Source organism: Oncorhynchus keta, chromosome 2 (genome assembly GCF_023373465.1).
Source record: "Oncorhynchus keta strain PuntledgeMale-10-30-2019 chromosome 2, Oket_V2, whole genome shotgun sequence".
Lineage (NCBI taxonomy): Eukaryota > Metazoa > Chordata > Actinopteri > Salmoniformes > Salmonidae > Oncorhynchus > Oncorhynchus keta.
Genome location: NC_068422.1, coordinates 28,062,045 through 28,134,133, shown reverse-complemented (window position 1 = coordinate 28,134,133; position 72,089 = coordinate 28,062,045). Strand labels below are relative to the sequence as shown.

The following is a 72,089-nucleotide window of genomic DNA, read 5'->3' as shown; positions in this document are numbered from 1 at the left end:
TCAACGATTAAAGACCCATTGCAGTCAAAAACAGTATTTTCCTGTGTTTTATATGTATTTCCACACTATGCGGATGAAATATCCCTTTTAGTATAAGCTCTGTTTGAAAATACAGCTTGAAATTTCAACCTGTTTTGGTATAGATGGCGTTTTGGCCTGCCTGATGACATAACCAAATTAGTTAAAAGACCAATAAGAACGAGGGTCCCAAACCTCTGCCATTAACCTCTTAGAACTCTTGCTCTATACTGCCCCTGTTGGAGAAAGTGCGTGCCCATAGTAAACTGAAAATATTTTTCCCCAAAATTGCTAATATATGCATCTAAAAAATATTATCGAATAGAAAACACTCTAAAGCTTCTAAAACCGTTAAAATTTTGTCTCTGTGTAAAGCAGAACCCTCAGGGCATGCATTCTCCCAAATGCTCTCGTCATGGAAAAAGTTGGCCCAACTTTGACGTCATCTCACACGCACTTCCCAAACAGCTACCGCTCTGGGAACAGTCTGTACGTGTTCAGCGCGAAGCCTGCTTTCAATGGGGCTTCTCATTGTGAGAATCGCTCGCTCACGGGAGTTTGAGCGAGCCGAAACCTCTAGGCCAAGCGAAAAAAAAAGGTGACCGTTACGCGCGCTCTGGCCGGGTGATGCATTTTCTTCAGGATCGATTAAACGACGTGTGTGTTTCTGTTCGTCCTCAAGATTTCTGTGCACCTTTATAACATGTTAAAGCTTAATTATGAACATAGTTTGACAAGTTTACTCGACATATAATATGTAATTTCGACGTTTTGGTGCGCATCCACTTGAATTTTGCCTACATTTCGACCGAAATGTGGCTATTTTGAGAACCGAAAGACGCAGACTTGAAAACTAAACGCTGGTTTGGTAAGTATAATCCCTTCCAGGTCTTTTGATGGAAGAACAGCAAAGGTAAGGGAATATTTATGTGGTAAATTTGGGTTTCTGTCGACTCCAAGATAGAGGAGCGATAATGCTAATTTTGGAGCGCCGACTCCTAGTATAGCCTAGTGAACGCAACCTGTAACGTTAAAAATAAATGTAACACAGCGATTGCATTTAGAAGAAGTGTATCTTCCTATACATATGTAAAACATGCATATTTAGTCAAAGTTTATGATGTGTATTCCTTGTTAGCTGACGTTATCTGCCGGAGATATCGGCATTTCTCCTGACATTTTAGTAGCATTTTTTGAACGATGCATCATTGTAAACAGAGATTTATGGATATATATTGCAGATTATTGAAAAAAAATGAATGTACTGTGTAACATGTTATATTACTGTCATCTGATGAAGATTTCAAAAGGTTAGTGAAATGATTTTTCTTTTAATCCTGCGTTTGTTGATTGCATATTTTTTCCTACTTGGCTATGCAAATGAGCTATGTCTGTGGTGGTGGTTTGACATAAATATGTGCTATGTTTTCGCCGTAAAACATTTTAGAAATCTGACTTGCTGGGTAGATAAACAACTTGTTTATCTTTCATTTGAGCTATTTTAGTTGTTAATGTGTGGAGGTTAAATATTTTTAGGAATATTTTTTCGCATTGTGCGTTATGCTAATGAGCTTGAGCCGTAGTCACGAACCCGGATCCGGTATTGGTAGACTATGAGGTTAATAGCTATTTTTAGTTATTTTTGACCATTTTAATTGAAAACAGTAAGGTATTTAAATTGATACCCGGAAATGATTTAATATGGAGATAAAAACCACAACAGGACCTTCAAAAAATACAAATAAACTATGAACAATGACTACTTTAAACAATTTACACAGTAAATATTTTTTTTTACAAGAATAACAGTGCAGATGCATAGTTTGGTAACATGATTATGGTAAAATTGTCCTCAGCAGTTTTATTCTGTTACAGAACATAGTATCTGCACAGTTCTTCCTGTAAATGTGTTTTTGTAAATTTGGCAGTGGAAATTGTTAAAAGTAGTCATTGTGCATAGAGTTATATGGTTTGATCAAACTTTGAAATCAATGTTTTTTGGTTGGAATACATTACGAGAAAGTCAGGGTAATTCTGTTACCATGGAATTACCCTACTGCATTTAATTTCCCCTAATAAATCTAAAGTAAAATGACAAATTAGTTTGATGGAAAATCTGAAACCTAAATAAAGTGACCCATCTGTATCCTATACATTGTAGAATAGGTATATGTAGGCTACTCCATGATTTTACTACAGGCTATGTAGCACACATTGCAACTGTGCCGAACATGTTGTGGCCTGGATACATGAGGTTTCTGAAGTGTGTCTGGAATAAATAAAATATAAGGTTAAGAGCGAGCCAGTAACCGAAAGGTCGCTGGTTGGAATCCCAGAGTAGACTTGGTGAAAAACATGTCATTGTGCCCTTGAGCAAAGCACTTAACCCTAATTGCTTCTGTAAGTCGCTCTGGATAAGAGCATCTGCTAAATTACGAAACCGTTCTCATTCAAAGGGAGGGTTGGCAAGCATGTTCATTTTTCATCTACTGCCTAGCCACAGAGTAGCAGAGTCCACTCACTCCCATGCAGCAAATAGTGATGGAATTTGGTTTTAGAGCCTGTGGCATCTATGCCTCTGCTGGTGATTACTAGCTTTTTTAATGTTAAATATTGCTGTGGAATGAACAATGTGATGCTGAAACGGAACTTTGGTAACATTTTAGGTTGTTAGCAAAGTTCTCAAGTTCTTGCTTCGAATGCGGCATATCAACAACCCTAAAGTAAACATGCTCTGCTAATAAATATAAATGAGAACGATCTAGTCAATTATCCATAGAAGTATTGCACGGGTGACCACCCTGTAAGTGAATTATGAGACTTGGGGTAGCCGTAAAACTTGTTCAATATCTCAAAGGCTGTGTAGAGGAATGTAGCAAGCATGCATCCAACATTTGCGTGCAAAAGTGTTGCCTGCGTGCATGGTGACTTACCGGAGGAATGGTCCACGGGTCCACCGCCGTTGGTGAAGAGTGCAGAATACAGGTCAGGGTACGCCTTTTCCAAGGCCACACACAGCTCGAGGAAATGGTCGCTTTCCTTGTTCACAAGCATCTTCAAAAGCTGGTCCACTTTCTCCGCGCTGGAAGAGCAGTTTTGGTCCAGTTCGAAGCGGTCGAGCTGGCTCAGAGTACCGGAGAGTATCAGCAACTCTATCAGTCGATCTGCGTCTGTTATAGAGTCCAGCAAGTTTTGGTGGAATTGTTCTAACAACTCTTTGTGCTTTGGCTCCATTGCCGTTCGCTTCAGTTCCGTAGCTAGCTAACTAGCTAGCAGACTGGTTAGCTAACGTATCCTCGGCTTTATTTCTCCAAAATGACCCCCTGCCCGATAAGCGAACAAGGAACTAACTTCCTAATTGTCACTTGTATGAATTTTGCATTACAGCCATGACATGTAATGGCATGGGAGAGCAGTTGTTTATAACAAATAGGAAAAGGCACAAGAAGCCATATTTGTTGTCTACGGCCGTAAACTGCACTAAACAGATATACATTTTCCCAGCTTACTTACGTCTGGGAACTTCGTCCATTTTTGCTTTATTCCCACGAAAACATGCCTGACACATTTGCTTTTTCTATAAAGCACTAAACCGACTGAACTGCTAGGAAAACTATCGTAACTCTCTCGCCGTTCCCCACTTACACTGTATCCTCCGCCATGTCTGGGCTGTTCAGCAGCTGCTGCATGCTGTCAATCAAATTCCCATACAATGCCATGTAAGGTAAAAACGGGGCGGGCCTTACCCCAAGACACACCTGATTTTTCAATGGGCGTGCTCCGTAGTTCGTTCTGAAATTCCAGGCGGAAAAGATGACAATGGATCATTTATTTTGCATGTAAACTTTTCTGTGATACATTGTATCAGAGATACAGAACAGTGAAGCAGAGGCAGAAGTGACAACCAACTCAGCAAACATTGTTCAAGCCACTTAAACATTTTCTTTGGTATCCAACATAACCAAAGGAGAAGTTGCAGTCTACTGCAGAGATAGCCTGAAAAGTAATGTCATACTTTCCAGGTCCATACCCAAACAGTTCGAACTACTAATTCTGAAAATTACTCTCTCCAGAAATAAGTCTCTCACTGTTGCCGCCTGCTACCGACCCCCCTCAGCTCCCAGCTGTGCCCTGGACACCATTTGTGAATTGATTGCCCCCCATCTAGCTTCAGAGTTTGTTCTGTTAGGTGACCTAAACTGGGATATGCTTAACACCCCTGCAGTCCTACAATCTAAGCTAGATGCCCTCAATCTCACACAAATCATCAAGGAACCCACCAGGTACAACCCTAACTCTGTAAGCAAGGGCACCCTCATAGACGTCATCCTGACCAACTGGCCCTCCAAATACACCTCCGCTGTCTTCAACCAGGATCTCAGCGATCACTGCCTCATTGCCTGTATCCGCTACGGTGCCGCAGTCAAACGACCACCACCTCATCACTGTCAAACGCTCCCTAAAACACTTCTGTGAGCAGGCCTTTCTAATCGACCTGGCCCGGGTATCCTGGAAGGACATTGACCTCATCCCGTCAGTTGAGGATGCCTGGTCATTCTTTAAGAGTAACTTCCTCACCATTTTAGATAAGCATGCTCCGTTCAAAAAATGCAGAACTAAGAACAGATACAGCCCTTGGTTCGCTCCAGACCTGACTGCCCTCGACCAGCACAAAAACATCCTGTGGCGGACTGCAATAGCATCGAATAGTCCCCGCGATATGCAACTGTTCAGGGAAGTCAGGAACCAATACACGCAGTCAGTCAGGAAAGCTAAGGCCAGCTTCTTCAGGCAGAAGTTTGCATCCTGTAGCTCCAACTCCAAAAAGTTCTGGGACACTGTGAAGTCCATGGAGAACAAGAGCACCTCCTCCCAGCTGCCCACTGCACTGAGGCTAGGTAACACGGTCACCACCGATAAATCCATGATTATCGAAAACTTCAACAAGCATTTCTCAACGGCTGGCCATGCCTTCCGCCTGGCTACTCCTACCTCGGCCAACAGCTCCGCCCCCCGCAGCTCCTCGCCCAAGCCTCTCCAGGTTCTCCTTTACCCAAATCCAGATAGCAGATGTTCTGAAAGAGCTGCAAAACCTGGACCCGTATAAATCAGCTGGGCTTGACAATCTGGACCCTCTATTTCTGAAACTATCCGCCGCCATTGTCGCAACCCCTATTACCAGCCTGTTCAACCTCTCTTTCATATCGTCTGAGATCCCCAAGGATTGGAAAGCTGCCGCAGTCATCCCCCTCTTCAAAGGGGGAGACACCCTGGACCCAAACTGTTACAGACCTATATCCATTCTGCCCTGCCTATCTAAGGTCTTCGAAAGCCAAGTCAACAAACAGGTCACTGACCATCTCGAATCCCACCATACCTTCTCCGCTATGCAATCTGGTTTCCGAGCCGGTCACGGGTGCACCTCAGCCACACTCAAGGTACTAAACGATATCATAACCGCCATCGATAAAAGACAGTACTGTGCAGCCGTCTTCATCAACCTTGCCAAGGCTTTCGACTCTGTCAATCACCATATTCTTATCGGCAGACTCAGTAGCCTCGGTTTTTCGGATGACTGCCTTGCCTGGTTCACCAATTACTTTGCAGACAGAGTTCAGTGTGTCAAATCGGAGGGCATGCTGTCCGGTCCTCTGGCAGTCTCTATGGGGGTGCAACAGGGTTCAATTCTCGGGCCGACTCTTTTCTCTGTATATATCAATGATGTTGCTCTTGCTGCGGGCGATTCCCTGATCCACCTCTACGCAGACGACACCATTCTATATACTTTCGGCCTGTCATTGGACACTGTGCTATCTAACCTCCAAACGAGCTTCAATGCCATACAACACTCCTTCCGTGGCCTCCAACTGCTCTTAAACGCTAGTAAAACCAAATGCATGCTTTTCAACCGATCGCTGCCTGCACCCGCATGCCCGACTAGCATCACCACCCTGGATGGTTCCGACCTTGAATATGCGGACACCTATAAGTACCTAGGTGTCTGGCTAGACTGCAAACTCTCCTTCCAGACTCATATCAAACATCTCCAATCGAAAATCAAATCAAGAGTCGGCTTTCTATTCCGCAACAAAGCCTCCTTCACTCACGCTGCCAAGCTTACCCTAGTAAAACTGACTATCCTACCGATCCTCGACTTCGGCGATGTCATCTACAAAATTGTTTCCAACACTCTACTCAGCAAACTGGATGCAGTTTATCACAGTGCCATCCGTTTTGTCACTAAAGCACCTTATACTACCCACCACTGCGACTTGTATGCTCTAGTCGGCTGGCCCTCGCAACATATTCTTCGCCAGACCCACTGGCTCCAGGTCATCTACAAGGCCATGCTAGGTAAAGCTCCGCCTTATCTCAGTTCACTGGTCACAATGGCAACACCCATCCGTAGCACGCGCTCCAGCAGGTGTATCTCACTGATCATCCCTAAAGCCAACACCTCATTTGGCCGCCTTTCGTTCCAGTACTCTGCTGCCTGTGACTGGAACGAATTGCAAAAATCGCTGAAGTTGGAGACTTTTATCTCCCTCACCAACTTCAAACATCAGCTATCTGAGCAGCTAACCGACCGCTGCAGCTGTACATAGTCTATTGGTAAATAGCCCACCCATTTTCACCTACCTCATCCCCACAGTTTTTATTTATTTACTTTTCTGCTCTTTTGCACACCAATATCTCTACCTGTACATGATCATCTGATCATTTATCACTCCAGTGTTTATCTGCAATATTGTAATTATTCGCCTACCTCCTCATGCCTTTTGCACACATTGTATATAGACTCCCCTTTTTTCCACTGTGTTATTGACTTGTTAATTGTTTACTCCATGTGTTGTCTGTTCACACTGCTATGCTTTATCTTGGCCAGGTCGCAGTTGCAAATGAGAACTTGTTCTCAACTAGCCTACCTGCTTAAATAAAGGTGAAATAAAACAAAATAAAAAAATAACCATTTTGGTGAGATGAAGAGGAGATTATTGATGACATTAATATAAATTAATATATTTAGATGAACATTTTTGATTATATTTTATCATATTGTTTTCATTACAAATGTTTTTTAAATTTTTCCTTTATAAATAAAGGCAAGTCAGTTAAGAACAAATTCTTATTTTCAATGACAGCCTGGGAACAGTGGGTTAACTGCCTGTTCAGGGGCAGAACGACAGATTTATACCTTGTCAGCTCAGGGGTTTGAACTTGCAACCTTCCAGTTACTAGTCCAATGCTCTAACCACTAGGCTACCCTGCCACCCCTGCTGTTTTCTGTTTTATTACATTGCAAAATATACATATGATAGGAACAATTCTTACCAGTGTGCCAACTGTACCAACAAGATTCATACATTCCTACCACATTGCTGTGCAGCCAAAATTAATTGAAGAGAGGCAGCAACCAAGAAGATGAATACCATGTTGGTTGTGAATCAGATCAAATAGTCACTGAGTAACAGACCTGGTTTTAAAAACAATTTCAGATAATGAAACTACATTTCACGACACGTATTCAGATAACCTTTATTTAAAAAAAACAAGAGGTTGAACTTTGGAATATATTTGGAAATACATTTGAAAAGTATTTGAAAATACTCAAATACACTCCCATACATTTAACCCAGGTATTTGAAAATAGTATTTGAAGTAAGTATTTTAAAATACAATTTGGTCGACTATTTGGTTTTTACAAATAAGCATTCAAGTACTCAAATAAATGTACTAGTTTTGGGCTGTGTATTTCAAAATACTCAAAAACACTTTTTAAAATGTATTTAACAAATACTCAAATACACATTGAGTCTAACCAATGTCTGTGTTCAGTACGAAAAAACGTAATACAAATTTCAATTAAACAGAAATGCTGCTGTTCTGAACGACCAGTTGTAAAACTGGGAGGGTTTGGGCTGTGGGTTGGGAAAAGCTGTCAGCATGTCAGCCTTTAAATACATCACTCATTGCTTCAAGCCACATCCTACCACACCCATCAAATGTAGAAAATGTTCAAGAACGTTGAAGAACATTTTGTGGAATCATTACGCAATGTAGCATATTTTAATCTAACTGAATGCACCCCAGGTCTGCTGAGTAGTCATAACTAAGTGGGAAGGTGGTTATCACCAGTTGTGAAGTCGTGAATACCAGTTGGATGCATTCACGTGCTTTGAACTTGTGAGACACTGCAATTGGCTAATGGCCAACAAGCTGCGTCAACCATAAATTGAAAGTATAGCTATCATGCTTGTAAACAAATTATTGTGTTCAAAAACCATATTAATAGATTGCTTTTTATAAATAATGTTTTGCTGTTGCATTAACTGCAGAAAATGCTGTTATCTAGGTAATTCCCGTAGTAGGTGACCTCAGAGGCCAGCATGTGGGGGAAGACTATCAGCTCAGGGATGATAGATGAGTTTCCCACTAGTAACTACCAGTTGGAGGGTGTTCACGTAGATGTTTCTCAGTCTTAAGTGGTAAATACCACATTCCCACTTGGTTATGAACTGAAAGTAGTTTATGGAGCAACTGTCATTCACCTTCAGATTTGTTTTAGAAACCATTGCAAATCAACATCAATTGGAGTGCTCAGGGCAAACTCACAATGTTCAAAATTGTATGACTTGGTTTTTGAAGTTAAGTGTGATTTGGCCCAAAAAGTGTAACATGGTGAGATTTCTCACATCACTTTCTGGTTTAGCAGGGTTTTTAAAAACAAATCTGAATGGTGAATGACCATCTCCTGGCCCATAGACTACTTTTAGGGTAGTTGAAAAAAAGAGCCAAGTCTAAAGAAATTAAGTAATCCTTTAATGCTCAAGCTAAAGTCATTTCACGCATTAAAAATAAAAGTGGCATGGGGGAGACAAAAATGTCCAACTTTTTCATAGGGGGTCTGGGGATTTTATGAAAATTGAACCTCATTTCCACCTGATCCACAGCATGGTTAAACATTCTCTATTTAGACAATGCGACATGTAATTCTCATATGCTAAAATGGCTAATATTATTATTATATTATTATTTATTATAAAATGGAATTCAGCTGGATCTGTAAGGAGTTTGGCTAGCTCTGAATCCATATTTCTTGGGGGACATAGGCCTGTAATAGCAAGTAGCAGCGAAGAAACACTGTTTATATTATCCAGGTCAAACTCAAACCCTGTAGGCTGCAGGAACAATGTTCAATACTTCTCTGGTCACACTTTAGGCTCACAAACTCATGCCAAGATAAGGATTAGATTCAGATGTCCCTGTCCAGCAAGATTGGAATGCCGGAATTGTTGATTACCAAGTGGTGGAGCCAACAAGCTATTGCATCTTATTCTTCCCTATGTTGAAACATGATCTTCTCGGCAAACAGAAGTCCAAAAGGGAAAATCAAATCTTCATACATATTAGTATTCAATCTTCTCTCCATTTTGGTTTACTTTGGTTGTCACTTTCATTGTTATTTCGGCGCAGGTCCTAATCCAGGCACTTGTCATCTCCCGTCTGGATTACTGCAACTCGCTGTTGGCTGGGCTCCCTGCCTGTGCCATTAAACCCCTACAACTCATCCAGAACGCCGCAGCCCGTCTGGTGTTCAACCTTCCCAAGTTCTCTCACGTCACCCCGCTCCTCCGCTCTCTCCACTGGCTTCCAGTTGAAGCTCGCATCCGCTACAAGACCATGGTGCTTGCCTACGGAGCTGTGAGGGGAACGGCACCTCAGTACCTCCAGGCTCTGATCAGGCCCTACACCCAAACAAGGGCACTGCGTTCATCCACCTCTGGCCTGCTCGCCTCCCTACCACTGAGGAAGTACAGTTCCCGCTCAGCCCAGTCAAAACTGTTCGCTGCTCTGGCTCCCCAATGGTGGAACAAACTCCCTCACGACGCCAGGACAGCGGAGTCAATCACCACCTTCCGGAGACACCTGAAACCCCACCTCTTTAAGGAATACCTAGGATAGGATAAAGTAATCCTCCTCACCCCCCCTTAAAAGATTTAGATGCACTATTGTAAAGTGGCTGTTCCACTGGATGTCATAAGGTGAATGCACCAATTTGTAAGTCGCTCTGGATAAGAGCGTCTGCTAAATGACTTAAATGTAATGTAAATGTTATCCATCCACAGGTTTGTCCGTCACTGAATCAACTATAAACCCCTGTGACGATGACTGTAAATTAGAGGTTGAGTTCCAACACTTACCTGCATGTTCAAAGGTGGGTGGGTGCTTATTGCTTTGCTATATACAGTTGAAGTCATAAGTTTACATACACTTAGGTTGGAGTCATTCAAATTAATTTTTCAACCACTCCACAAATTTCTTGTTAACAAACTATAGTTTTGGCAAGTCGGTTAGGACATCTACTTTGTGCATGACACAAGTCATTTATCCAACAATTGTTTACAGACAGATTATTTCACTTATAATTCTCTGTATCACAATTCCAGTGGGTCAGAAGTTGACTGTACCTTTAAACAGCTTGGAAAATTCCAGAAAATTATGTCATGGCTTTATAATAATAATAATATATGCCATTTAGCTGACGCTTTTATCCAAAGCGACTTACAGTCATGTGTGCATAGCTTCTGATAGGCTAATTGACATAATTTGAGTCAATTGGAGGTGGATGTATTTCAAGGACTACCTTCAAACTCAGTGCCTCTTTGCTTGACATCATGGGAAAATCAAAAGAAAACAGCCAAGACCTCAGAAAAATAATTGTAGACCTCCACAAGTCTGGTTCATTCTCGGGAGCAATTTCCAAATGCCTGAAGGTGCCACGTTCATCTGTACAAACAATAGTACGCAAGTATCAATACCATGGGACCACGGAGCCGTCATATCACTCAGAAAGGAGACACGTTCTGTCTCCTAGAGGTGAACCTACCGTGGTGCAAAAAGTGCAAATCAATCCCAGAACAATAGCAAAGGACCTTGTGAAGATGCTGGAGGAAACAGGTACAAAAGTATCTATATCCACAGTAAAATGAGTCCTATATCGACATAACCAGAAAGGCCGCTCAGCAAGGAAGAAGCCACTGCTCAAAAACCGCCATAAAAAGCCAGACTACGGCTTGCAACTGCACATGGGGACAAATATCGTACTTTTTGGAGAAATGTTCTCTGCTCTTTGGTCGCAAATGGGTCTTCCAAATGGACAATGACCCCAAGCATACTTCCAAAGTTGTGGCAAAATGGCTTAAGGACAACAAAGTCAAGGTATTGGAGTGGCCATCACAAAGCCCTGACCTCAATCCTTTAGAAAATTTGTGGGCAGAACTGAAAAGTGTGTGTGAGCGAGGAGGCCTGACAAACCTGACAGAAACAACAGCTCTGTCAGGAGGAATGTGCCAAAATTCACCCAATGTATTGCAGGAAGCTTGTGGAAGGCTACCTGTAATGTTTGACCCAAGTTAAACATTTTAAAAGAAATGCTACCAAATACTAATTTAGTGTATGTAAACCTCTGACCCACTGGTAATGTGATGAAAGAAATAAAAGCTCAAATAAATAATTATCTCTACTATTATTCTGACATTTCACATTCTTAAAATAAAGTGGTGATCCGAACTGCCCTAAGACAGGGAATTGAGATGTTACCCCACTCTTCCACCAAGGCACCTGCAAGTTCCCAGATATTTCTGGGGGGAATGGCCCTGGCCCTCACCCTCCAATCCAACAGACATCCAACAGACATTCTCAATGGGATTTAGATCCGGGCTATTCGCTGGCCATGGCAGAACACTGATATTCATTTCTTGCAGGAAATCACGCACAGAACGAGCAGTATGGATGATGGCATTGTCATGCTGGAGGGTCATGTCAGGATGAGTCTACAGGAAGGGTACCACATGAGGGAGGAGGATGTCTTCCCTGTCATGCACAGTCTTGAGATTGCCTGCAATGAGAAGCTCAGACCTATGATGCTGTGACACACCGCCCCAGACCATGACAGACCCTCAATCTCTAAATCTATCCTGCTCCAGAGTACAGGCCTCGGTGTAGCACTCATTCCTTCGACAATAAATGCGAATCCGACCATCACCCCTGGTGAGACAAAGTTGCGGCTTGTCAGAGCACTTTTTGCCAGTCCTGTCTGGTCTAGCGATGGTGGGTTTGCGCCCATAGGTGATGTTGTTGCCGGTGATGTCTGGTGAGGACCTGCTGTACAACATGTCTACAAGCCCTCAATCCAGCATCTCTCAGCCTATTGCGGACAGTCCGAGCACTGATGGAGGGATTGTGTGGTCCTGGTGTAACTCGGGCAGTTGTTGTTGCCATCCTGTACCTGTCCCGCAGGTGTGATGTTCGGATGCACCGATCCTGTGCAGGTGTTGTTACACGTGGTCTGCCACTGCGAGGATGATCAGCTGTCCGTCCTGTCTCCCTGTAGTGCTGTCTTAGGTGTCTCACAGTACTGACATTGCAATTTATTACCCTGGCCAGATCTGCAGTCCTCGTGCCTAATTGCAGCATGCCTAAGGTACGTTCACACAGATGAGCAGGGACCCTGGGCATATTTCTTTTGGTGTTTTTCAGAGTCAGTAGAAAGGCCTCTTTTGTGTCCTAAGTTTTCATAACTGTGGCCTTTATTGCCTACCGTCTGTAAGCTGTTAGTGTCTTAATGACCGTTCCACAGGCGCATGTTCATTAATTGTAGCATGGGAAACACTGTTTAAACGCTTTACAATGAAGATCTGTGAAGTTATTTGGATTTTTATGAATTATCTTTGAAAGACAGGGTCCTGAAAAAGATACATTTATTTTTATGCTGAGTTTATATTTTCTCAATTCCTGATGTTACACCAACCCTCATTGATGGCACACTTTTACAGATATTCCGTAGGGCTGAAAATATTCAGCTAAGACCCTGGCTACTCAATCTAAATACAGTGCCCTGCGAAAGTATTCGGCCCCCTTGAACTTTGCGACCTTTTGCCACATTTCAGGCTTCAAACATAAAGATATAAAACTGTATTTTTTTGTGAAGAATCAACAACAAGTGGGACACAATCATGAAGTGGAACGACATTTATTGGATATTTCAAACTTTTTTAACAAATCAAAAACTGAAAAATTGGGCGTGCAAAATTATTCAGCCCCTTTACTTTCAGTGCAGCAAACTCTCTCCAGAAGTTGAGTGAGGATCTCTGAATGATCCAATGTTGACCTAAATGACCAATGATGATAAATACAATCCACCTGTGTGTAATCAAGTCTCCGTATAAATGCACCTGCACTGTGATAGTCTCAGAGGTCCGTTAAAAGCGCAGAGAGCATCATGAAGAACAAGGAACACACCAGGCAGGTCCGAGATACTGTTGTGAAGAAGTTTAAAGCCGGATTTGGATACAAAAAGATTTCCCAAGCTTTAAACATCCCAAGGAGCACTGTACAAGCGATAATATTGAAATGTAAGGAGTATCAGACCACTGCAAATCTACCAAGACCTGGCCGTCCCTCTAAACTTTCAGCTCATACAAGGAGAAGCCTGATCAGAGATGCAGCCAAGAGGCCCATGATCACTCTGGATGAACTGCAGAGATCTACAGCTGAGGTGGGAGACTCTGTCCATAGGACAACAATCAGTCTTATATTGCACAAATCTGGCCTTTATGGAAGAGTGGCAAGAAGAAAGCCATTTCTTAAAGATATTCCTAAAAAGTGTTGTTTAAAGTTTTCCACAAGCCACCTGGGAGACACACCAAACATGTGGAAGAAGGTGCTCTGGTCAGATGAAACCAAAATTGAACTTTTTGGCAACAATGCAAAACGTTATGTAAAAGCAACACAGCTCATCACCCTGAACACACCATCCACACTGTCAAACATGGTGGTGGCAGCATCATGGTTTGGGCCTGCTTTTCTTCAGCAGGGACAGGGAAGATGGTTAAAATTGATGGGAAGATGGATGGAGCCAAATACAGGACCATTCTGGAAGAAAACCTGATGGAGTCTGCAAAAGACCTGAGACTGGGATGGAGATTTGTCTTCCAACAAGACAATGATCCAAAACATAAAGCAAAATCTACAATGGAATGGTTAAAAAATAAACATATCCAGGTGTTAGAATGGCCAAGTCAAAGTCTAGACCTGAATCCAATCGAGAATCTGTGGAAAGAACTGAAAACTGCTGTTCACAAATGCTCTCCATCCAACCTCACTGAGCTCGAGCTGTTTTGCAAGGAGGAATGGGAAAAAATGTCAGTCTCTCGATGTGCAAAACTGATAGAGACATACCCCAAGCGACTTACAGCTGTAATCGCAGCAAAAGGTGGCGCTACAAAGTATTAACTTAAGGGGGCTGAATAATTTTACACACCCAATTTTTCAGTTTTGATTTGTTAAAAAAGTTTGAAATATCAAATAAATGTCGTTCCACTTCATGATTGTGTCCCACTTGTTGTTGATTCTTCGCAAAAAAATACAGTTTTATATCTTTATGTTTGAAGCCTGAAATGTGGCAAAAGGTCGCAAAGTTCAAGGGGGCCGAATACTTTCGCAAGGCACTGTATATCACCAGATTTCCCCGTATAAGTTTAAAAAAAATGCTGAAAATCTGTTTCTCAGTAAGTGGTTTTAGGAATAATGCTGCACTACTCACACACAAATTCTGATTGCAGAAGAAAATATCAGTCTGTAAAAATAGACAGGATTAGTTATGAACAGATGGCTGATGTTCTTTTCCAGCGACAGGGACTAAAAAGCACCCCAAAACAATCAACTTCACAGGGATAATGCTCATGTGACCGGCTGTGTGCCTAATACCTATGTATTTACATGGTAGTTAGTGTATATAGGAAGATAAAGTGTACGTACAATGTAGTTAGTTACACATTATGGATTTTTATCAACCACTAATACAAACATGGTCTCAGCAAGCACGGTCTGTGAACTGCACTGAGCTACAGGGCATTATTGCCATCTAGGGGCCAGAATGAAAACAACATGTATGTCAGGTAGATATTGTATCTCATAAACATAATTCTAGTCATATATGCACCAAATTAACATTGATCACATGTATTAACTATTGGCCTCTTGATTATGCCTTGAACTTCAGTCCCAGTGTCTTCTGTATTGGAGCAGAGTTTATTGACCAGTGTGAAGAAAAGGGTCAAGGGAAATGTAATTTTTTTTATTCATATTTATCATATCAAGCACCACCTCAACACATGTGAAAAGGCCAGTGTTTCCGTAGACATCCGGTGTATCATATGATTTTAATCAACTATGACCTTTGGCTACTTTTGTCTACTCATAGTTGATTAATAAAATCACGTGATGCACACCAGATGATGGCATCATAAACACTTCTCCTCATTGATCTTTTTGACTACAAAAGAGAGGATCATGTCTTTCTCAAATATATTGATGTTTGGGTGCTCCTGGAGATGATGAATATGAATTTGAAAAATCGTGTAATGTCCCTTCAAATGTGTGGGGTGAGTCATCCCTGAACAGGGGAATGATTTATCATGTGGAAGATAGTCAGTGGTAACGTCTGCAGGACCAGACCCTAGCCCAGTGGATAGAACCCTCATTATTAAAAACATACTCAGGTACGGCCTATGGATGAATTATGTGATGGCTTATGTGACCCCCCCCCTCTGCTACTTGGAACCATACTAATCCACGACTGGTCTATCGACGTCACCACACGAGGAGGCAAAAACAGTCTTTCCTCCATCGCGATGTCCCTCTAAGGCCCTTCTGCTAGCTTGCTAGCCCTGGTCTGCTAACTGCTCGCTTGCTAGCCCCGGTCTGCTAACTGCTCGCTTGCTAGCCCCGGCCTGCTAACTGTCTGAATCGCCATGTCCCCAGCCAGCCCAACCACTCACTGGACCCATACGATCACTTGGCTACGCATGCCTCTCCCTAATATCAATATGCCTTGTCCATTACTGGTTAGTGATTAGTCTTATTTCACTGTAGAGCCTCTAGCCCTGCTCAATATGCCTTAACCAACCACGTTGTTCCACCTCCCACATATGCGATGACATCACCTGGTTTAAACGTCTCTAGAGACTATATCTCTCTCTTCATTACTCAATACCTAGGTTTACCTCCAATGTACTCTCTTCCTACCATACCTTTGCCTGTACATTATGCCTTGAATCTATTCTATCGTGCCCAGAAACCTGCTCCCTTTACTCTATGTTCTGAACATACTAGACGACCAGTTCTTATAGCCTTTAGTCGTACCCTTATCCTACTTCTCCTCTGTTCCTCTGGTGATGTAGAGGTTAATCCAGGTCCTGCAGTGCCTAGCTCCACTCCTACCCCCCAGGTGTTCTCATTTGTTGACTTCTGCAACCAGAAAAGTCTTGGTTTCATGCATGTTAACATTAGAAGCCTCCTCCCTAAGTTTGTTGTATTCACTGCTTTAGCACACTCTACCAACCCGGAAGTCTTAGCCGTGTCTGAATCCTGGCTCAGGAAAACCACCAAAACCCCTGAAATTTCCATCCCTCACTTTAACGTTTTCCACCAAGATTGAAATACCGCCCCATTTGGCAGTTCTATCTACTTCAGACCACCCTCTGCCCCAGCTGTGCCCTGGACACTATATGTGAATCGATTGCCCCCTCATCTATCTTCTGAGCTCGTGCTGTTAGGTGACCTAAACTGGGACATGCTTAATACCCCTGCCATCCTACAATCTAAGCTTGATGCTCTCAACCTCACACAAATGATCAACCCCAAATCTGTAAACACGGGCACCCTCATAGATATCATCCTAACCAATTCGCCCTTCAAATACACCTCTGCTGTTTTCAACCAAGATCTCCGCGATCACTGCCTGCATCTGTAATGGGTCTGCGGTCAAACGACCACCCCTCATCACTGTCAAACACGCCCTAAAATACTTTAGCGAACAGGCCTTTCTAATTGACCTGGCCGGGGTATCCTGGAATGACATTGACCTCATCCCGTCAGTAGAGGATGCCGGGTTATTCTTTAAAAGTGGTTTCCTCACCATCTTAAATAAGCATGCTCCATTCAAAAAATGTAGAACTAGGAATAGATATAGTCCTTGGTTCACTCCAGACCTGTCTGCCCTTGACCAGCACAACAACAATTGTGTGGCGTTCTGCATTAGCATTGAATAGCCCCCGTGTTATGCAACTTTTCAAGGAAGTTAGGAACCAATATACACAGGCAGTTAGGAAATCTAAGCTTTTTCAAACAGAAATTTGCATCCTGTAGTACAAACTAAAAAAATTCTGGTACACTAAAGTCCATGGAAAATAAGAGCACTTCCTCCCAGCTGCCCACTGCACTGAAGCTAGGAAACACTGTCACCACTGATTAATCCACTATAATTGAGAATTTCAATAAGTATTTCTCTAAGGCTGGCCATGCTTTCCACCTGGCTACACCTACCCCGGTCAACTGCCCGGCACCCTCCACAGAAACCCGCCTAATCCCCCACCATTTCTTCTTCACCTAAATCCAGATAGCTGATGTTCTGGAAGAGCTGCAAAATCTGGACCCCTACAAATCAGCCGGGCTAGACAATCTGGACCCTCTCTTTCTAAAATGATCTGCCAAAATTGTTGTAACCCCTATTACTAGCCTGTTCAACCTCTCGTTCGTATTGTCTGAGATTCCCAAAGATTGGAAAGCTGCCACGGTCATCCCCCTCTTCAAAGGGGGAGACCCTCTAGACCCAAACTGCTACAGACCTATATCTATCATACCCTGCCTTTCTAAGGTCTTCAAAAGCCAAGTTAACAAGCAGATTACCGACCATTTCGAATCCCACCGTACCTTCTCCGCTATGAAATATGGTTTCAGAGTTGGTCATGGGTGCACCTCAGCCACGCTCAAGGTCCTCAACGATATCATAACTGCCATCTATAAGAGACATTCCTGTGCAGCCGTATTCATCGACCTGGCCAAGGCTTTTGACTCTGTCAATCACCACATTCTTATCGGCAGACTAAACAGCCTTGTTTTATTAAATGACTGCCTCGCCTGATTCACCAACTACTTCTCTGACAGAGTTCATTGTGTCAAATCGGAGGGCCTGTTGTCCGGACCTCTGGCAGACTCTATGGGGGTGCCACAGGGTTCAATCCTCAGGCCGACTCTCTTCTCTGTATACATCAATGATGTCGCTCTTGCTGCTGGTGATTCTTTGATCCACCTCTACGCAAACGACACCATTCTGTATACTTCTGGCCATTCTTTGGACACTGTGTTAACTCACCTCCAGACGAGCTTCAATGTCATACAACTCTCCTTCCGCAGCCTCCAACTGCTCTTAAATGAAAATAAAACTAAATGCATGCTCTTCAACCAATCGCTGCCCACACCTGCCCGCCGGCCAGCATCACTACTCTGGACGGTTCGGACTTAGAATATGTGGACAACTACAAATACCTAGGTGTCTGGTTAGACTGTAAACTCTCCTTTCAGACTCACATCAAACATCTCTAATCCAAAGTTAAATCTAGAATCGGCTTCCTATTTCGAAACAAAGCATCCTTCACTCATGCTGCCAAATATACCCTCGTAAAACTGACTATCCTACCGATCCTCAACTTCGGCAATGTAATTTACAAAATAGCCCCCAACACTCTACTCAACAAATTGGATGCAGTCTATTACAGTGCCATCCGTTTTGTCACCAAAGCCCCATATACTACCCACCACTGCGACCTGTACGCTCTCGTTGGCTGGCCCTCGCTTCATACTCGTCGCCAAACCCACTGGCTTCAGGTCATCTACAAATCTCTGATAGGTAAGGCCCTGCCTTATCTCAGCTCACTGGTCACCATAGCAGCACCCACCCGTAGCACGCGCTCCAGCAGGTATATCTCTCTAGTCACCCCCAAAGCCAATTCCTCCTTTGGCCGCTTTTCCTTCCAGTTCTCTGCTGCCAATGACTGGAATGAATTGCAAAAATCCCTGAAGCTGGAGACTCATATCTCCCTCACTAGCTTTAAGCACCAGCTGTCAGAGCAGCTCACGGAGCACTGCACCTGTACATAGTCCATCTGAAAATAGCCCATCCAACTACCGCATCCCCATACTGTATTTATTTATTTATCATTCTCCTTTGTACCCCAGTATCTCTACTTGCAAATTAATATTCTGCACATCAATCACTCTCGTGTCTAATTGGTATATTGTAATTACTTCGCCACCATGGCCTATTTATTGCCTTACCTTCATTTTCTTACCTAATTTGCACACACTGTATATAGGTTTTCTACAACTGTATTATTGACTGTATGTTTTGTTTATTCCATGTGTAACTCTGTGTTGTTGTATGTATGCTTTATTCTTGGCCAGGTCACAGTTGTAAATGAGAACTTGTTTCAACTTGCCTGCCTGGCTAAATAAAGGTGAAATAAAAAAATAAAAACGACTTGTCTACAAAATCATATTGTTGTGACTGCTTTCAAATAAAGGTAATTGCAACTGGCGCGGTTTTCTCCTTTGCTCACTGACTCCACAAATAACAGGCCAAGAACATCAGCCATTTGTTGAAAGTGTCAGGGGCCTGGGGTCAGAAAGAGGAATTAGTGCTCTTCCTTGCCTCAAGACTAAAACACAGTATAATGCAACAACAACATTAGCATTGATGAAATCATCAGTAGGGGAAAGAACAGCGGTGTTTCTCAACATTTATTTTCAGATGTAATATTAAAATCAGAGCACTGTTACTGAAATGTGATGCAATGAGATTTTAGTTAGAAGTTAGATTGACAGATATGCTCAAAGAGATTGTTGCAAACAGCAGACAAAAAAACACAATGATAGTGTACACACACACCATATAAACACAAATATAAACCGAACACTTTGGTTCTTTAGCTGCTAAGTATTCTGACTTCAGAGTCATGTATTTAACATTTTAACTAAACCAATTACTACTTAGTTAACATTTACAATTAGATATGCATAATATTGGCACAGGCTTGAAAAAATAAAATATATATTGATTTAAATTTCAATTCTAATCAAAGTTGCACGTTGCACCTTTAGGGCATTTTTACCCTGACTAAGTTATAATATCCAGCACTGATATTACACTTATGGAAAAACATATACTTTCTTGCTCATACAAAATATAGAAAAGGAACAGCTTTTATGATTGGAGATTCTCATATCATAACGTGCTAAAAGTTGCAATGAAGAAAATGGATGGCATGGCATGCAGTATTGCTGACTGTGGTGCATGCATAGATAGATATATATATATATATACTATTATAGGCTAGTCAGTAAAAAATGGCTATATATGTAAACATTGGAGATGTAGTGTGGGGGACATCCTGTAAAGAAAGCTGACATGGTTCCTCTAGTCGCTCCCTCCACACAGCTTTAACAGCAGTTTCTTATAGTCCCCTGAAGTGTCTCCCTGTCATAGACAACAACAAACACATCAACAAACTAGTCCAGAACATCATACTAGAATGCCTAACTTGCTCTATAGCAGTAGCATTATTGAAGGTACTGGTGTGTGTATGTGTGTTGGAATTTGTGTAGTGATGAGGAGAGATACTTACAGAGATGTCTGTGTAGAGCGACTTGCCATATGTCTTGACGTATTCCTGACGGATATCCAACATGTCCACCTCAGAACGGGTCACCATTATCCGAATCAGGGTTTTGTCCTTGGTCCCGGCCCCCTGAGAAAACACGCACACACACACACACACACACACACACACACACACACACACACACACACACACACACACACACACACACACACACACACACACACACACACACACACACACACACACACACTTATTTAAAGAGTACAGTTATCAGAAGCAATTACTGTAATAACAATGCAATATCATTGGGACTGGTAAAGTGAAAATGTAGTGAGTGTAAACAGTGTTCACTTATCAGTCGTGGACAGTTTTGTTGTTCTGTGCTGTATGTACATTATGTTCTAATCAGTCCAGACAGACAGACATACAGACAGAAACGGGGCGTGTCTTACCTTCATGGCCTTGTAAAGTCTCTCAGCAAAGTAGGCGGGTGTGTTCTTAATACACTTGACTGGAACACAGAGAGAGCAGAGGGTTAGAATTAACCTTAGTAGGTGGGCGCTAGTCTTCGGAGGGAGGGACTGATAACATGGCCCAGTCTGTTTGTGCTACAATGCCAACTCCTAGTCAGTCATTGTCATGCCAAATGTTTAGCTTGAAAATGAAAGCTATTGAGTTTGCAAGAGCACAAGCAGACTTGAGACAAGGTGACTGATACTGTGTGTTGAAGGAAACTCTCAGAAACAAACAAAACTAACGGTTAAAAATGATATGAAGGGATAAAACTGAAAATATTGTCAAGTCATATCTGAAACCAGAACTGGAAAATACCCTGAGTGTACAAAACATAACAAATATTGCCCGCAGAACAGTCTCAATTCGTCAGGGCATGGACTCTACAAAGTGTCGAAAGTGTTCCACAGGGCTGCTGGCCCATGTTGACACCAATGTTTCCAACAGTTGTGTCAAGTTGGTTGGATGACCTTTGGGTGGTGGACTATTCTTGATACACACGGGAAACTGTTAAGCGTGAAAAACCCAGCAGTGTTGCAGTTCTTGACACAAATTGATGTGCCTGGCACCTACTACCATACCCCTTTCAAAAGCCCTTACATTTTCTATCTTGGACATTCACCCTCTGAATGGCACACATACACAATCCATGTCTTAATTGTCTCAAGGCTTAAAAATCCTTCTTTAAACTGACTCCTCCCCTTCATCTACACTGATTGAAGTGGATTTAACAGGTGACATCAATAAGGGATCATAGCTTTCACCTGGATTCACCTGGTCAGTCTATGTCATGCAAAGAGTTCATAATGTTTTGTATACTCAGTGTATATGAAAATATATGAATGTAGTTTGATAAATGTAATAAACACAGTCAGAAGCGTGAAATACATTTTTAAACATCACATCAACATGACTTCTGTACGGACAAACATCATGCATAATGGAACAAGCAAACAACACATCATTACTATGAAGTGTGTATGGAGAGTGAGCATCTCTTGATACAAAGTCAGATAATAACAACGATGTCACCCAGTCAAAATAATCTAAAAGCATGTTACTGTACCAGTAACCGGAGCAACGTTGGCCAAGTGAAGAAAAATAACAACAACAATTACTCATTCAGACAGCAACAGTGTGACAACTCACATATTGTTATAGCATCTTCTATAACATATTTTCACAGTAAGAATGAGTAAGCTATGGGTGTTAACTGTCAAGAGAATTTTGTTCTCATGCTCATTTTCCAATGCAATTAACACTCTCTGTCGGTTTCTAAGAATATGTAAGGCTCTTATTTAAATGAAACGGACAGAGATCAGTCAACTTAGCCAATAGTGCTTATCGAGAGCTCTGCTCATAATACCATGTACATTGGTTTATATACCTCACATTTCATCATAAATGTCCCTCCTCCTCTCAGATACAATGGCAATATAGTTGACAAGCCTTTTCACATTGTCTGTCACCTGTTAAACAATCTACTACAAGCCCAAGGTCTCTCCCCTTTCTGGGTGGGGACAGAATGTCCTGTAAGGAACACAATATTCCAGCCGGTCTGACGATAGCTCCATTCGTTCTAACAAGGAACAGAAAGTCCTCGTTCTAATTCTTGACTAAAACTACACACATTATATTCAGTGTTTTGATTATAATAGGATTCATACATTCATACAGTGACAGGGTAGTATTCTACTGTTTAGTTATAGTTCTACGTTAAATGTATACATAATTTAGTCATCATTCATATACATCCCATAACATAACACATTCAGCTTAAAAAGAAATTCCCAGGTACTGTTACGTCAAACGGTGAAACCCCATACAGGAATTGGGTGGAACCATTGTTCAAGTTTTTTTTTGGTAATCCCCTACACATACATCTGGGTATTTCACTCTGTGTGTGTGTTGTTAGTGGTGTGACATAGAGTGTTAGTATGTGTTTGCGTAGAGACGTGTAGGTGTGACCTGAATGGGTGTGTGTTAACCAAAAGGTGTCCTCTTACCCACGGCCACCATTCCACTCTCCAGGTCCCCAGACATTTCTCTGTCGATGCTCTTCTCTAGGTCTCTGCCACACATCTGCTGATACTCATGGAACACTGCACATATGCACGCACACACAGGCACACACACACACACACGGATAAGGTAGTGGCAAAAGCTATGAATCAAGATGAGCGGACAGCACCAGAGGACTGATATTTCATATACACTCAGTGGCCATCTAGTACCGGGTCAGACCCCATTTGCCTCCTGAACAGCCGGAATTCCTCGAGGCATGGATTCTACAAGGTGTGGCGTTCAAACGTTGCTCAATTGGTATCAAGGGACCTAACGTGTACCAGGAAAATATTCCCCACACCATTACACCACCAGACTGTACCTTTGATACCAGGCAGGATGTGTCCATGGACTCATGCTGCTTACGCCAAATCCTGACTCGGCCATCAGCATGATGCAACAGGAACTGGGATTTGTCACACCAGGCAATATTTTTTCACTCCTTAATTATCCAGTGTTGGTGATCGCGTGCCCACTTGAGCTGCTTTTTGTAGCTGATAGGAACCCAGTGTGGTCTCTGTTGCAATAGCCCATCCGTGACAGGGTTTAACGAGTTGTGCGTTCTGCACACCACTGTTGTGCTGCGGCGTTGTTTGCATGTTTGTGGCCAGCATGTTAGCTTGCACGATTCTTGCCATTCTCCTTCGACTTCTCATCAACAAGCTGTTTTCGCCCACAGGACCGCAGCCGACTGGATGTTTTTTGTTTGTCGCACAGTTCTCTGTCAACCCTTGACACTCTCGTGCGTGAAAAGCCCAGGAGGGCAGCCGTTTCTGAGATACTGGAACCGGTGCGCCTGACACTGAAGACCATACTACGATCAAAGTCCTTTAGGTCACTAGTTATGCCCATTCTACCGTAGATTCTAACAGTAACTGAATGCTTCGATGCCTGTCTGCCTGCTTGCTTTATATAGCAAGCCACAGCCACGTTACTCACCGTCTGAAGGAGTGAACCATATTTGTGAATGGGTGGTGTACCTAATAAACTGGCAAGTGAGTGTACATTTAATTGATATTTGACTTCTTACAGTACCATTCCTCTCCCCTGTAGTTACCTGCTCTGAGGTGGGGTTTGCTCCTGGCACACAGGATGGCATTGAACTTGGACTCATCTGTTCCCACCTTGTTCTCTCCAGCAGCATACAGAGCCTGGACAGAGGGCACACAATACACACAGACATCTTTCAATGAGTAGGTAGAGATTTAAAGTATGCCGTGTAGGGTCCTGAGTTTTTCCAGCTCAAATTTAATGAAAAACACCTGTCCCTAAGTATGTTGAAGACACAATACAGTCTGTAGATTAGACGTCACAAGGTTCATTATAGATAAGAAATGGCAATTTACCTGGGCATCTTGTTTGGCTACAGAGATGTCCACTGTCTCTCTTTCATCTCGATTACCCTGAGAGCACAAACACAACACATAATCAGGGCCAGCTGCAGGTATAGGCAACATAAGCGATCGCTTAGGGACCCCGAGAGTTAGAATGGTAGAATACCCAACGTGCAAGTTAGACATTTGGTTGTGCAACAGCAGGTTTTCTCTTGTTTTTTCAGTCACTGACAGTCACTCAATTAACCCTGCCAGCTAACAAGTAGGTTAGTAAATTAGTCCAGCCAGTTATCTACACCTTGTAGTGTTAATGGGTGAATACTGACAGGGCACGCAGGACCATTGATTTTGTTAGTCACTCTCACTCAGATATCACTAACATGGCATAAGTCATGGCAACATGTGTAGAATTTCAGGAAATTTGCTTTAAAACTTCAACAAGGTATCTCTGCCCCATGGCACAAAGAGTATAATTGTATGAAATGTGTAAAACTCATTTTACAACCACTTTTTCAACCACAGACTTCAACCACAAGTCTGGTTCATCATTGGGAGCAATGTCCAAACGCCTGAAGGTACCACGTTCATCTGTACAAACAAACGCAAGTATAAACACCATGGGACCACGCAGCCATCATACCACTCAGGAAGGAGACACGTTCTGTCCCCTAGAGATCAACGTACCTTGGTGCGAAAAGTGCAAATCAATCCCAGAAGAACAGCAAAGGACCTTGTGAAGATGCTTGAGGAAACAGGTACAAAAGTATCTATATCCACAGTAAAACGAGTCCTATATCGACATAACCTGAAAGGCCGCTCAGCAAGGAAGAAGCCACTGCTGAAAAACCGCCATGAAAAAAGCCAGACTACAGTTTGCAACTGCACACTGGGACAAAGATTGTACTTTTTGGAGAAATGTCCTCCGGTCTGATGAAACAAAAGTAGAACTGTTTGGCCATTATGACCATGGTTATGTTTGGAGGAAAAAGGGGAGGCTTGCAAGCCGAAGAACACTATCCCAACCGTGAAGCACGGGGGTGGCAGCATCATGTTGTGGGGGTGCTTTGCTGCAGGAGGGACTGGTGCACTTCACAAAATAGATGTCATCATGAGGGGGAAAAGTATGTGGCTATATTCAAGCAACATCTCATTGCAACTCCCCTCCAAGTCTCCGACCACTACCTTGTATCCTTTTCCCTCTCGCTCTCATCCAACACTTCCCACACTGCCCCTACTCGGATGGTATCGCGCCGTCCCAACCTTCGCTCTCTCTCCCCCGCTACTCTCTCCTCTTCCATCCTATCTTCTCTTCCCTCTGCTCAAACTTTCTCCAACCTATCTCCTGATTCTGCCTCCTCAACCCTCCTCTCCTCCCTTACTGCATCCTTTGACTCCCTATGTCCCCTATCCTCCAGGCCGGCTCGGTCCTCCCCTCCCGCTCCGTGGCTCGACGACTCATTGCGAGCTCACAGAACAGGGCTCCGGGCAGCCGAGCGGAAATGGAGGAAAACTCGCCTCCCTGCGGACCTGGCATCCTTTCACTCCCTCCTCTCTACATTTTCCTCCTCTGTCTCTGCTGCTAAAGCCACTTTCTACCATTCTAAATTCCAAGCATCTGCCTCTAACCCTAGGAAGCTCTTTGCCACCTTCTCCTCCCTCCTGAATCCTCCCCCCTCCCTCCTCCCTCTCTGCAGATGACTTCGTCAACCATTTTGAAAAGAAGGTCGATGACATCCGATCCTCGTTTGCTAAGTCAAACGACACTGCTGGTTCTGCCCACACTGCCCTACCCTATGCTCTGACCTCTTTCTCCCTCTCTCTCCAGATGAAATCTCGCGTCTTGTGACGGCCGGCCGCCCAACAACCTGCCCGCTTGACCCTATCCCCTCCTCTCTTCTCCAGACCATTTCCGGAGACCTTCTCCCTTACCTCACCTCGCTCATCAACTCATCCCTGACCGCTGGCTACGTCCCTCCCGTCTTCAAGAGAGCGAGAGTTGCACCCCTTCTGAAAAAACCTACACTCGATCCCTCCGATGTCAACAACTACAGACCAGTATCCCTTCTCTCTTTTCTCTCCAAAACTCTTGAGCGTGCCGTCCTTGGCCAGCTCTACCGCTATCTCTCTCAGAATGACCTTCTTGATCCAAATCAGTCAGGTTTCAAGACTAGTCATTCAACTGAGACTGCTCTTCTCTGTATCACGGAGGCGCTCCGCACTGCTAAAGCTAACTCTCTCTCCTCTGCTCTCATCCTTCTAGACCTATCGGCTGCCTTCGATACTGTGAACCATCAGATCCTCCTCTCCACCCTCTCCGAGTTGGGCATCTCCGGCGCGGCCCACGCTTGGATTGCGTCCTACCTGACAGGTCGCTCCTACCAGGTGGCGTGGCGAGAATCTGTCTCCTCACCACGCGCTCTCACCACTGGTGTCCCCCAGGGCTCTGTTCTAGGCCCTCTCTTATTCTCGCTATACACCAAGTCACTTGGCTCTGTCATAACCTCACATGGTCTCTCCTATCATTGCTATGCAGACGACACACAATTAATCTTCTCCTTTCCCCCTTCTGATGACCAGGTGGCGAATCGCATCTCTGCATGTCTGGCAGACATATCAGTGTGGATGACGGATCACCACCTCAAGCTGAACCTCAGCAAGACGGAGCTCCTCTTCCTCCCGGGGAAGGACTGCCCGTTCCATGATCTCGCCATCACGGTTGACAACTCCATTGTGTCCTCCTCCCAGAGCGCTAAGAACCTTGGCGTGATCCTGGACAACACCCTGACGTTCTCAACTAACATCAAGGCGGTGTCCCGTTCCTGTAGGTTCATGCTCTACAACATCCGCAGAGTACGACCCTGCCTCACACAGGAAGCGGCGCAGGTCCTAATCCAGGCACTTGTCATCTCCCGTCTTGATTACTGCAACTCGCTGTTGGCTGGGCTCCCTGCCTGTGCCATTAAACCCCTACAACTCATCCAGAACGCCGCAGCCCGTCTGGTGTTCAACCTTCCCAAGTTCTCTCACGTCACCCCGCTCCTCCGCTCTCTCCACTGGCTTCCAGTTGAAGCTCGCATCCGCTACAAGACCATGGTGCTCGCCTACGGAGCTGTGAGGGGAACGGCACCTCAGTACCTCCAGGCTCTGATCAGGCCCTACACCCAAACAAGGGCACTGCGTTCATCCACCTCTGGCCTGCTCGCCTCCCTACCACTGAGGAAGTACAGTTCCCGCTCAGCCCAGTCAAAACTGTTCGCTGCTCTGGCCCCCCAATGGTGGAACAAACTCCCTCACGACGCCAGGACAGCGGAGTCAATCACCACCTTCCGGAGACACCTGAAACCCCACCTCTTCAAGGAATACCTAGGATAGGGTAAGTAAGGGTAAGTAATCCTTCTCACCCCCCTTCTCACCCCCCCAACAAGATTTAGATGCAAGTGGCTGTTCCACTGGTTGTCATAAGGTGTATGCACCAATTTGTAAGTCGCTCTGGATAAGAGCGTCTGCTAAATGACTTAAATGTAATGTAAATGTAAATCTCAAGACATCAGTCAGGAAGTTAAAGCTTGGTCGCAATGGGTCTTCCAAATGGACAATGACCCCGAGCATACTTCCAAAGTTGTGGCAAAATGGATTAAGGACAACAAAGTCAAGGTATTGGAGTGGCCATCACAAAGCCCTGACCTCAATCCTGTAGAAAATGTGTGGACAGAACTGAAAAAGCATGTGCGAGCTAGGAGTTAGTTACACCAGCTCTGTCAGGAGGAATGGGCCAAAATTCACCCAACTTATTGTGGGAAGCGTGTGGAAGGGTACCTGAAACGTTTGACCCAAGTGAAACAATTTAAAAGCAATGCTACCAAATACGAATTAAGTGTATGTAAACTTCTGACCCACTGGGAATGTGATGAAAGAAATAAAAGCTGAAATAAATAACTCTCTCTACTATTATTCTGACATTTCACATTCTTAAAATAAAGTGGTGATCCTAACTGACCTAAGACAGGGCATTTTTTTTACTAGGATTCAATGTAAGGAATTGTGAAAAACTGAGTTTAAAGGTATTTGACTAAGGTGTATGTAAACCTCCGGCTTCAACTGTATGTACTGTATCTATTCCTATGTATATGTATTTCTAATGTATACATTATTCTACATCTATGGGCCATAGGCTGTACCTGGGCCAGAGAGATGAGGAGTCTACGGAAGTGTCCTGAGGTGTCCCCACTGATGGCATCTTCCAGTGACTTCTTATTCTCTGAAATAACACACACAGCTTTCTTACACAGCACAGTACAGAGCAGTACACTTCTCATATTTATTTCAAAGGTTTTTTCCTCAACGCTATCTGTCGTTCCTGTAGTGTGTGTCTACCTGAGGAACTTACCTGTCTTGTAGACCATGTTGATCTCTCTGATCTCTGCGTTGGAGCGAGAGGACAGGATCTCTATCAGACAAGCCTCGTCTGTCCCTGCACCCTGTCAGAACATACAGTAGAGAACAGTTGGTAGGTTTATGACATGAATATTACTATTTCTCTGTTCGTTAAACTAGTTTAGCTAGTTGTGTCAAACACAAAACAAGAACATTCCACTTGTTTGCACGTACGAACGCAAACACACACACACACGCTAAGAGAGAGTATCCATGTCAGTGATTATAAAAACCCTTTCACAAACCTTAATGGCATCTTTGAGTTCATATGCATCAAGCTGGGCTGGGGTCTTCAACATGGCTAGCACCAGCTTCTCAAAGTTCCCTGACAGTTCTGACTTCAGATCCTTAACCAGATCCTAGGAAGGCAAGGGGATACAAGCTTGGTATAATTCAATGCTAACCAAGATATTATTGAGTTGGGCTGGTGCTCAGTGGTACAGAGAACAAGCACGTTCACTGTTCTATAACTTGAATATTGGCACCGTCATTTCCTGTACTGCTTGAGTACTGACACCTCTTTTAGAATATTGGCTGTAAAATATGATAAGTAACGGCAAATATATAGAAAGCGTACCGGCACCCAAAATGAGTGGCTTCATGACCTACTTCAGTCCACTTCAAGAATTAATGCTATCTGTGTTCAACTGCTGTGCCATGTGTGTTCCGGGTACTGCTTTCATGGGGTCTGAGGGAATCAAGTCCCCCAGCTACGTTGTTAACTGGCAGAACCATCAGCTGCTGTTGAGATATACCCTCTGACCCTCCCTGAACCTCACTTATACAGATCATTGTATGATGCTGTAACACTCATTATATTAATTTCTTCCACAATAACTCAAATTAGATAAATAAATTATCACGTTTTTAAATGTAACTGTATTACCTTTCCGTAGGAAGTTTTGAAGGCCGCGAGCATGGGAACACGCTGTATGTTTGAGCGACTCCCTAGCAGGTCTATGATGGCCTGTTCATCAGTACCTGTAGGACAAGTTCCCTGTCAGAACACATATTCAAAACTGCCCATCCATTTCCCTTCATGAGTTTATAACATCATTTTTTTTTACTAGTATAGCTCAGCAAATATCATTACCAGGTCTTCATACATAATTAAGTAATTCAAAGATTGAGGCTCAATGATAGAAGGCAATGTCATTGCTAGTGTTGAATTTACCTATCCATTCCTTTCAGATCTACACAAGTGTGTATTGTATAAGGTTACTGACAAGGGGTTGTTTCTGGACAGGGCCTATTCTCTCGTGACATCTGGCCATTACGCATGTAATATTTGTTTCTGGTTCCAAGATTAGATAGGGCTTAATGTATGCTCGGCCCTTATTCATGTGCTCTCTGACACCTGGTGTTGGAAGACAGGAGACAATGCCAAAGGACTAGTCAGCCCCCCCCACACACACACAAAATACTGTTACAGTATTCAGAAGACGGACTGTTGAATGTGATTGAATAGTACTATAGTATCCATGTTTGGTATATATCTGAAACGTGTTCACTGAGGATAACTCTGATGCTAACTATATGCATGTATGATCTCTGTGGTTACTTGTATCTGTACAAATCTGAATTACTATATGCAAAAAGGTTTTATGGTCCTCTCAGGAATTATGTCATATTTACACTGGTCTCATCCCCCACAAAACCATTTAAATGCTGTGACACCCTGCAGAGATTGGGCCTTGGTGGTCAGGTTACACTGTAAACTTTGTATCGTTTGATTGATGAAAAGTGATTGGTTCTGGGTTGAAAGGATACACCTTCAGATGTTATAAATGGAATTAAATGCCTTTGTTCTGTCTCTTATCCTGTATCCAGTCCATGGAGGAAGGTTGTATGATCAGTTCTCATTTCCTCGGCTTCTAGGCCTCTGGCTAGTAAGCATCTCTTTGTCCATGCTTTGCCTTGTAAGTTAACCTTAGAATCTACACTACCGGTCAAAACTTTTAGAACACCTACTCATTCAAGAATCTTTATTTCTTTTTAATATTTTCTACGTTGTAGAATACTAGTGAAGACATCAAAACTATGAAATAACACATATGGAATCATGTAGTAACCGAAAGTATTAAACAAATCTAAATATATTTTATATTTGAGATTTTTCAAATAGCCACCCTTTTCCTTGATGACAGCTTTGCACGCTCTTGGCATTCTCTCAACCAGCTTCATGAGGTAGTCACCTGGAATGCATTTCAATTAACAGGTGTGCCTCCATAAAGTTAATTTGTGGAATTTCTTTCCTTCTTAATGCGTTTGAGACAATCAGTTGTGTTGTGACAAGGTAGGGGTGGTATACAGAAGATAGCCCTGGTAATAATAAAAGACCAAAGTCCATATTATGGCAAGAACAGGTCAAATAAGCAAAGAGAAACTACAGTCCATCATTACTTTGAAACACGAAGGTCAGTCAATTACGGAAAACTTAAAGAACTTTGAAAGTTCCTTCAAGTGCAGTCGTATAAACCATCAAGCGCTATGATGAAACTGTCTCTCATGAGGACCTCCACAGGAATGGAAGACCCAGAGTTACCTCTGCTGCAGAGTATCATTTCATTAGAGTTACCTGCCTCAGAAATTGCAGCCCAAATAAATGCTTCACAGAGTTCAAGTAACAGACATCTCAACATCAACTGTTCAGAGGAGACTGCGTGAATCAGGCCTTCATGGTCGAATTGTTACAAAGAAACCACTACTAAAGGACACCAATAAGAAGAATAGACTTGCTTGGGCCAAGAAATACGAGCAATGGACATTAGACCGGTGGAAATGTGTCCTTTGGTCTGGAGTCCAAATTGGAGATTTTTGGTTCCAACAGTGTCTTTGTGAGACGCGGTGTGGTTGAACGGATGATCTCTGCATGTGTATTTCCCACCGTGAAGCATGAAGAAGGAGGTGATATGGTGTGGGGGTGCTTTTCTGGTGACACTGTCTGTGATTAATTTAGAATTCAAGGCACACTTAACCAGCATGGCTACCACAGCATTCTGCAGCTATACGCCATCCAATCTGGTTTGGGCTTAGTGGGACTATCATTTGTTTTTCAACAGGACAATAACCCAACACACTGTGGGCTGTGTTAGGGCTATTTTACCAAGAAGGAGAGTGATGGAGTGCTGCATCAGATGACCTGACCTCCACAATCACCTGACCTCAACCAAATGTAGATGGTTTGGGATGGGTTGGACCTCAGAGTGAAGGAAAAGCAGCCAACAAGTACTCAGCATATGTGGGAACTCCTTCAAGACTGTTGGAAAAGCATTCCAGGTGAAGCTGGTTGAGAGAATCCCAAGATTATGCAAAGCTGTCATGAAGGCAAAAAATGTTTTAATATAAAATATATTTTGATTTGCTTAACACTGTTTTAGTTACTACATGATTCCATATGTGTTATTTCATAGTGTTGATGTCTTCACTATTATTCTACAATGTAGCAAATAGTAAAAATAAAGAAAAACCCTTGAATGAGTAGGTAGTGTATATGCCTACAATAATGCTTTGTTAATGTCAGTATAACCGTATAACTTAAGCTTTATGTCTTGTATTCATTTTACAGTTTTGAAATAATACTTGCTTTGATAGTCACTTCCCATGACCATTCCTTAGTCAGCTAAACGCATAATACTCGATTGCACATGGTTTAACTGTAATCTTTTGCATTTGGCTAATTATCTTTATGAGTCAGATAAAAAAAATATTGGCCAATTGCTTAGTCTTATTACGAGTCGCATGTGAGGTATTTATAATATCATACACACTGTATATACAAATGTCAAATATTGCTGGCCACTAACTAACTCAATCACTGGACCAATGTATAAAAGGTTAGGGGTTGTTTCTGGACAGGGTCTAACTCACTCACGAGACTCCAGTTTAAGGGGCTAGGGGTTGTTTCTGGACAGGGTCTATTTAACCAACTCACCAAAGCCCTTCATGGCTTTCCTCAGAACCTCCACATCTCTCAGTGGGTCTGCTCCCGGATAATCCTTGATGCTTCCCCTGAATCCTCTCTGAAAGAAAAGGGAATTAATCCATAATGAAACCTGATTGCTTTACACTGTCAGTGTTATTTGCCAGTAAAACTCCTGGCAAAATCTCTTATAATTGACATCTCAAGAAGAGTAAGAAAACGATAGAAGCCCAATCAATATTAGTGCAGAACATTTAGGTATTCAAGTTTAAACCCTTGGATAAAGTATGGACCCGTAACCAGATGTATGCCTGCCTAAAATGGTATTTTGAAGGACTATTGTCAAAATAGGGTTAAATCCTCCCAGTGTGTCTTACATTGATGGCAGGAGAGACTGGAATGGCTCCACCTCCAGGCATGGACGGGTTGGGCAACGGGGCTTGAGGGTACACTGGCATTTGCTGATTAGGCGCTGGTCCTCCTCCGTAACCAGGCATGGAGGGGTTGGGTGAGGGTGCCCGTGGGTAGCCAGGCATGGGCTGGCCTGGATAGGCCATGCCTGGGCCTTGAGGCTGGGGCATCTGTCCTCCTGGCTGGGGGTACATACCATAGGGCTGTTGGTTAGGGGGCTGGGGGGCAGGGTGGGGGTATTCACCAGAGGTGAACATGGCTGCGGAGATCGGGTTGGCATGTGATTGGAGCAAAAGTGGGCATCCAATAAAATGTGCAGGAAGCTGATTGGTTTCAATTAATCTGCAAGCAAAGCTGTTTTGTAAATAATCAATTATATATTATAGATGTTGATTAAACATCTGCTTTTGTTTTTTTAATAAAGAGAGAATAAAAGACAATATAAAAAATAAAGTATACAAAACATGGAGTTTTGAAGGATTACAACAGTGAAAGAGAAGGTTGCAGCAAATTATTATGTTTTTGAAGCACTATCTAAGCTAATAAACATGAGCTACATTATTTTAGTCACGCGAGAGAGACTATCAGGAAGTTTAACAAGAAAGCTGCAACATAGATAGATATGAGAAAAAGATGACCATGGTAAAAAGTCAATAAGGGGGGTTGTACTGTATTTTCATGCCAGACTTACCATGGCTGGGAGATTTCCTGCGTTGAATCCAGGGTTGGACAGATTATCAAGACCAAAGGCAGGGAAACCAGCACCACCTCCCCAACTATCTGTAACAGTTGACATAGATGGGCATGCCACTAAACTGTTTATGGCAAATCACTATGTACTATTACTACTGTTTTACAAAAGTTTGGACTGTTTTGCTTTGATGTTGTGGTTGTATATGATTGTAGTCAACCAATCAAGTAATTGATTAATCAATCAATCAATAAATCCTTCAATCAGGGGTTACCAGAAACCAGAGGATAATTATTATATTTTAAATAGAAATAGGAAGTGCTTAAACTTCATACTAGAGAAGTTAACAAATATCTGGTATTGCTGCTAGGGCAGAGAGGTAAAGAAATGGGTCCGTATTAAATTGGCTTTGGAATGAAACACCAGGACTAGCAATAAACACACTTGCCAATTCTAGTTGGTCTGTGAGTGTTGTCTCTCAGCACAGCGAAGGTTGTTTAGAGAATAAAACATATAAAACATGCTGCATGTGCATATATTAGGCATATAATGATCTGTTGTCCTGAGGCCTTACCTGCTGGGGGTATGGCTGGGTACCCTCCAGCTCCAGGCTGTGGTGGATAGCCACCAGCCTGAGGGGGGTAACCACCAGCCTGTGGGGGGTAACCACCTGCCTGGGGTGGATAGCCTCCGGCTTGGGGTGGGTAGGCGCCTGGCTGAGGGGGATAGCCTCCAGCTTGGGGTGGGTAGGCGCCCGGCTGAGGGGGATAGCCACCAGCTTGAGCGGGGTATCCTGGATAACTCATGGTTTATGGTCTGAAATAAGGAAAAATATCTAAATGTAAGGCCTATTTTTTATGTGTAAATGCATTCTGTTTGGAGTTTCTGTTCCGGGTTAGGTTATGATGACAGGAAAATGCAGTGGGCCACTCCCCTCTCCATGAAGTTTAGCTGGGGAGAAGAAACATGGCTATATTCCTCAGGATGACCCATTAAGCAGGAATGAATCGTGATTTCCTTGGCTGATGGTTTAATTTTTTAACATGATCAATTTATGGGTAACTGTGTATAAATGGAACAACTACATACATGACATTTAGTATTTTACTGAAGTTTACAAAGAATAAACACAGAAATAATATTTTTGGGACACATTAATACCCCTTATTCCACATTTTGTTATGTAACAGCCAGAATTCAAAATATATATTTTTCTCACCCATCTACAGACAATACCCTATAATGACAAAGTGAAAACACTTTTGACATTTCTGCACATTTATTGAAAATGAAATACAGAAATCTCTCATTTACATAAGTATTCACACCCCTGAGTCAGAATCACCTTTGGCAGCGATTACAGCTGCGAGTCTAAGATATTTTCACACCTGGATTGTACAATATTTGCATATATATATTTTTTTTTAATTCTTCAAACTCTGTAATTTTCAAGTCTTGCCATAGATGTTCAAGCCTATTTAAGTCAAAGCTGTAACTAGGTCACTCAGGAACATTCAATGATGTCTTGGTAAGCAACTCCAGTGAATATTTGGCCTTGTGATTTAGGTTATTGTCCTGCTGAAAAGTGAAATCCTCTCCCAGTATCTGTTGGAAAGCAGACAAAAAGGTTTTTCTGAAGGATTTTGCCTGTGCTTAGTTCTATTCCGTTTCTTTTTATTCTAAAAAAAACACCCTAGTCCTTGCCGATGACGAGCATATCCCCCATAACATGATGCAGCCACCACCATGCTTGAAAATAAGAAGAGTGTTACTCAGTGATGCGTTGTGTTGGATTTGCCACAAACAATGCTTTGTATTCAGGACTTAAAAGTACATTTCTTTGCTACGTTTTTTGCAGTTTTACTTTATTTCCTTATTACAGGATACGTGTTTTGGTATATTTTTATTCTATACAGGCTTCCTTTTTTCACTCTGTCATTTAGTTTAGTATTGTTGAGTAATTACAATGTTGTTAATTCGTCCTCAGTTTTCTCCTATCACAGCCATTGAACTCTGCAACTGTTTTAAAGTCACAATTGGCCTCTTGGTGAAATCCCTGAAATTCCTTTGTCTCCAGCAACTCAGTTAGGATGGACACCTGTATCTTTGTAGTGACTGGTTGTATTGATACACCATCCAAAGTGTAATTATTAACTTCATGCTCAAAGGGATATGCTTTTTTTGTTTTTACCCATCTACCAATAGGTGCCTTTCTTTGAGAGGCATTGAAAACCCTCCCTCATCTTTGTGGTTAAATCTGTGTTTGAAATCCACTGCTCGACTGAGGGACCTTACAGATAATTGTAAAGGGGGGGGGGGGTACATTTTTTTTAGATACATTTTCCCTACAATTCCACACTGTTTAACAGTGGGAATCCATATTCATGAAGAGAACAGAACATTTTTGTAGGTTTTGCCACAATAAATTACACTATATATACACACAGGGTATGTGGATACCCATTCAAATGAGTGGATTCGGCTATTTCAGTCACACCCGTTGCTGACAGGTGTTTAAAAATCGAGCACACAGCCATGCAATCTCCATAGACAAACATTGGCAGTAAAATGGCCTTACTGAAGAGCTCAGTGACTTTCCACCTTTCCAACAGTTCGTAAAATGTGTGCCCTGCTAGAGCTGCCCTAGTCAACTGTAAGTGCTGTTATCATGAAGTGGAAACGTCTAGGTGCAACAACAGCTCAGCTGCAAAGTGGTAGGCCACATAAGCTTGGTTGTTGAAGCGTCGGTTGTACATCGATTGCATCTGAGCTCCTAGAGTGTGCGGCTCTCCTTTTCTTTTTCAAGTGTTTTACTCCGCTAGCCAGCACCTCGCCTAAACTGGTGTGCATTTCTTTCGTCTCCAGGCCACACAAGCTCACAGAACGGGACAGTCGAGTGCTGAAGCATCTGTCCTCAGTTGCAACACTCACGACAGAGTTCCAAATAGACTCTGGAAACAACATCAGCACAAGAACTGTTCATCGGGAGCTTCATAAAATGGGTTGCCATGGCCGAGCAGCCGCACACAAGCCTAAAATCACCATGCACAATGTCAAGAGTCAGCTGGAGGGGTGTAAAGCTCGCTGCCATTGGACTCTGGAGCAGTGGAAACACGTTCTCTGGAGTGATGAATCACGCTTTACCATCTGGCAGTCCGACAGACGAATCTGGGTTTGGCGGATGCCAGTAGAACTTCTTATTTTTGGCAAAGAAGAAATGCTCAATAACAGACATGTAAACAAATTTGTGCACAAAATTTGAGAGACATTTCTGAGATCTTTTATTTCAGCTCATGAAACATGGGACCAACACTTTACATGTTGCCTTTTGATTTGTTCAGTGTATATTGCCAAGTTATCATTAGCCTACTCATTGTGTAACTATTATTACTTGTATTATTACGTGTTTTACTTTTCTATAATTTCTCTATTTCTTTCGTCCCTGCATTGTTGGGAACGGCCGAAAGTAAGCATTTCACTGTTAGTCCACACCTGTTGTTTACAAAGCATAAGCAGGAATACAAATTGATTTGTAACCATGATTCGGCCATGGTGCACTGCTGAGCTCGCATATGGGGCTCAGCCAGGGCCATTACCTTTGTAACTGCATAAAAACATTTTATGAATGTGATTTAACCGATTGAAGTTGGAAAATAGATGGCAAAAAAAATGCCATATGGTGTTAAATGCCTGTAAACCGCGTGTGGAGGAAAATGACACTTTTATACTTTTTAAATATACCACAACGTTGTTGAATACCCGTTTTTGATTGGCGAGAAGGGCATTCAACAATGGACATTAAAACCAGATAACGGGACAGTTGGAAAAGTTATCGGGACACCTTGCAATCATGACGCAATATGCGCCTACACATACATGCAGACCTTACTTGCTACAACGTTATAGAAAGCTAAACCAACAACTACACAAGCTGAAATGATATACATTGTAAACGCTGGTCCAACGAGGAAGAAAAACATATTGATTTGTTTTTGAAGAGACCATCGATTGATAACCTAACGTGGTGAGTGATGAACATGAATGTCTCTGGTCCATCAAGTGGCTCTGTGCTGTCAAATCCTTCCTCCATTATTTCCAAGGCAATTTACAGAACGTTGGCGTTTATGCCTTAGATTTCATATTGCTTCTAGCCTAGCATTTGATTTCCAACAGTGATGATGGGATGGTCTGTATAAACCTTGCTCCCCGCCTGTCTGACCTCGGAAACAATGTTTCACTTTTGAAATTCGATCTCGCCCCAGTAACTTCACAGAGCATGCTGTGTCCGCACGAGAAACTTTTCTGATTCAGGTGAAATCATGCAACACTATTATCATATATTAAATTAAATGTAAGTAAAAACCTATGAAAATGGACAAAAATTGAGCGTTTACTGCCTTTCCAGCTGTAGAGTTTGTAACTTTAGTTGGATAAGTGAGAAGACGTTAGCCAGACTGCTGCATAGCAACCAATGTTTTTGCACAAATTAAAGTTTTTTTTTTTTGTCCACAGATGGAAGGATGAAATAGTATAGATTTGCAGCCAACATTGCATAACAATTTGCATAACGCATTACAGGCGTCACAAGCATTGCTATGTAAATTAAGTGACGTGGAGCTTTTGTGATTGGACAGTAAGCATTCTGGCGATTGACAGATAGCAGGACGCACTACAGGCATTACAAGCATAGCTATGTAAATTAAGTGACTTTGGCATTCTAGGCATTGTTCTTGAACCTGATTCAAACTGCCCATTTTGGCACAGTGTTTCAGAGGCTATAAATCGGTGCTAACCCTGCTCCGGAGCTGGGCCAGCTAACCCTGGGTTGGTGCTAGCCCACTTTAGAATGTGCAAGTGTGAACACTCGCTTTTAATACAGACTAGCTCAAAACATTGCAAAGAATTGAAAATGACAAATTACCCAATGAATCAAGATTATTTTCTGGTTAAAAATGTGGAATGCCAGAACATACGTTTGCAACCCTATTTTGAAAGTGGGGTGTTTGCTGCATTGCTCAGACACCTACAGTGGCAAGAAAAAGTATGTGAACCCTTTGGAATTATCTGGATTTCTGCATAAATTGGTCATAGATGAAGAACGTATCTAATTTTAAGTCACAACAACTGACAAACACAGTCTGCGTAAACTAACACACAAATTATATTGAATACATAATTTAAACATTCACAGTGTAGGTTGGAAAAAGTATGAACCCCAAGGCTAATGACTTCTCCAAAAGATAATTGGAGCCAGGAGTCAGCTAACCTGGAGTACAGTCATTGAGACGAGAGTGGAGATTTTGGTTAGAGCTGCTCTGCCCTATAAAAAACCCTCATAAAATGTGAGTTTGCTATTCACAAGAAGCATTGCCTGATGTGAATTATGCCACAAACTAAATATATGTCAGAAGACCCAAGATTAAGAATTGTTGACTTGCATAAAGCTGGAAAGGGTTACAAAAGTATCTCTGAAAGCCTTGATGATCATCAGTCCACGGCAAGACAAATGGTCTATAAATGGAGAAAGTTCAGCACTGTTGCTACTCTCCCTAGGAGTGGCCGTCCTGCAAAGAAGACTGCAAGAGCACAGCACAGAATGCTCAATGAGGTTAATGTAACGACTTTCATTAGAAGAAGGTGAAGACCAAGGTGCAGCGTGGTACATGTTCATATGATTTATTCTGACTGAGAACTGAATACAAAAACAATAGCCGAAACAGTTCTGACAGGTGCAACAAACACTAAACAGAAAATAACCACCCACAACTAATAGTGGGAAAACAGGCTACCTAAGTATGGTTCTCAATCAGAGACAACGAAAGACAGCTGTCCCTGATTGAGATCCATACCCGGCCAAAACATAGAAATATAAAATCTAGACATACAAACATAGAATGCCCACCCACATCACACCCTGACCAAACAAAAAATAGAAACATACAAAGCAATCTACGGTCAGGTCGTGACAGTGCGGACTCTGGCCGCAAAACCTAAAACTATAGGGGAGGGTCTGGGTGGGCATTACTCTGCAGTGGCAGTTCTGGTGAGGGATGTGGACCTCGCTCCACTTCTGGCCTGGCCCACTTTAGTAATGCCTCTGGAGCGGGAATCCTCACCGCCGACCCTGGACTTGAGGACGCCACTGGACTGATGGTCGAGTTTGGAGTGAGTGGCGCCTCTGGACTGACGGGCGGCTCTGGCAGCTCCGGACTGACGGGCGGCTCTGGCAGCTCCGGACTGGAGGGAGAGCCCGGAGGGAGTAGACGGAGAGACAGCCTGGTGCGTGGGGCTGCCACAAGGCCCACCAGGTTGGGGAGACATACATGAGGCCTGGTGCGTGGAGGAGGCACCAGATGGACCGGGCTGTGGGGGAGCACTGGAGCGCAGCCTTGGCACCACTCCTCCAGGCTGGATGACCACTTTAGCCCGGCCACTCCAGAGTGCAGGCACAGGTCGAACCGGGCTGTGGGGGAGCACTGGAGATCTGGTGCATACCACTCGCACCTCTACCTTAGGCTCAATGCCCACATTCGCCCAGCACGGGCGGAACGCAGGCATAGGGCGACCTGCACCCTCCCAACGCCCCGGAGACACAGTACGCAGAGCCGGCGCAGGATACTCTGGACCGAAACAGCGCACCGGAGGCCAAACGCGCTGAGCTGGCACAATCCGACCTGGCTGGATGCTCACTCTCGCATGGCACTTGCGCAGGGCTGGCATATAGCCCTCTGGGCTATGAGTGCGCACTGACGATACCGTGCTCTTCATCGCATAACACGGTGTCTGACCAGTGCCACGCTGCTAACGGTAAGCACGGGGAGTTGGATCAGGTCCCTCGCCTGACTCTGCCAATCTTCCCGTGTGCCTCCCCCAAAAAATGTTCGGGCTGCCTCTCGTGCCTGTTGCGCTGCCATGCTAACTCCTCGTAGTGTTGCCGCTCAGCCTTAGCTGCCTCCAGTTCCTCCTGCGGACGGCGTTACTCCCCAGCCTGTGCCCAGGTGGCTTACCTTCCAGTATCTCCTCCAATCTCCATTTCTCCAGATAGCGCTGCTCCTCCTTACCACGCTGCTTGGTCCTTTGGAGGTGGGTGGTTCTGTAACGACTTTCATTAGAAGAAGGTGAAGACCAAGGTGCAGCGTGGTACGTGTTCACATTATTTATTCTGACTGAACACTGAATACAAAATAACAAAACGAATAGCCGAAACAGTTCTGAAAGGTGCAACAAACACTAAACAGAAAATAACCACCCACAACTAACAGTGGGAAAACAGGCTACTTAAGTATGGTTCTCAATCAGAGACAAGGAAAGACAGCTGTCCCTGATTGAGAACCATACCCGGCCAAAACATAGAAATACAAAACCTAGACATACAAACATAGAATGCCCACCCACATCACACCCTGACCAAACAAAAAATAGAAACATACAAAGCAATCTACGGACAGTTAAGAAGAATCCTAGTGTCAGCTAAAGACTTACAGGAATCCCTGGAACATGCTAACATCTCTGTTGACGAGTCTATGATATGTAAAACACGAAAGAAGCCACTGCTGTCAAAAAAAAACATTGCTGCACTTCTGAAGTTCGCAAAATAACATCTAGATGTTCCACAGCGCTACTGGCAAAATATTCTGTGGACAGATGAAACTAAGGTTGAGTTGTTTGGAAGGAACACACAACACAATGTGTGGAGAAAAAAAGGCACAGCACACCAACATCAAAGTTTCATCCCAACTGTAAAGTATGGTGAAAGGGGCATCATGGTTTGGGGCTGCTTTGCTGCCTCAGGGTCTGGACAGCTTGCTATCATCAACAGAAAAATGAATTCCCAAGTTTATCAAGACATTTTGCAGGAGAATGTTATCGTATGTGTCCACCAATTGAAGATCAACAGAAGTTGGGTGATGCAACAGGACAATGACCCAAAACACAGAAGTAAATGAACAACAGAATGGCTTCAACAGAAGAAACTACGCCTTCTGGAGTGGCCCAATCAGAGTCCTGACCTCAACCCGATTGAGATGCTGTGGCATGATCTCAAGATAGTGGTTCACAACAGACACCACAAGAATATTGCTGAACTGAAACAGTTTTGTGGATGGTCCAAAATTCCTCCTGACTGTTGTGCAGATCTGCAACTACAAAAAAATGTTTGCTTGAGGTTATTGCTGACAAAGTAGGGTCAATCATTAAAACCAAGGGTTCACATACTTGTTCCACTCTGCAATGTGATTGTTTACACGGTGTGTTCAATAAAGACATGAAAACATATGAATGTTTGTGTGTTATTAGTTTAAGCAGACTGTGTTTGTCTATTGTTAGATGAAGATTAGATCAAATTGTATGACCAGGTATGTCCAGGTAATTCTAAAGGGTTCACATACATTTTCTTGCCACTGTATGGTTCCATGGAAGTATTCCTTCACATCATTTGCATTTCAGTGGCACTAAAAAGAATGACAGACTGTTTTTTTGTATTTGAATAGGAACACAGTTCTAGGTCAAGGGCCTGCTCCGGAGGATGTAAAGTCAGTCAACTGACATTTACTCCTGAGGTGCTGACCTGTTGCACCCTCGACAACCACTGTGATTATTATTATTTGACTCTGCTGGTCATCTATGAACATTTGAACATCTTGGCCATGTTCTGTTATAATCTCCAACCGGCACAGCCAGAAGAGGACTGGCCACCCCTCATAGCCTGGGTCCTCTCTAGATTTCTTCCTAGGTTCTGGACTTTCTATGGAGTTTTTCTTAGCCATCGTGCTTCTACACCTGCATTGCTTGCTGTTTGGGGTTTTAGGCTGGGTTTCTGTACAGCACTTGAGATATCAGCTGATGTACGAAGGGCTATATAAATACGTTTGATTTGATTTAAAGTTATAGAACGTTCAGATTGTCATATCTGTTCTACATCATACATTTATGTGTGTCAGATAGAATAGGGAATCATGTCAGCTCTATTCATTCTATTTCATGTCACTGACTAGACCCAAGGTGTGCCAACATAAAAAGCACATTCAGTACAAAGTTCAGCAAGGGTGTCAAACTAATTTTATAGTATAATATTTATGGATTTAAGGACTACATAACTGTTATTACACCGTCACCCATTTAATCTACTTCTTTGAAAAAAAGTTTGATCTATAACAAAAAGGGTACTTTGGCTGTTCCCATAGGAGAACGTTTTAATTAACCCCTTTTGGGTTCCATGTAGAACTGTTTCCACAGAGGGTTCTACATGAAACCCAAAAGAGTTCAACTTAGACCCAAAAAGGGTTCTACCAGGAACAAAAATGGTTCTCCTATGTGGACAATCACAGAACCATTTTTTCTAGGAGTGTACCGTACGGACACAAGTCTAAGACAACAGCCTAAAATGAAACTAAGCGAGAAAGCCAAAGTCCAAACACCAGAGGCTAAAGCAATCAACCATGCTTCTCATTTATCTAACCTATCTACAACTAATACTAATTTCAACACAAATGTATTTCTCTTTCCCTTATCAGTGGCCTGAGGCCTATAGATTTCAAGTAAACAAGCAACAGTGTAATACAGGAGTGAAATTGTGACACAAAGACATCAACATAAGAAACCAAAGCATTTGACCAGAACACAAGTTCAGCATACTCACCAAAGCCCATAAGCTATTAACATCCTGTATAATAATCAAACCACAAATCAATGGCAAATACAGCCTAAATTAAGAAACAGGCTACCACCTGGAACACAATCGCTCTGATACATTAGAATGAAATGTGGCACCTTTCTATTGAACAAATGTAAGTAACGTTACACATGTACACAGATCTGTGTATAAATATAAGTAGCCATATGGGATCCATATGTGTAAGGCCCTGTAAAGCACAAAAATGTTTGCTGGGCGAATGGGAGTAGGTCTTGTGCTTAAGTGTGTGGGCATATTCCTCATGTTCAATATAGAGGTTGACCGATTAATCGGCATGGCCGATTAATTAGGGCCAATTTCAAGTTTTCATAACAATCGGAAATCTGCCTTTTTGGATGCCGATTACATTGCAATCACAGAGGAGACTGCGTGGCAGGTTGACCATCTGTTATGCAGGTGCAGCATCAAAAGGACCATGTGACTGCAAGGAGCCATGGTAAGTTTCTAGCTAGCATTAAACTTATCTTATAAAAAAAATGATCGATATAAACATAATCACTAGTTAACTACACATGGTTGATGATATTACTAGGTTAACTAGCTTGTTCTGCGTTGCATATAATCAAAGCGTTGCCTGTTAATTTATCATCAAATCACAGCCTACTTCAAGTTAATGATTTAACAAAAGCGCATTCACAAAAAAAGCACAATCGTTGCAATAAAGTACCTAACCATCAATACCTTTCTTGAAATCAATTCACAAGGATCTTTTTTTTAAACCCGCATATGTAATTAAAATAAAATAATGTTAGCAGGCAATATTAACAAGGGAAATTGTGTCACTTCTCTTGCGTTCAGTGCAAGCAGAGTCAGGGTATATGCAGGAGTTTGGGCTGCCTGGCTCGTTGCGAACTGTAGAAAGGCCATTCATTCCTAACAAAGACCGTAATTAATTTGCCATAATTTTACATAATTATGACATAACATTGAAGGTTGTGCAATGTAACAGTAATAGTTAGACCTAGGGTTTCCACACGTTCTATAAAATATGGAACGGTTCTGTATTTCACTGAAAGAATAAACATTTTTGTTTTCGAAATGATAGTTTCCTGATTTGACCATATTAAGGAACAAAGGCTCGTATTTCTGTGTGTTTACTCTAATTAAGTTTATGATTTGATATTTGATAGAGCAGTCTGACTGAGCGGTGGTAGGCAGCAGGTTCGTAAACATTCATTCAATGTCACGTTCGTTTGTAGAATTAACGGACCAAGGCGCAGTGTACGTAGAGTTCCACATGTTTATTCAGATGAAACTCACAAAAACAGTAAACAGCAAACGAAATGTACAGCAAATGCAGTGCTCACAGGTAACTAAGCAAAAACAAGATCCCACAACAAACAGGTGGGAAAAGGCTGCCTAAATGTGATCCCCAATCAGAGACAATGATAGCCTCTGATTGGGAACCATACCCAGCCAACCTAGAAATAAAGAAACTAGAATGCCCACCCTAGTCACACCCCGACCTAACCGAAATAGAGAATAAAGGATCTCTAAGGTCAGGGCGTGACATTCAAACAGCAGCTCTTAGCAATGCTGGGATGCACAGCGCTGTTTATGACTTCAAGCCTATCAACTCCCGAGATTAGGCTGGCAATACTAAAGTACCTATAAGAACATCCAATAGTCAAAGGTATATGAAATACAAATGGTATAGAGATAAATAGTCCAATAATTCCTAAAATAACTACAACCTAAAACTTCTTAACTAGGAATATTGAAGACTCATGTTAAAAGGAACCACCAGCTTTCATGTTCTGAGAAAGGAACTAAACGTTAACTTTTTTACATGGCACATATTGCACTTTTACTTTCTTCTCCAACACTGTGTTTTTGCATTATTTAAACCAAATTGAACATGCTTCACTATTTATTTAAGACTAAATTGATTTAATTTATGTATTATATTAAAATAAAAGTGTTCATTCAGTATTGTTGTAATTGTCCTTTATTACAAATATATATATATAAATTGGCAGAATAATCTCTATTGGCTTTTTTAGGTCCTCCAATAAATCGGTTTCGGTATCTGCGTTGAAAAATCATAATCGGTCGACCTCTAGTTCAATACAGTACAAATGATGGGTGTTACTGTTGACAGTTGAGGCCTTGAACTGGTACAAAAATAGATAGTTTGAAAATAACCGATGAGACATTACTGTGCAGCTGTATTCATCGACCTGGCTAAGGCTTTCGACTCCGTCAATCACAACATTATTTCTTATTGGCAGACTCAACAGCCTTGGTTTCTTAAATGATTGCCTCGCCTGGTTCACCAACTACTTCTCTGATAGAGTTCAGTGTGTCAAATCGGAGGGCCTGTTGTCCGGACCTCTGGCAGTCTCTATGGGGGTGCCACAGGGTTCAATCCTCAGGCCGACTCTCTTCTCTGTATACATCAATGATGTCGCTCTTGCTGCTGGTGATTCTTTGATCTACCTCTACGCAGACGACACCATTTTGCATACCTCTGGCCCTTCTTTGGACACTGTTTTTATTTATTTACTTTTCTGCTCTTTTGCACACCAATATCTCTACCTGTACATGACCATCTGATCATTTATCACTCCAGTGTTAATCTGCAAAATTGTAATTATTCGCCTACCTCCTCATGCCTTTTGCACACAATGTATATAGACTCCCCTTTTTTTCTACTGTTTTATTGACTTGTTAATTGTTTACTCCATGTGTAACTCTGTGTTGTCTGTTCACACTGCTATGCTTTATCTTGGCCAGGTTGCAGTTGCAAATGAGAACTTGTTCTCAACTAGCCTACCTGGTTAAATAAATGTGATTTTTTTTTAAGTGTTAACAAACCTCCAAACGAGCTTCAATGCCATACAACTCTCATTCCGTGGCCTCCAACTGCTCTTAAATGCAAATAAATCTAAATGCATGCTCTTCAACCGATCGCTGCCCACACCTGCCCAGCATCACTACTCTGGTTGGTTCTGACTTCTGAGCCGGTCAAGGGTGCACCTCAGCCACGCTCAAGGTACTAAATGATATCATAACCGCCATCGATAAAAGACAGTACTGTGCAGCCATCTTCATCGACCTGGCCAAGGCTTTCGACTCTGTCAATCACCGTATTCTTATCGGCAGACTCTGGCCCTTCTTTGGACACTGTGTTAACAAACCTCCAAACGAGCTTCAATGCCATACAACACTCCTTCCGTGGCCTCCAACTGCTCTTGGTACTAGGGGGCAGTATTTTCATTTTTGGAAAAATAACGTTCCCAAATTAAACGGGATATTTTGTCAGGTCAAGATGCTAGAATATGCATATGATTGACAACTTAGGATAGAAAACATGCTAAAGTTTCCAAAACTGTAAAAATATTGTCTGTGAGTATAACAGAACTGATATTGCAGGCGAAAGCCTGAGAAAAATTCGATCCGGAAGTGACTCATCTTTTAAAAGCCCTGCGTTCCGATGCGTCCCTATTGAGCTGTGAATGCCCTATCAACCAGATTACGCTTTATACGTATTCCCCAAGGTGTCTACAGCATTATGACGTAGTTTTACACATTTATGTTGAAGAATACCCGTAGGTGGCTTCAATGCGCAAGTGGTCACCTGATGCTCCCAGAGAAATTCTCGCGTAAAATACAGAGGTAGCCATTATTCCAATCGCTTCTACTGAGAAACCAATTGTCCTGTTTGATATATTATCGAATAGATATTTGAAAAACACATTGAGGATTGATTATAAACAACGTTTGCCATGTTTCTGTCGATATTATGGAGCTAATTTGGAATATTTTTTGGCGTTGTCGTGACCGCAATGTCCTGACGATTTTTCTCAGCCAAACGTGAAGAAAAAACGGAGCTATTTCGCTTACAAAAATAATATTTTGGGAAAAAAAATGAACTTTGGCTATCTACCTGGGAGTCTCGTGAGTGAAAACATCCTAAGTTCATCAAAGGTAAACGATTTAATTTGATTGCTTTTCTGATTTTCGTGACAAGGTTGCCTGCTGCTAGCAAGGCATAATGCTATGCTAGGCTATCGATAAACTTTACAGCTTTGGCTGTAAAGCATATTTTGAAAATCTGAGATGACAGGGTGATTAACAAAAGGCTAAGTAAGCTGTGTTCCAATATATTTCACTTGTGATTTTCATGAATAAGAAGATTTCTTAGGAAGATTTATGTCCGTTGCGTTATGCTAATTAGTGTCAGATGATGACAACGGTCCCGTTCACAGGATGGGGTGTCACTAGAGGTTAAACGCTAGTGAAACCAAATGCATGCTTTTCAACAGTTCGCTGCCCGCCCACCCGACTAACATCACCACCCTGGACGGTTCCGACCTAGAATATGTGGACAACCATAAATACCTAGGTGTCTGGCTAGACTGTAAACTCTCCTTCCAGACTCATATTAAACATCTCCAATCAAAAATCAAATCTAGAAACGGCTTTCTATTTGGCAACAAAGCCTCCTTCACTCACGCCGCAAAACTTACCCTAGTAAAACTGACTATCCTACCGATCCTCGACTTCTGCGATGTCATCTACAAAATAGCTTCCAACACTCTACTCAACAAACTGGATGCAGTCTATCACAGTGCCATCCGTTTTGTTACCAAATCACATTATACCACCCACCACTGCAACCTGTATGCTCTAGTCGGCTGGCCCTCGCTACATATTCGTCGCCAGACCCACTGGCTCCAGGTCATCTATAAGTCTATGCTAGGTAAAGCTCTGCCTTATCTCATTTCACTCGTCACGATAACACCCACCAGTAGCACACGTTCCAGCAGATATATCCAATTTGTAAGTCGCTCTGGATAAGAGCGTCTGCTAAATGACTTAAATGTAAAATGTAATATCTCACTGATCATCCCCAAAGCCAACACCTCATTTGGGCGCCTTTCCTTCCAGTTCTCTGCTGCCAGTGACTGGAACGAATTGCAAAAAGCGAAACAAAAAATTGCTGAAGTTGGAGACTTATTTCCCTCACCAACTTTAAACATCAATTATCTGAGCAGCTAACCGATCGCTGCAGCTGTACATAGTTAATCTGTAAATAGCCCACCCAATCTACCTCATCCCCATACTGTTATTATTTTATTTACTTTTCTGCTCTTTTGCACACCAGTATCTCTACTTGCACATAATCTGCTACATTGTAACTATTCGCTCCTATGGCCTATTTATTGCCTACCTCCTCATGCATTTTGCACACTCTGTATATAGACTTTATTTTTTCTACTGTGTCATTGATTTGTTTATTGTATTATTGGCTTGTTTATGGTTTACTCCATGTGTAACTCTGTGTTGTTGTCTGTGTCATGTCGCAGTTGCAAATTAGAACTTGTCCTCAACTAGCCTACCTGGTTAAATAAAGGTGAAATAAAAACAAAAAATACATTTTTAAAAAGCACCCCGCTAACTAGCTAGCCATTTCACACCGGTTACATTCGCCCCCTTTTTGACCCCCTCCCTTGGCCGCAACAACCAGTGATCCGGGTCAACAGCATCAATGTACCATTATAGTTCCCGTTATTCTCCTCGCCACTACCTGGGCAATGAGTAACGATGCTTCAAGGGTAACTGTTGTCTACGTGTGCAGAGGGACCCTGGTTGGGGTGAGGAGAGGGACGAAAGCAAAATATCGAAACCATGCAAAAATTACACCACTAAACTTTTGGGCGACTTTTTAGGCGGAAGGTAGCCAGGGAAACTTTACATTTTACACTTTAAGTTGTACTTTTGCTACATTGTCAAGCTTCCGCATCGTGAAGCTAATAGGAAGAAAAGCAAATTTACCGAAGCCGCCTGTCGTTGTCAGACAAATTACTCAAACATAAATTTCAAGTAGTTCTATAACGAACCATAGGCCTAGCCTACTTGATCATGTTCTCATTGCAATGAGACATTTTGTTATATTGTGTATTGCCTTCGCGAAAGAAGGCTCGCTAGTAGAGAAATTAATGTATCCAAGCAATGTGTCAAAAACCCGAAAAATGTATATGCACTATCGCGACTGGGAACGATTGATATATTATAGCTAGTTAAGCTTCGATTTACGCAAAAATGCATTTAGTTTGTCACTTACTTTTGGTTTGCTAGACGTCTCTCCCTGCCCGCGCTGGTCTATTTTTCAAGCTCAGCCTCTGTATGTATATAACGAAGGTGGGTGGGACTCCTCATACTTTCCAACTCAGTCTCTCACTAATTACTTCACAGTGGTGCACTATTGAATGTACAAACGTATGACAGTGACGTGTTAGGTGAATCATCGAGATAGGGAAAAATGACAAATGATGACACATTTGCTCAGTCACATGCATATGTTGCAATGAGAGGCCACCAGAGAAGAGACACCGCCTCAGCAGGATGGTTGACAGACATGTCGAGTAGTTTTGATCTCGCGTGTTTGTCTTCAGATTATGCTAGATATTTTGACGATAGCTTCTTGTCAGGGTCTGAAATTAATCTCTTTAATTTCTCCCAGACTCTTTTTAAAAAATCTGCCAGTTATGAAATCTATGTTAAACGCTTTATAATTGTAAACTCTGAGTCAGTGGTAGGCTATTTGACATTACAAATATGGTACATATTGTGTAACCTTAATCCATGATTATTCTTAAAGTATAATAATATTAATAGGTTATTTTATCTGCCATGGTGGCAAGTGACCTGAAATGTTTGCCTGCCACATCCAACATTTACCCTGTATTTGGCAAGTGTTAATTTAATTCTCTGTTCTAGCTAATAGATATAATATTTATTTAGAAAATATTAAACCTAGTCTATGTATCCCACTGGGTTTAGAGTGCTTATTTGCAGTAGAGAACAGTCTGATAAACACTTTAAGGCACAGGGAGTTTAAAATGTTTCTAAAAGTATCTCAAATGGGTGTATTTGCTTTTCCAGATCCTTAACAAATAATCTCATGAACTAATCATCTATATTCATATTCATTTTCAACTAATCACCTGCAGGTGAGTCTGGTGTGGTGGAGGTTTCTGAGGAGCCAGGTCCTATTTCAAAGACCTTCCATGATGCCCAAACACAGCAGTCAGACCCAGCAATGGTGGACCACACCTACTCCAAAGGACCTATCATTACATGTGGCATGACGACTGCACCAGCCCGAGAGGTCACTGTTGCAGATGTTACATTGAAAGAGGATGCAGACTGTCTGCTAAACACAAGGATTCTACTACTAGAATTCAACACTTGTGTCTTGCTTAAAGGTTTTTGCCCCCACATCATCAACGATGCCAGTTGTAGACCAAATTCTATTGACACTAATGAAACTTAAACAGAACTTTGTTGTAGCTGATTTAGCAAGACTCTTCAAAAGGTCACCCGGTCAGTTCTGTAAAACATCGAAATTCTGGATAGATGTCATTGCTGAGCACACAAAGGATCTCATTCCATGGCTGCCTTGTGAGACAAAGGCTACTATGCCACAGGTTTTTCAGGATAATTTATCATTACACTGTGTTTTATCATTACACTGTGTTTGTGTAGGTATATCTCTTAATAAATGTATTATCTAATATTAGTATCTTAAGTATTATTTAATATATATTTATTAAAACAGTACTTCTTGAAGTAAGTCCACACTCAAACTAATTCAATTGTGTATGCCCAGCATATTCAATCTACTGCTCACCTCCATTTACTTAAAGAGACCAGGTACTTTGGGCAGAGATGTATCTTCTTTTCAGCCAAATCATCAGCCAACCTAGGTAGCATCTGTAAAAAGTAGAACTTATGCAGCTGTTGCACATGTGCAACTGTGTAGTCTATCAAATGGAATGTCCACTTCTATGTGCTTGCTTGGTGTTCAGACAGCCATCTTGCAGCTCTGTAGGCCCAGGCACTTCATGGTCACTTGTGTCTGAAAGAAGGAATAAGAAAGCACATTGCCACACAATTCTGATTAGTATGACTTTACAATACAATGTTCAATAGTTGTAATAATACAGCTAATCATCTATTTTCTTAAACATTTTTACCCACCTGAAGGTAGTATCCATTTTTTCCATTGGGACAAATTAGGTACTATCCATCATCCAAGCTTTTGATGTCACCATTTGGTTGACTCAGAAATTCTGTAAGAGATGTGGAACTCTTAAAGGGGCACTTGATCTCAAGGAGCTGTGTTGCATCAAGGATCCTATCTGGGCTGGCTACCAACCAAGGATGGTTAGGGTGCACCACCAGGCCTCTGTTCTCCACAACATGCCCTCTGCTCTCCAGGAGTGTGATGACATGACCTAATTTTCCTTGCCATGCTTTGTTGCTGTATTGCCAGTAAAGGTTGGGTACAAATGCTCATATTCAAATTTTTTGGGATCTGTGGTGTTTAGTTTGGGGTTCTCGTTTTGCTGTGCTGGCTGTTAGACGCAGCTTCCAAGCATCATGCCATAGCTGTGAAGCACTTTGGATCTTGGTTTCCTCCATCAATGTAGCTGCTTGTACGGGGGATACTTTGATGTAGGCCTCATAAAACATTGTGCACTTCCTTCAGGTTAGTGTTGTGCTGTGCTCAGTGTGACAGTGTGTTCGTGTAGGCTGAATCATGTTGGTGTGGGCCTGCTTTGCTGCTGTTGTCTACATCTGCAACTTAGTTGAAGAAGACCATTTGACCCAAACCTCTCTGAGTACCCGTTGTTCTGCACTTTCATGTCATTTTTTGTCGTTACTTTCCTGACCTTCCACAGAATTGCTGCAGCATGACTACAAGAGCGCCCTGGCCCTGCAATACATGAGCAACCCACTCTCTGTACGACACCTGTCATTGATGCGAGTACCCACGCCTTGTGATGAGATGCGCACAGGCTTTGACTCGGCTCTATGTCTGCTTTTAGGTAGACACGGTCGTCTCCAGCATCCTTCAATAACACCCGTCCGACTTTGTTACTGTGTAGATATTAGTACGCCTCCAAACTGTTTAAGTTGCTCATCGCCTTACCATCGCAAGCTACGGATTCAACAAAGTAAGTAAATATGCTACCGTACGTGATACGAGGTCACTTCTTCACGACACCTTCCCAACCAACCATCAATTACGGAGGGTAAAGGTAGGCTAATATTACCCTTCTTGATATCCGTTAGGTTGTGTTCCCACATCATTATTTGTTTGGCAAGCTCTTCATGAATGAATGAAGAAAACATTTGTTTACTTAGAGCCGGAAATAATGCACAGAATTCGCGCAAGGCTTCATGGGATACAGAAACTCGGAGAAGCAGATGACCTGCCCGAGTAACATCCCTAGCAACCTATCAGGACACAGGTCAGGGAGAGTTTGAGAGGCAGATTTATGGTACCCTAAGAAACGCAAGCTCTGGTTGTGGGAGATTGGAGTGGAGTGTGCAGCTCAGGGTTGTGAGGTGATTATAACAGTCACTGGCAGGGAAATTGTAACAATAGCATTGTGAATTATTTTGTTTAAGCTACTCTGGAATAGATCTATTTCATTCACAGTGGAATTGAAGCTCTACTATAGACTACAGTGTAGCCTACAGGACAATTTAAAGGTAGACTCAGCAAAATGATGTTGCCATGAGCAGCACCGCAATGATAAGCGAGATGCAAGACTTCCCTCCCACACTGTCACACACAGTATCTGCACATGTGCATGGGTTCGCATAGAGCGTGGTAGGTACGGGTCCAAAACAATGAGAGAATTTAGACTCGTGCTTCAACGCTCTTAGTTGTTTTGGAAATTGACCCACTATGCTGTTTCTTTTGAGCCCCTACGTCAGTCATATCGCTGAGTCTACCTTTAATGATGACCAACAATTTATCAAACAGAATTTTGTTACAAAAATAATAGGACCGGTTGTACTATTTAATGGTTTTGATATGATTTATTTAAGAAATTCTGACATAGATAAAGATGTAGTATATTTAATTCAACTGCTAATAATACTAGGTAAATTTCATATTCACAAATGCAAATGGTCTAATTCAAAACCTAACTTTCTTCACTTTATAAATTAATTTAAGCAATATGGCACTACTTGAACTAAAATGGAAAACAAAAACGCAATTAAAACTTGTTGTATTATCAATGAATATGATTTGTTTGTTTAGGATTCCTTGAAAGGTAAATAGTTTGTATGTATGCTTGTTTGCATGTGACTATTTCTCTTTTGTTTGTTGATATTTGTTAATAGAAAATACATTTAAAAAATGACAAACAAAACACAATGAAGAATTTGTTCAGTAAATGTGTAAGTGTAGGTTATTATGCTGATTATTCAGGTTATTCTCAGCTGGTTATTTAGAATAGGCCAGGTCAGCTTTTATTTATTATTTATTATGAAAAGAAAGCTTTGTGTTTATTACAAAAGTATTACATAGGTTTAAAAAAAAAGGTTATTTGTCAATGGTTCAGATCAGTGTAGGGTGAAGTTGCCCCAAGATGCTGATCCTGGGTAATTTCCCCCACAAATGGTTACGGTTAGGATTGGGAAGGGGAATCTGATCCTAGATCTTTCTGTACCTAGGAGAAACTTTACCCGCTGTGTTCAGACCACAACCCTGGTTTTGAGATGTTTTGACAAAGTCAAGATAGAAACTCTCTCTGCCTCAATAAAGACCAGAGATACTGTATGCACAGCAACCTGTTACTCTCTTCCTGCTTCTGTTTTTGTGTGCAAATGCAGTTAGCTTAGGAAGCTGCTGGACCACAAGGCTTCAGGTTAACAATTTTGATAGCCTTGATAAAGATGAGCAAAAAAGACTGTATTCTAAAGCCTTTTTCTAAAATGTTTTAAGTTGGGGGCGGCAGAGTAGCCTAGTGGTTAGAGTGTTAGACTAGTAACCGGAAGGTTGCAAGTTCAAATCCCAGAGCTGAGGTAAAAATCTGTCGTTCTGCCCCTGAACAGGCAGTTAACCCACTAGGCTGTCATTGAAAATAAGAATTTGTCCTTAACTGACTTGCCTAGTTAAATTAAGGTAAAAAAATTGGCTAACACATTGGGAGGGATCTAAGACACCATACAGGATCTTTCCAGATGATATCCTATGTCTGTGGTTAAGGACTGCCCTATTTGATTCAAACCACAGGTTTTTAATGGGGCTCAAGTCCAGAGACAGATGGCGTTGTGAAATGTTGATTTTGTGGTCAATTAAACATTTACTTGTGGATTTTGATGTGTGCTTGGGGTTATTGTCTTGCTGTAAGATCCCATTGCGGCCAAGTTTCAACCTCCTGGAAGAGGCAATCAGGTTTTTGGCAAAAATGTGCTGGTACTGTTAATGATGCCATTGACCTTAATAACTGCTCCAGGACCAGTGGAAGCAAAATAGGCCCTTTAACATCCAAAATCCACCACCATATTTTACAGTAGGTATGGGGTCATTTTCTGTATATGCATCCTTCTTTCGACGCCAAACCCACTGGTGTGCGTGGCCAAAGAGCTCTATTTTTGTGTCATCTGACCACAGCGTTGGTTCCATTTCAAGTGCCAATGCCGTTCAGCAATGTCCAGGCGTTTACATTAGTTGGATGACATGAAAATAAAGCTCTTTGGCCATGCACACCAGTATGGGGCTATTTTGCTTCCACGAGTCTTGGGGCCCTTGTCAACTACGTCAATATTTTTTCCCAGTACCAGGATATCAATGTTAACAACAATAACTATGCCGGAAAATATTTTTATGACTATGATTTTTTTTAAAAATCTGATAACAAGACGAGATGCCTATTACAAATTACTTTTCATTTTAATCAACGAAAATGTGAGACTATTAGACATTAAATTTGGCATGAACCTCCTTTTCATCTGTTTTGTTCATGCATGCAGAATATTTCATGCAATCCTCTCATTGGCAGAATTGACATCTTTCAGGGCGGTCACTTCAGTCACCCTTCAATCTTTTGAACTGATGCGAAGCCAGGGCACTTCACTTCACTAACTAACCTCAACTACAATGTTTACTCTCTCACTTACTTTCATGTAGGCTATATTTGCTTTGATCACATCAGAAGGTCTATTTTTCCATGTGCATGGTTATTTATTAATCTGTGCTGCTGCTCGTGCGGTGCAGTCCACAAATGCGAGTTGTGGTTGCTTTTCTCCTATGGGAAAAAAATTAATGCCATTTGTTGAATATTAGAAGTACAGTAAGCTGAAATTCTCACCTTTTCAAGAAAACCCCTTACCCCACTTGATGTTTATGGGGAGAAAATCAGAGCTATAAATGGTTTAACCTGTAGCCAAGGCTTTAAAGCAAGGGTGGGCAAACGTTTTGGCTCGAGGGCCACATCAGGATTTTGAAATTCAACGGAGGGACGCATTTTTTGGGGGACCAATTGTTAATTCAAATAAATTTGCAGGGACCTCCCGAGTGGCGCAGCGGTCTAAGGCGTCACTACAAGCCCGGGTTCGATCCCAGGCTGTGTCACAGTTGGCTGTAACTGGGAGACCCATGAGTCGGTGCACAATTGGCCCAGCGTCGTTCGGGTTAGGAGAGGGTTTGGTAGGCCGAGATTTCCTTGTCCCATCGTGCTCTAGTGACTCCTGTGGCGGGCCGGGCGCATGCATGCTGACACGGTCGCAGTTGTACAGTGTTTCCTCCGACACATTGGTTCGGCTGGCTTCCGGGTTTAGAGGTTATTGTGTCAAGAAGCAGTGGTTGGGTCATGTTTCGGACGCACAGCTCTCGACCTTCACCTCTACTGAGTCTGTACAGTTGCAGCGATGGGACAAGACTGTAACTGCCAATTGGATACCCACAAAATTTCCCCCCTTGCTTTAAAGTCTATATGGTTAATTATGGTAGCATTGGTTACAATCTGCCACAATATCAATGTTGCCAGCTTAGGGATAGTAGGCCAAGTTGGATGAATGTGCACGTGATGGAAGTTAAAGGTAGAGTAAATATTCACTATCTAATAGGATCAAAATTAACTGTGACTAAAATGTCTGTGAATAACAATTGACTAAAATTGAATATTTTGTTAGTTAGTCAACTGACAACTAAAACTAACAAAATATTCAATTACTAAAAAATATATTTTATGACTAAAACTAAAACAAAAAAAAGCTGCCAAAATTAACACAGCAGGATATTTTTTTACATTTTTGCCTCTGCAAGTAGGCCGAAAATTGTCCGCAAGTGGATCTTCCTGCAATACAATCAAAACCCACAAAGAAATGGTTAATTGACGACTAAATATTTTTTTTGCAATGGCCAGCTCAGTCTTTGTACTTGAACCCCATTGAAAACCTGTGGGTTGAATTGAAGAGGGCAGTCCACAAGCGCAGACAAAAGATTTCAAGAATCTAAAAAGATTCTGTATGGAGAAATTGTCAAAGATCCTTCCCAATGTGTTACCTAATCTCATAAAACATTTTAGAGAAAGACTCAGTGCCGTTATCCTCGCAAAGGGAGGCTGCTCAAGTATCGAAAACAGTGGTGCCAATAATTTTGACTCCTAGCTTGTTGATAATTGTTTTTATTATTTGTTAAATTAAAACATTTCTTTCAAATGATGTAATTTTACATTTTTGGGCAGCATACAATTTGGTCAGTATTTGTTTTAATTTATACTGTCTTTTTTGTTTATCTTTATCAAGGGTGTCAATCATTTTGGTTGTGACTGTACATTATCCACTGAGCTATACATAAAATAAAATTCTGAAAATATACCTATAGGGGACCACATCAGATGGTTTTGATCAGTTCAATTGCTAAATTCATGTAATTCTACACATTTGCCATTGGGCAGAGAGGGAAATGTGCAGTTTTATAGCTAAGGGAACGGTCGAAATGTACACAATTATTACCCGGAGGAAAATTGGGGAGGGTCATTGATAAGGGAATTTATAGGTTTAAGGTAATGATTAAATAATTCCACCCTGAATCATAACTATTAGTAATTATTAGCTTACATAGCATGTATAATGAATAATTAACGTAAACGTAAGTCCAATAATGTTCGGTAGAGACATGTGAGGGAGAGAAGTGTGTGTGTGTGTGACTAAGAAGATACTGAGAACAATTAAACTGTATAACCTGACCTGGCTACAACTCTGAGAAACTTACAATAGGACAGGGAGTCCCTTTCAAGGTTCCTCTAATCTCGGGGGAATGGAACTGCCGGCTTTGTAGTGATAAACAGTGGTGAGAACTATGGGAAAGGATACATCTCACCTACTGTTCGTGTGTATGTATGTGCGTAGGCTATCTACTGTTTGTGTGTAGGTATTTGTCACGCCCTGACCATAGAGAGCTTTTATTCTCTATGTTGGTTAGGTCGGGGTGTGATTTAAGGGTGGGTTATCAAAATGAATTATAGTTCTATGCTGGCCTAGTATGGTTTCCAATCAGAGGCAGCTGTTTATTGTTGGGATCATATTTAGGTAGCCATTTTCCCATTGTGCTTTGTGGGATCTTGTCTATGTATAGTTGCCTGTGAGCATTATAGTAGCTTCATGTTTCGTTTGTTCGTTTTGTTGTTTTGTTCTTTAATGTTTTCTATTCCAAAATAAAGGTTGGAAACATACCATGCTGCATCTTGGTCTACTCCTTATAACGATCGTGACAGAAGATCCCACCAAAAAAAACGTTCCAAGCAGCGTGGACAGGAGGAGAAGAGATCCTAGACTTGGGAGGAGATAATGGCAGGAGACAAAAGCCTTCCATGGAAGCAGACTCAGGAGGATCAGCGAAGAGGAATATTGGGATAGACTGAGGGTGAGATAGTTGAGGGGAGTGATGAAGTAGAGTGGATGTTTTGGTGTCTGGAACAAGACAGTCGCGTGAGGAGCGTGAAACCAGTCAGTCTCCAGTACGCATCCACAGCCCGGTGCGTTCTGTGCCAGCTCCTGCACTTGCCGGGCTAAAGTGAGCATCCAGCCAGGACTCGGTGTGCCAGCTCTACGCTCCAGACCTCCAGTGCGCCCCCAGCCCACTATATCCTATTACAAATTACTTTTCATTTTAATCAACGAAAATGTGACGAGACGAGAATTCCATGTGAGACGATTAGACATTAAATTTGGCATGAACCTCCTTTTCATCTGTTTTGTTCACTTTTTTTGTTGTTGTTACTTTGACCCCTTTTCTCACCAATTTTGTGGTATCTAAGTGGTAGTTACAGTCTGTCTCATTGCTGCAACTCCCGTACAAACTCAGGAGAGGCGAAGGTCGAGAGCCGTACAACCCAGCCAATGTGTGGGGGGGGGGAAACACCGTACACCTGGTGACCGTGTCAGCGTGCATTGCGCCTGGTACGCCACAGGAGTCGCTGGAGCACAATGAGACAAGAACATCCCTGCCGGCCAAACCCAGCCCTAACCTAGACAACGCTCAATTGTGCGCCACCCCATGTGTCTCCCAGTCGCGTCAGAGCCTGGACTCGAACCAGTTAGACCACTGTGCCACTCGAGAGGCCCCGTGTTGTGCTGACTTGAACAGGAAGGGGGCACGGCAGTCCTTCATGGGCAAATTTTGTCATAAAACTGTCATCAAAGTCTGGCATTCTATGGATTTATGGTGCTTTCAAGACAACTGGGAACTCAAAAACAAACAAGGTTGAATCATAATGTCCGAGCTCTAGAAAGAGACCCTAGTTCCTGACTTGGAATTCCGAGTTGGATGACGTTCAAAACGTATTTTCCCAGTCGGAGCTGGGATTTCCGAAATCTGAGATTTCCCAGTTCCAAGTTTCCAGTTCTTTTGAAAGCAGAAGAAGTAATGCTGGATTGACAGCATGGCCAATGTTGAATGTTTCCCCTTTTAATCTTGAAAAAGAGACCCTTAAAACCCAGACTTGGACCACACACGCACTCCACTGAATAGCAGGGTAGTGATTGTTTTGCAATGCTTGCAGTTAGCCACTGATTCCTTCCAAACCACTCATTGTTGAATTTGCGATTTCCAATTTAATGTGTATTGTGTAATGTCCAATGGCTCTATAATTTGTCTTCATATGAGAAAGATTGAAAATGATTTGCCAGTAGATTATCGACTTGATTCATGATGATAACTGACCAGCTTGCTAAGATTTTGAAAGTGTGTATGTTGACATGATCAGTCCAATCAAAGCTAGGGAGATATAACGTGAAGTGACGTCATTGTATCTGTGGCCAATGACCTTGAGCCTTCTTGGATTATTATATATATATATATATATATATATATATAATATATATAATTTTTTTTTTTTTTTTTTTTACAGTGCACTGCTAGTTATGAATTCTATCTGATGGTGTTTGCATGTTTCGGTAAAAAGACAAATAATGTCCCGTTCGGGAACACTGACAGGTAGAGAGTTTTTTTTGTTCAATCTGATTGCGTGGGCTTGGCTCCCTGGTGGGTGACCCAGGCCCACCCGTGGCTACGTGGTTGTTGTGTATTATTGACATCCACCATAATGTATTGATCACGTTAGAGAATGTTATGCGGTATTGTGTTGGTGTTGCCCCGCCACATTAGTCAGGTGACTGCGGTCAGCTGATTGTCTCCAGACAGACAGAACATGGCCGACCTGTCAGAAGCCCAATGAGGAAACGGTCGAGTTTAGCATAATCGATTCTCTTTTCACGTCGTTTGGTTTGGACTCATATTTTACTATCGTGGACAACATTTGCCAACAGTAACTAAGGTGAGTTTAATAAGAAGATCCATGTAAGTGCGAGAGTAGGCTCTAAAACTGCCTAGCTAACGTTAGCTAGCTAACTGTTAGCTCGTGTGATAACACATATAGAAGGGTTTATACATATCTTTGACTTTAACAAGCCAGTGTCAGGAGGTGCATAAACATTCACTCAACTGACTATCTAACTAGCATTCCAAAGAACATTTTGCGAAAGATTGTGACTTCCCAAATAACATTTTTTGCACTGCTGTGTTCGTAGTTTGTTAACAAGCTAATCTGGCTTGCATGCAAGAAAGAGGCCGGTGGTGGCAGCTCATTTTGCTCGCATTTGCCAATACATGCCTGTCGCTATTAATAAATTATAATTTGGGGTTATTTTCGACAGATCAGGAATGTAATTTATTCATTACGTCTTGCAACGGAAACCGTTTATCGTTTGAGAACCAAACGGAAGCGAACGAAACGGGGAAGGACTTAACTGAATTTATCCAATAGAAACTTTAGTTTTCCGTTTGTAGTAAACAGTTTACAACAGGCGAAACTTAGAAAAATAATAGGTTTTTGCAATTGCCACGCTGAACCCCCGTTTCAAATGTTTTCTCCTGTTTATTACCAGTGAACAAACCCCAAATATTGTTTCAGATGAGCGGGTTGCCAGATGGCATGGCGAATGTCCCCAGCCAGAGCAACCACGCCGGGGAGGATGGCCAGGTGTGGGAGAGACCCTGGACCCTGGAAGAAATGCGACAGACCAGCGCCAACTGGTCCCTGGCTGCAGACTCAGGGGTAGGCTAATTGGCATTTGTTTATGACCTTCATTTAGGCTAGTATCTCCTGAGTTATTATTCAGTCTCTGATTACCTGCCTGTTTTGTCTGCATTCAGCAATGTGTAATCCTCTTAATCTACATATTATGGGTAGAGGAATCGCCCAGCATTGTAAACATAATCTCTTCCATGTGAATGCATTACTAACTATTTATTTTAGGGCCAAACACAATGGCTGCTTGTGGACAATCAGATACACTATTGAATAGATGAAGATGAAACCAATGTTTCTTCTCCTCCACAGCTCTTCCTGTTCCTGCAAGACTTCTCCCAGAGAATGCTGTCAAAGACTCATGAGATAGAGAAGCAGCTAGATGGACTGATCAGGGACACGAAGGCTACAGACTGTTGCCTGCATACCGTCTTCAACGATTTCCTCATGCTCTCCAACACACAGTTCATTGAAAACGTATGTTGTGGTGTGAACAGGAAATACCATGGTCGTGTATGTTAGATCATTTTAACGGAAGAAAATGGACTGAAACAGAGTCTTGTCATGGGACCGTGTCCACAAAGCTTCTGAGTAGGAGTACTGATCTAGGATCAGTTTAGCTTTTTAGTTCATAATGCGTAAGAGTAATTTGACAGATCCAAGATCAGCACTCCTACTCTAAGATGCTTTGTTACAGATTTTTTTTTTTTAATTTCTTTAATTTTACTTTGGTGTGCCTAAATGAACACGACCCATATCTTGTTTTGAAATTTAACAAGCTTTTAACCTAATTAAGAACATTTGAATCGTGTTACATGGTAAGGAAAATGTGGAAGTCATCCCCCTGGGACTATGAGGACTACTGAGTCCTCTTGTATTTAATCATGTGGTTACTGGTGGTGGCTCCGCTGTTTGCTGACTATGACAGAGGGTGTTATGTTTGATGATTCTAACTCATTCTTGTATTGATTGTGTGATGTTACTGATCTTTGTGTTTGTTGACCTCAGAGAGTGTATGATGAGGAGGTGGAGGAGCCAGTGCCAAAGGCTGAGACCTTGGAGAGACAACCTGAACTGGTAAATAATCTACCTGCTCCTTCCCGGGAATTTCGTTTTTTGTGATGTCACAGGTCGACACATAACATCTTAATTTCCTCCCTCGAGTTAATGTTAAATTCAATTCCTCCTCAGGAGAAGACTCGTGAGCAAAAGGAAGCTGAGCTTATCCCTAAGGTCCAGGAAGCAGTGAACTTCGGTCTGAGGGTGCTAGACTCTGCCTTTGAACAATTGGACATCAAAGCAGGAAACTCTGACTCGGAGGACGAGGAGGCCACAGACAGAGTGGAGCCAATACTAGAGCCCAAGGTGAGGGTGGAATCATCTGGAAACATACAGGATTACAGATTAAATTCAAGTTACTTATGCCTGCAGATATAATGTTAGGATTAATACTAGGGGTGTAATACGTGTATTCGTACCGAACCGTTCGGTACAGGGACCTTGGTTTAGTCCTCACTGTGAATCCGAATTAATACATAAAGACCTAGGCCTACCTATTCCTTCCCTACCTAACCTATGCCTATGCTATGTTGTATGCCTCTTGAGTAAATCTGAGCTGAAAAAAAACATTTCACGCTATTCTGTTAAAACAACTAGAGTCTTCGGGCACGTTGTCATCAAAATTAATGTCTTAATTGGCGCATTTCAAACTGTCCTTTTGTGAGGCACAACCGGAAACTTGTTCTATGATGGCTAATGGTGGGGTCAACAAACCAGTTTCCAGTTTGGGAACGTTTTGGCCTTCCAGTAGATTACAACGCCAATGGACAGAGAGAGTATGTCGCCACTGCTCAACGAGAATGGCCTTTGTAGCTGCCATCACCTCAAACATGTTGACACATTTATGCAAACTTCACCCCAGTATTCCTACCACCGGAGAAAAAAAAACCCAACAACACAACTTTGTTTTCCCTCTGCATTCAAGCAGCTCTTCGCAGCTGATTCTGACCTGGCCAAAGAAATTACAAGGGCGATTAGGTATGTTTATAGCCGTGAATATGCGTCCATTCTTGGTGGTTGAGAAGAATAGGGGGTTTTAACACCTCGTGAAAGTGCTCTAGCCACATTACGAACTTCGCGCTCTGTCTACTCTATATAAGAAAGCTAAAGCAGAAGTTGTCAAAGAATTGGCCAATGCCCCCAGTGTTCTGCTTATTACAGATGGATGGACCTCCAGGGCTTCAGAGAGCTACTTAACAGTGACAGCCCGTCACGTTAAGCCTGAGTGGGAAATGTGAAGGAGCATGCTACAGACACACCCCCTTTATGAGAGTCACACAAGTGCGGATATTTTTCTCTTGGTTAGAAAACATTATAGCATAGGCCCCGGTTAACTGTAAGTGCTGTTATTGTGAAGTGGAAACGTCTAGGAGCAACATGCACAATGCCAAGTGTCGGCTGGAGTGGTATAAAGCTCGCCGCCATTGGATTTTGGAGCAGTCAACCCGATCTCTGGAGTGATCAATCTGGCATTCCAACTGACAAATCTGGGTTTCGCTGATGCCAGGACAACGCTACCTGCCGCAATGCATAGTGCCAACTGTAAAGTTCGGTGGAGGAGGAATAATGGTCTGGGGCTGTTTTTCATGGTTCGGACTAGGCCCTGTAGTTCCAGTGAAGGGAAATCTTAATGCTACAGCAATGTTCCAACATCTTGTGGGAAGCCTTCCCAGAAGAGTGGAGGCTGTTAAGGCAGCAATTGGGGGACTAACTCCATATCAATGCCTATAAATTTGGAATTAAATGTTCTTGGCCATGTAGTGTATATGTAATCAGGAATACCAACACTTCGTGTTTTCGTAAGTCAACCAAAATTAACTACAGTAACTGTTGGCATTTCTGAAACCTAACCAATCCTTTCCCCCAAAACTGCAATGTGTACCGAAACGTTGGTTTAGGTTAACTGTTACACCCCTAATTAATACCTATCCAGTACATCTAAGGGAGGATTGGCACTCCTCTGAGTCTGGTTCCTCTCAAGTTTTCTTCCCTGGCTAATCTTTCCTTGCCACTCTGCTTCTGATTTCTCTTTTGGGTCTAGGTCGTAATAACTACTTTGTGACAATGTTGATGTAAAAGGGGTGTTTTTGAGGAACATTTGAATGGTTCTGCCCGTGTTGACCAATGTTATCTGTCTGCTTTCTCCTCCCTCTCTCTTTCTCCAACCCACCTCTCGCTGTGTCTGTAGGACCTGTATGTGGACAGGCCTTTGCCGTATCTTATTGGCTCTCAACTTTTTATGGAGCAAGACGACGTAGGACTGGGAGACCTTTCCAGTGAAGGTAGGTCACTTCAACTCTTTTCTTAATATACTATTTCTACTGAAATAAAGTGTGTATTTTCTTAGCATGTGTTTATATTGTTAGTGTTATACTCTCTTCCAAGCATTGTGTTTCTTGTGTAACATTAATGTTTCTCATGTATTTTTTCGGAATGGAAATAATTCTCTGCACACTCCGGATCAATGCACAATTTTCTATTTATTTAGGCTGCGCTTTTGGTCGGCAGACCTTCATCAGAGCATACAAAACACATGATAGAGACCACATATAGGCAACGTGCGTCAATGCAATCAGACATGATGAGCAAAAGCTGTGTACATAAATGCCAGGAGGCACATCAGTAATCAGTTCTCAGAAAAAATCTGACTTCGAGGCAGTTTATATTTTTTCGTTTCAGTATATTTTTGACAGTTCATTTATTTTTATACCTTTTTACGTAATGCATAAACACATTTTTCTTTTCTTTTTTAAGACCAGGAAAAGTCTCAGGCTAAAAAAAAGTCATAAATGACAGGAACCACATAAAGCCAGGTGTTAGGGGGAAACATATTAAAGCATGGCCCTCATGTCAAAATCATCAGTAAGCCCTGATGGATGTAAAGTACCAAGTGTTTGAGCCCGAAAGAGTTCCCTTTTGCACCGCGTTTTCTCAGTGTTCAAATCACATTTTATTTATTACATGCTTTGTTAAACAGGTGTAGACTAACAGTGAAGTGCTTACTTGCCAACAATGCAGAGAGAAATAATAGAAAGTAAAACATATAATACATACACAATGAGTAATGGTAATTTGATTATATAGTGACAGATCTTAAACGGTGGCAGCAGCGTTTGTGATGAGAAAAAAAGAAAGTAAATGCAGCTAGTCCGGGTAGGTGTTTGGTTAACTATTTAACTAACTATTTAGCAGTCTTATGGCTTGAGGGTAAAAGCTGTTCAGGGTCCTGTTCGTTCCAGACTTGGTGCACTGGTACAGCTTGCCGTGCGGTAGCGGAGAGAACAGTCTATGTATGACAAGGGTGGCTGGAGTCTTTGACAGTTTTTAGGGTCTCCCTCTAACACCACCTGGTATAGAGGTCCTAGATGGTAGGGAGCTCGGCCCCAGTAATGTACTAGGCTGTATGCACTACCCTCTGTTGGAGGGCAGTACTCAGATTTCCATAGCGTGCCTGTGCCACCTTGGGATATACAGTAATAACGGTAGTGCACACAAGGGGGGCGCACTTTTATTTAGCAAAAGTACACATTTTAAATATATATACTTTACTTACTAGAATGCTCACAAAATGTTAACAAGTACTACGGAACCACCATAGTGGATGCTAGGTAAATGCTAATGAGCACATAGAAACATTCACTTCTAAGACTGACAATCCAGCTAATGCAAGTATCTCAAAACGCAGTTTGCAGCATGCACAAAACAAATATTAGACAGCAGGGATCTTAATCCGAGAAGCTTGATCTTGCAAGCTAATGTTAGCCACTTAGCTAACATTGAAGGTTTTTTTTTTTTCTGGTTGCGCAGCTGTAGATGAGGATTATTTTATGAGGATCTGAGGCCCCCTGCCAAATATTTTCAGTCTCCTGAAGGGGAAGAGGTGTTGTCATGCCCTGTTCACAACTTAGTTGGTGTGTGCCGACCATGATAGACCCTTAGTTATATGCACACTGAGGAACTTGAAGCTCTCGACCCGCTCCACTACAGCCTCGTAGATGTGAATCCGTTTGTTGTAGTCCACGATCAGCTCCATTGTCTTGCTGATATTGAGGGAGAGATTGTTGTTCTGGTACCACACCGTCGTCGGTGATCAGGCCTACCACCGTCTACAAACTTAAGGATGGTGTTGGAGTCGTGTGTGGCAAATCAGTCGTGGGTGAACAGGGAGTACAGGAGGGGACTAAGCACGCACCCCTGAAGGGCCCCCGTGTTGCGGGTCAGAGAAGCCTGAAACAAGGTTCTACAGACTGTTGACATCTAGTGGAAGCCTTAGTAAGTGCAATATGACCCCATAGACTGTATATTGGATAGGCAATGACTTGAAAAACTACAAACCTCAGATTTCTCACACCCTGGTTGGATTTTATCTCAGGGTTTTGCCTGCCATATGAGTTCTGTTATACTCACAGACATCATTCAAACAGTTTTATAAACTTCAGATTGTTTTCTATCCATATCTAATTATATGCATATTCTAGCTTTTGGGCCTGAGTAGCAGGCACTTTACTCTGGGCACCTTACTCATCCAAGCTACTCAATACTGCCCCCCAGTCCCAAAGAAGTTAATGGTCTTACCTACATTGGCTTGATCACTAAGTCGTCCGGAACAGCTGGTGCTCTCATGCATGGTTCAGCGTTGCTTTCCTCAAAGTGAGTATAGAAAACATTTCTCGTCACGTAGGTTTGCGTAACTGGGCAGCTCGTGGGTGTGTTTCCCTGTAATCCACAATCGACGAGCGTCAGAGCCGGTCTTAGTCCTGTATTGATGCTTTTCTTGTTTGATGGTTTGTCGAAGGCGTTGTGGGATTTCTTATAAGCATGCGGATTAGTTTCCCGCTCCTTGATAGCGGCAGCGCTATCTCCTCTCCGTGAAAGTTAAACTTTTTTTAATACCCTGAAAACGTAAAGACACTGAACATTTTCTTCAAGTGGCAGGCAACAGGGTAATTGTCATCATTATGCCTTGTAGTGCTCTTATGCTCACTAATTCTTTGCTTAAAGGGATACTTCAGGATTTTGGCAATGAAGCCCTTTGTCTACTTTCTCAAAGTCAGATGAACTCGTCAATAAAAATGTTATGGCCATATCACATGGGCAACGTAAGATGCAATTAACATTCATAGTGTTACATGTAATAAAGCCTTTAACGTTAAACCTTTTACCAGACCGAGGGTGTCTAAAGTCAGTTTTTTTTTTTACTTTACTCTGTGCACAATTGCCACAGGGATGATTGCCATTTCTGAGAGGCGCAAGGAGGGTTTGTTTGGAGCCAGAGTTAATGCTTGCTCTAGCAAGTTTTTATTGCTGAAGTTTAAACATAGTTTATAAACAATAGTTGGCTCAGGATAGGATCAGATGTAAGTAGATGCCAGTGCTGCATCACAGAATGTTTGATAATTTTTGCTGTAGGGGTACATGTGGTTCTACATGTAACAAAGCAGTTTTCACACTTTTGCCCAGCAAGTCTTGGCACAGTTTGGAGAGCAGCACAATACGCTTCCTCCATGTACTGGGAAGCAGGGGTTGGAAATGAAATTGTATTGTGTTTTTTGTTCCGTTCCACAGGGCTGACCAGTAAAATAAAGTTCTGAACCGGTTCAAACCCCCAAAAAGTACTGGTTTATATCGTTCCTTTTTAAACCTCTGAAATCATACGTTTTTTACATTTAGCTCAACATTACATTACTTCCCCAATCATGCAGTGCTGATAGAGCAGCTTGCTATGGAGCAGGCAAGCTATAGCTCAGTGAGATGTTTAAATGCGTGATAGAAAGACAACTATAGGGTGCGGTTTTGAGGATGGGTGGAGGAGGAGCGGAGCCTTAGTTTGAATCGCTTGGGTTCTTGTGATGACATGCATTATCTGAATTAGGCCTGTAATTATACATACGGAGGAGGGCTTCTATGGAAGAACTTTGAATGTCTTCGAACTTTAAAGTTTGCTTAGCTAGCTAACAATCTTGTGCGTGAAGAGCATCACCAGAATTAATAACACCTTTAAAAAATGTTGTAGTTAATAAATCCAATGCGATAAATATGGTATCCCTCACTAAAAATCTCCTTATCTTTTGAATCATGCTTGTAACGTCAGTAGGCTACAGCTCTGCTTCGGGGGGGCACGCACACTTCAAAGATTCTCAGCTGGCAGCCAGACACTGGAAGAAGTTACTGATTGACAGAGGGAGGGCTTTGTATAGGTGCTTTTGTTCTGTTTTTTTTGTGGGTCTTCAAAAAAAATGCCCGCAACGTAAAATAACTGGTTCCCATACTTTTAAATTAACTGTTCTGTTTCAAGATAAGTATAGATCACTTTCGTTCCCGGTTCTGATTCTGTTCCCTGAAAAATGTTGTTCTTTTCCGATTTTCGTTTATTTTCCCAGAACTGGTTCCAACCCCTGCTGGGAAGAGTAACCTCTGTCATGTATTTTTTTGTGAAACTTAAAAACAATTTTTTTTTTACTATACAGAAATATCAATCGACAGCGATCGGGACAGTGTTATTGACAGCGAAGATGGCAAAGATGCTGATGTAAGACTTTTTTTCTCTACTCATCCAGAAAGAAACAGATGTTTTTTAGAGCGTGAAGTTGGCATAATTTTAAATCTTGATCCAAATGAGGTGAAAATACAGAAAATTATATTTGATTCAGATAATTGTATTATCCCTGTGGTGTTTGTGAACAGCAGTCAGACGAAGACTTTGACCAGGACGAGGAGGGGCCAAGCAGCATTAAGAAGGTGAGGACAATTTAACTCTTGACTGTCAGGGTCAACGTTCAAACCCAGAGTTGGTGGATATCTTTGCGATAACAATAACAAACGCACAGGGTTGTATCTCTGAACAATTCTGACAAGGCATGATCAGGGTATTTGCCAATTTAATCAAAGACGAAACAACAGAAAAGTGTGCACTGGACTGGTTTATGGTGACGATGGTAATGATGACATTTTAGTCATTTAGAAGACGCTCTTATCTTAGTCAGGAATGTAAATGCAATTTGCAAGAGCATGGATGACATTGAATGATTTCCTTTGCAGAAGTCGTCCATGTTGAGTGATGACGACGAGGGGGAAGAATCAGACATATTCGGAGAATCGGACAAAGATGACGACGACGATGATGAGTGCATAACGGTATGCTTGTGATTAAAGTTTACTGCTGGATAATGATACTAACATTATTACAAACAGGTAATTTATTAAATATTACAACGTTTATTTATCCAGGTAAGTCAACATTGCTAATACTTTATATGTATGACTTAAGTGAATATAAGATGTTAGTTAATTGCATGTTTACATGTCCCCTTGCATGAATGTTAAATGTTCTATTCCACCTCTCATTTACGTAAGTGTTTGTGTCACATTCAGAACACAGGACCATCATCCTTTGCTGATGAGCTGGCCGCCAGAATCAAAGGGGAACCTATCAGCAAGCCGGAGGGAGATCGCACATGTAAGTTGACTTGATATAACCTGCATGGCTGCAGAGAGTGAGTGCTTTCCCTGTGCTGCTGACTACTATTTATGTCTGATCATACAGGAGTCATAAAGGTCCAGTGTGCACACATTTTAAAAATATTTTTATTATAAATGATGATTTATCATGGGGTAGTTCCCACAGCTATAATGACCTATATTTCAAACTGTTCAACACTAAAGTTGGGCAGTATCCAGATTTTCATACCGTTTCTGTACCATACAATATTACTGAATGTAACATATAATAAAAAAATAAAATAAAAGTATTTTATTTTTTAATTTTAACGCACAAAACAATTTAGGTAACAGGAGGGGATTGAAAGTCTCTGCTGTAACCAATAAGCTTCATCTTGACATATAGCCAGTTAGCTAGCAAGCCAAATGCATAGCTGGAGCCCTGAGATGGATATAATTTATTTGACACATCTTAGATTTCCTATAGTTAACTTTCTTATAGATTTAAGCAATGGCGTATATGCCGCCCTAGGCTAGACAAAAAAACATCGCGCCCTCCTCCTATACCCGCGAAGTAGAATTTGAATGATTTTAGGGGCAAGGCCATCTGCCAGGGCTATAGAGACTCTACCTGTTGGAAAATTGTATTTTGACCTGTCCTGTTTGTAGGATATGGTGTGTTAACATGTTAATTCATATTCACATCGAAGCACATTGCTATTTGATAGGGCGCCAGAGGCTATAGACACTCTACTTGTTGGAAAATTGACGGCGCTTTGGTGGAGTGCCGCTGCGCTGCGTCTCTCCAACAGCAGCAGTGGAGAGGCGCTCTGGGCATGGACAAGATAGATATTGTGCACCCCTGTCTTCATCAAAGTGGGTGCATCTTGGTCAGTTTAGCTGGGAAAATACTGCCCGTGTCAATCTGCCGCTCTAATCCTGCCTGATGGGCGGGCCGGCCCTGCACACACTCACTGTTTCTGTATGATCTTCTCTACTAGCCTGGGTACCAGTGTGTTTCTGCTATAGATAACTTATTGCCTTGCCCACTTGTTTCCTTTTTATGTCAGATGGTCCAGCATCATCCTCAGACAATTGCTTCAATTTTTGTTGTAATTCTCAATTCATGCTTAAAATACAGGATAAAATCTTGCTATGTGATTGAGCAAAACACCAGGCCCTAATTTGTATACAGAAACCGTTTGGCACACCTAAAGTCAATCATCTTTCCTCCCTGTTTGAATCGTATCATCACTGTTTGCTCCATATAGACTTGAAGATGTGTTTTCAGTTTATGTAGGCCATACATCAAATGTGATGCCATACAGCAGAACATGTTTGTCTTTGCGAATTACAAGGGTACATAGATGTTTCACTTCATATTATTGTTCTGCATATGCATGCTCATGTTTCCTTTCCCATGTCACCTCTATGAAGCATTATCGTCTGCCTCTAAGAAGAAGAGTAAAACAAAGAAAGAGCCCAAGACTGAGAGGCCACAGGGTAGGACATTCACTCACTTATGTAAAGGAGGGTTTACATTACTTGTGAACAAGCACCTAATCTCACACTCCATGCATCCAATTACACTGAGTATACCAAACATTAGGAACACTTTCCTAATATTGTGTTTCACCCCCCCCCTGCCCTCATTCATCGTGGCATGGACTCGACAAGGTGACGAAAGTGTTCCACAGGGATGCTGGCTCATGTTGACTCCAATGCCTGGTACCAACTGGCATAGCCTGTTCAAAGGCACTTAAACCCTTTGTCTTGCCCATTCACCCTCTGAATGGCTTAATCCTTCTTTCACCTGTCTCCTCCCTTTCATCTATACTGAATTTAATTGGATTTAACTAGTGACATCAATAAGGGATCATAGCTTTTGTCTGGATACACCTGTTTAGTCTGTCATGGAAAGAGCAGGTGTTCTGAATGTTTGTTCACTCAGTGTATATTGTCCCTGCTAAGCTAACACTTCAGTCAGAAGAACATCAGTGGAGGTATTCTAGCTTCAAAGTAACTGAATTGGATATAATTTTATAAGTAATTTTATAATAAGTGACATTTTTTATATCTATATTTCTTGTAGACAAAAGACCTGATTGTTTGTTGTTGTAGCTATTGAAGATGAGAGTGAGGAGTTGTTTGGGCCGCCGAAGATGGAGGACGAAGACTTCTCTCCGTTCGGAGGGAAAGGAGGCCTCTTCAGTGGAGGAAGAGGACTGTTTGATGATGACGATGAAGTATGCTCACCTGAATGCCTTTTTGTAGCTTCCATATCTTAATTTTTAAATGTGACTTACCAATTGTAATTTCACTTAATATGATAGAACAAAATCTCTGGCCTGTTAAAGGCTCCAAATGATATGTTTGTTGTCCAGGGGGATCTGTTCTCTGATGCACCGAAACAGCCTGTAGCACAGGAGAAGACCAGGAACACAGCTCACGCCACAGGTAATAATTGTCCTACAACTAACATTTGAACTTGCCCAACAAGACTGTTTTTATTTAGGGCACTTGGTAGCAGAATGTTTTGTAAACCAACATTTCTTGTTGGGCAAGTTCAAATAGTAGCTTCCCCTTTCTCTCAGTTTGGGCATGTTATTAGTTGAGAATGTTGTTAATTTTGTACAGTGGCTGTG

At 42.1% G+C, this 72,089-nt stretch overlaps 3 protein-coding genes across 5 annotated transcripts in view; 1 reads left to right on the top strand and 2 right to left on the bottom strand.

Moving 5' to 3' along the window:
• Window positions 1-3,707, bottom strand: part of dlg5a (discs, large homolog 5a (Drosophila)) — a 68,071-nt gene extending 64,364 nt beyond the window's left edge. The window contains exon 1 of the mRNA XM_052474843.1: window positions 2,952-3,707. Within this exon, the coding sequence (XP_052330803.1) occupies window positions 2,952-3,252 (301 nt within the window). The 5' untranslated portion in view covers window positions 3,253-3,707. The remainder of the gene's footprint in view (window positions 1-2,951) is intronic.
• A 15,937-nt stretch (window positions 3,708-19,644) lies between these two features.
• anxa11a (annexin A11a) lies at window positions 19,645-49,849 on the bottom strand. The gene is made up of 15 exons (XM_035748540.2): window positions 49,671-49,849; window positions 34,484-34,725; window positions 33,910-33,998; window positions 33,185-33,400; window positions 32,820-32,907; window positions 29,772-29,866; window positions 29,131-29,244; window positions 28,839-28,929; window positions 28,630-28,709; window positions 24,464-24,520; window positions 24,175-24,268; window positions 23,060-23,155; window positions 20,993-21,051; window positions 20,544-20,666; window positions 19,645-20,395 (listed from the first exon to the last, which is right to left on the bottom strand). Exons 2-15 carry the CDS (start codon window positions 34,713-34,715, stop codon window positions 20,336-20,338), a joined length of 1,494 nt encoding a protein of 497 aa, XP_035604433.1. The 5' UTR covers window positions 34,716-34,725; window positions 49,671-49,849; the 3' UTR covers window positions 19,645-20,335.
• Window positions 49,850-59,994: 10,145 nt separating this feature from the next.
• Window positions 59,995-72,089, top strand: part of washc2c (WASH complex subunit 2C) — a 29,974-nt gene continuing 17,879 nt past the window's right edge. For 2 of the 3 annotated variants that reach the window (XM_035748511.2, XM_035748509.2), the window contains exons 1-13: window positions 59,995-60,195; window positions 60,832-60,975; window positions 61,261-61,425; window positions 61,957-62,025; window positions 62,140-62,313; window positions 64,196-64,289; window positions 68,475-68,536; window positions 68,692-68,745; window positions 69,046-69,141; window positions 69,379-69,463; window positions 70,882-70,947; window positions 71,566-71,690; window positions 71,829-71,901. In XM_035748511.2, the coding sequence (XP_035604404.1) occupies window positions 60,832-60,975; window positions 61,261-61,425; window positions 61,957-62,025; window positions 62,140-62,313; window positions 64,196-64,289; window positions 68,475-68,536; window positions 68,692-68,745; window positions 69,046-69,141; window positions 69,379-69,463; window positions 70,882-70,947; window positions 71,566-71,690; window positions 71,829-71,901 (1,207 nt within the window). In that variant the 5' untranslated portion in view covers window positions 59,995-60,195. The remainder of the gene's footprint in view (window positions 60,196-60,831; window positions 60,976-61,260; window positions 61,426-61,956; window positions 62,026-62,139; window positions 62,314-64,195; window positions 64,290-68,474; window positions 68,537-68,691; window positions 68,746-69,045; window positions 69,142-69,378; window positions 69,464-70,881; window positions 70,948-71,565; window positions 71,691-71,828; window positions 71,902-72,089) is intronic. The other variant, XM_035748510.2, reaches the window with a different exon arrangement.

Excerpts from the sequence above, each read along its gene's own strand:
- anxa11a (XM_035748540.2), bottom strand. The coding sequence starts at position 34,715 with ATGAGTTATCCAGGATACCCCGCTCAAGCTGGTGGCTATCCCCCTCAG. Across the intron at positions 28,930-29,130 it reads AACTCAAAGATGCCATTAAG|GGTGCAGGGACAGACGAGGC; the intron begins GTTTGTGAAAGG and ends ATGTTCTGACAG. Across the intron at positions 23,156-24,174 it reads CAAACCCCACCTCAGAGCAG|TGTTCCATGAGTATCAGCAG; the intron begins GTAACTACAGGG and ends GCATATGTGCAG.